This window comes from Anopheles nili, chromosome 2 (genome assembly GCF_943737925.1).
Source record: "Anopheles nili chromosome 2, idAnoNiliSN_F5_01, whole genome shotgun sequence".
In the NCBI taxonomy this organism is placed as follows: Eukaryota; Metazoa; Arthropoda; class Insecta; order Diptera; family Culicidae; genus Anopheles; species Anopheles nili.
The window spans coordinates 49,209,216-49,278,237 of NC_071291.1; the positions used below are offsets into that span (position 1 = coordinate 49,209,216).

Genomic DNA, 69,022 nt, shown 5'->3' on the forward strand with positions numbered 1-69,022 from the left:
TTCAGGTTCCAGCAGCAGTGATGTGAACGAAGTGTTTTGCAATTCGATTTGCGTAAATATTTCGATCACAGATTGTTTGCGTTACTGGCCACTTACAACAAATTAATCTCGCAATTGCGTGAGAAAAATTTTAGCTATTTTAAAAGATATAAACAATTGTATATTTCCGAAAATAATCAAAATCGTGCTAAAAGATCTGCAATCTCGGTGTTTATCTATGACTGAAATTAATGAAGGACAATATTGGTACGAAGCGCTGGCGTGCGTCACCTACACACGAAAGTACCGAGTTCGAATCTCGACTGACCGTTCCCGGAAGTAAAATTATTTTTTATTTATTAATTATTTATTAAGTATTTTTTTTATTTTACTAACAAAAGAGTCCGCCTCACTCTCCTTGTTCTTTTTTAGGATGTTTTCTCTCTGGTATGTCTTCTTCTTCACTATGCGGGAAATACTGTGTGTTTTTGTTCTTCACTATTACACTGGCTGTATGTCACGCCCACTTATTTTGGTCCACCGTTTTTTACACTTTTGAACTTAGGCACAAAGCCACTCCCACTTTCTTTTGTTTTCTGCAAAATTAGGCAAAGGAGGAGCTAAGCTAAGCGTCAACGATAAACATATGCTGTGTGATAACATCCAGGGCCATCGATGCAATTCTGTACTCCGTACGCGTTTTGGTTGCCTCACCCCATCTTCCCCCCTCTTCCTCTCTCCCTCTCCTTCGTGAACAGCTTTTTTTTGTTTCACTTTTCATTTTTCAGACAAAATACACCCGATGCGTGGATCCGATGCATTTTTAGCTGCAAAGAACTATGTTTCACTATATTCCCCACCCGCAACCTCCCTTTCCCTAGGTGTCGGGAAGCTAGACCTCAATTCTTTTCAATAGACAATTGATGGTCCTGAAAAGGACCGTTTTTTGTGGGACCTAACAGACTGACCGACTGACCGACCGACCGACCGACCGACCCAGTGAGACAAATTCAGCTTGCTAGGAGATTTAGCGGCGATTCGCCACCAAAATGCCACTTCAAGGTGGAAATTTAGCGACTTGGAACTCTTAAGCAGCCACGAGTTCTTCTTAGTAGCAACCAGCAGCTCTTAAGCAGCCGCGCGCTGCTTAGTAGCAACCGGCAGTTGTTAAGCAGCCACGAGTTCTACTTAGTGGCAACCGGCAGCTCTTAAGCAGCCGGGAGTTGCTTAGTAGCAACCGGCAGCTCTTAAGCAGCCGCGCGCTGCTTTGTAGCAACCGGCAGCTCTTAAGCAGCCACGAGTTCTACTTTTTGGCAACCGGCAGCTCTTAAGCAGCCACGAGCTGCTTAGGAGTATCCATTTGGCGACCTGAAGCGCTGAGTTATATTGAACAGCAACAGAATGTGCAATTGTCAGTCAATATTGCCAAAACGAATATACCGTATCTTGTGTAGAAAATTTTTAATTAAAGAGTGAAAAAAAGAGAAATTTTTTGGTTACAAAAAACATTAATTTTGAATCAGTATTTCGAGTGTAGGCCTCAGTGTATCTACAGTAGTCCCAGTGAGACAAGTTCAGCTTGCTAGGAGATTTAGCGGCGATTCGTCACTAAAATGCCACTTCAAGGTGGAAATTTAGCGACTTGGAACTCTTAAGCAGCCACGAGTTCTACTTAGTAGCAACCGGCAGCTCGTAAGCAGCCACGAGTTCTACTTAGTAGCAACCGGCAGCTCTTAAGCAGCCGCGCGCTGCTTAGTGGCAACCGGCAGCTCTTAAGCAGCCACGAGTTCTACTTAGTGGCAACCGGCAGTTGTTAAGCAGCCACGAGTTCTACTTAGTAGCAACCGGCAGCTCTTAAGCTGCCGCGCGCTGCTTAGTGGCAACCGGCAGCTCTTAAGCAGCCACGAGTTCTACTTAGTGGCAACCGGCAGCTCTTAAGCAGCCACTAGCTGCTTAGTAGCAACCGGCAGCTCTTAAGCAGCCGCGCGCTGCTTAGTAGCAACCAACAGCTCTTAAGCAGCCTCTAGCTGCTTAGGAGTATCCATTTGGCGACCTGAAGCGCTGAGTTATATTGAACAGCAACAGAATGTGCAATTCTCAGTCAATATTGCCAAAACGAATATACCGTATCTTGTGTAGAAAATTTTTAATTAAAGAGTGAAAAAAAGAGAAATTTTTTGGTTACAAAAAACATTAATTTTGAATCAGTATTTCGAGTGTAGGCCTCAGTGTATCTACAGTAGTCCCAGTGAGACAAATTCAGCTTGCTAGGAGATTTAGCGGCGATTCGCCACCAAAATGCCACTTCAAGGTTGAAATTTAGCGACTTGGAACTCTTAAGCAGCCACGAGTTCTACTTAGTAGCAACCGGCAGCTCGTAAGCAGCCACGAGTTCTACTTAGTAGCAACCGGCAGCTCTTAAGCAGCCGCGTGCTGCTTAGTGGCAACCGGCAGCTCTTAAGCAGCCACGAGTTCTACTTAGTGGCAACCGGCAGCTCTTAAGCAGCCGCGCGCTGCTTAGTGGCAACCGGCAGCTCTTAAGCAGCCACGAGTTCTACTTAGTAGCAACCGGTAGCTCTTAAGCTGCCGCGCGCTGCTTAGTGGCAACCGGCAGCTCTTAAGCAGCCACGAGTTCTACTTAGTGGCAACCGGCAGCTCTTAAGCAGCCACTAGCTGCTTAGTAGCAACCGGCAGCTCTTAAGCAGCCACGAGTTCTACTTTTTGGCAACCGGCAGCTCTTTAGCAGCCGGGAGCTGCTTAGGAGTATCCATTTGGCGACCTGATGCGCTGAGTTATATTGAACAGCAACAGAATGTGCAATTCTCAGTCAATATTGCCAAAACGAATATACCGTATCTTGTGTAGAAAATTTTTAATTAAAGAGTGAAAAAAAGAGAAATTTTTTTGTTACAAAAAACATTAATTTTGAATCAGTATTTCGAGTGTAGGCCTCAGTGTATATACAGTAGTGAAAGCAGACTGTATTATAAATTTGAAATCTATACGACAAAAAGGAAAAAGGACTTGTTTTCCATAACAGGGCTAAATTTGTCTTATTTGTTGAAGGTCTTACTAATGAAAAGGTATTTAGAACATCAATAGGTAAATGCTTGTTGTTAATGTGACATTTTTATCGTAAGAAATGATGTAAGATTAATCACAATGTAATTTTTAATCAGAACTTGGTTCTAATTTATTTGAACCAATTTGGGATGACGAAAAAACCACTAGTTCAGGTTCCAGCAGCAGTGATGTGAACGAAGTGTTTTGCAATTCGATTTGCGTAAATATTTCGATCACAGATTGTTTGCGTTACTGGACACTTACAACAAATTAATCTCGCAATTGCGTGAGAAAAATTTTAGCTATTTTAAAAGATATAAACAATTGTATATTTCCGAAAATAATCAAAATCGTGCTAAAAGATCTGCAATCTCGGTGTTTATCTATGACTGAAATTAATGAAGGACAATATTGGTACGAAGCGCTGGCGTGCGTCACCTACACACGAAAGTACCGAGTTCGAATCTCGACTGACCGTTCCCGGAAGTAAAATTATTTTTTATTTATTAATTATTTATTAAGTATTTTTTTATTTTACTAACAAAAATAAAAAAATCACATAACATATATTTATGGAGAATCTATACATACTCATAAAAAAATGAAGAAATAACAGCGCGCAAGGCAAATGAGGCAGATTAAACGAAAAACAGAAATGCCCGAGCACTGCTCGGGCAAATCAGTAGGTGCACGTTCAATATAACTGTACAATATATAACAATAAAACTGTGAAGGGGTTAAGTTAAAGAATGTCGTAGCATACTTTAATGCAAAGAATGGATGAATGAATTGAAACTGCGATAGGAAATAGCGCCATGATTCTCGGACTGTTGTTTTCAAAGGATTATTAGCATTTTAAAGAACCGATGAGGATTTCAGTAAAGATTCTTATGACAAACATCATAAAAGGCCATCGGCAATTTACATATTCAAAATGTTAATATTATCGATGATGTAGTTACACCTGATCCTCTACAACCAATCGATTTAGGAGTAAGAGTTTGTTTTGTTTTTCAGCATTACAAAGCTATCAGGCATGTTTATCTGTTTTATCTGGCATGTTATAAGGCATGGCAAATGTTTTAATTTTCTCTACGGAATTTGGCATCAAATGTTTGAACGATTGCAACAGATATTTTATAATTTTGCAATAGCTCACTCTTATTTTTTTAATTGATTTTATCTCGGTACGATGCAAGAGTACAGCTTGTTTGGCCGTCCAGGATTAATCCGTGTTTCAGAGGGATACTCCTCAATCTTAATTATTTGTGGAACCGCCAATAATTGGCGTATGTCATATTAGCTCACATTAATATTTGAGCGCCGACTATTCTTTGTAAAGGCAAAGTAAATAAAACCTCATAGGATAGTAGAAAAAGAAACAACAACAAGCTTGCTATCATTCTATCACAATGTTATCAGAAACAAATTATTTCCTTTACAACTTCTGTCCGAACAATAAGGAGTGTTTATTAGCATCATGACGGGCCAAATACAATTTAATTTTTGGGCGTATGTACTACACGTTGAAATTCTATACCAAGTATTCTGGGTTCGATTCCTATAACACGAGCGCAGGAAAAAAAGATGAATTTAGTAGCAAGGAGATAATTTCAAGTATGGGAAATATGTGTCAAGGGGTGGGGGTGGGGGGTGGGGAGTAGTCAAATAGTAGATAGAATCAGAGAGAATCAGGAAATTGAGAGAAAATAAAAGCAAGAATAAGAGAGAGCGAAAATTTTTTTTTGTCTGAATGCTACTTTCAGGACTTAAGCAGCGCTTAAGCAGCGCTCTATACTAAAAAACAGTTGTCGCTAAGCAGCTGCGATGCTACATTTAGCTCCAAGTTGCCACTAAGCAGCGCTGCATAACGACTGAAAATATACTCTTAAGGGGCATCGACTTAACCGCTGCTTAACGGCAAAATGAACCTTATTTGTCTCACTGGGATACTCTTAAGGGGCATCGACTTAAGCGCTGCTTAACGGCAAAATGAACCTTATTTGTATCACTGGGCCCTCCTGGGATCATGCGGGTCCGACATCCTGTCGGTCCGCCTCACTCTCCTTGTTCTTTTTTAGGATGTTTTCTCTCTGGTATGTCTTCTTCTTCACTATGCGGGAAATACTGCGTGTTTTTGTTCTTCACTATTACACTGGCTGTATGTCACGCCCACTTATTTTGGTCCACCGTTTTTACACTTTTGAACTTAGGCACAAAGCCACTCCCACTTTCTTTTGTTTTCTGCAAAATTAGGCAAAGGAGGAGCTAAGCTAAGCGTCAACGATAAACATATGCTGTGTGATAACATCCAGGGCCATCGATGCAATTCTGTACTCCGTACGCGTTTTGGTTGCCTCACCCCATCTTCCCCCCTCTTCCTCTCTCCCTCTCCTTCGTGAACAGCTTTTTTTTGTTTCACTTTTCATTTTTCAGACAAAATACACCCGATGCGTGGATCCGACGCATTTTTAGCTGCAAAGAACTATGTTTCACTATATTCCCCACCCGCAACCTCCCTTTCCCTAGGTGTCGGGAAGCTAGACCTCAATTCTTTTCAATAGACAATTGATGGTCCTGAAAAGGACCGTTTTTTGTGGGACCCAACAGACTGACCGACCGACCGACCGACCGACCGACCCAGTGAGACAAATTCAGCTTGCTAGGAGATTTAGCGGCGATTCGCCACCAAAATGCCACTTCAAGGTGGAAATTTAGCGACTTGGAACTCTTAAGCAGCCACGAGTTCTTCTTAGTAGCAACCGGCAGCTCTTAAGCAGCCGCGAGTTCTACTTAGTAGCAACCGGCAGCTCTTGGGCAGCCGCGCGCTGCTTAGTGGCAACCGGCAGCTCTTAAGCAGCCGGGAGTTGCTTAGTAGCAACCGGCAGCTCTTAAGCAGCCGCGCGCTGCTTTGTAGCAACCGGCAGCTCTTAAGCAGCCACGAGTTCTACTTTTTGGCAACCGGCAGCTCTTAAGCAGCCACGAGCTGCTTAGGAGTATCCATTTGGCGACCTGAAGCGCTGAGTAATAATGAACAGCAACAGAATGTGCAATTGTCAGTCAATATTGCCAAAACGAATATACCGTATCTTGTGTAGAAAATTTTTAATTAAAGAGTGAAAAAAAGAGAAACTTTTTTTACAAAAAACATTAATTTTGAATCAGTATTTCGAGTGTAGGCCTCAGTGTATCTACAGTAGTCCCAGTGAGACAAATTCAGCTTGCTAGGAGATTTAACGGCGATTCGCCACCAAAATGCCACTTCAAGGTGGAAATTTAGCGACTTGGAACTCTTAAGCAGCCACGAGTTCTACTTAGTAGCAACCGGCAGCTCGTAAGCAGCCACGAATTCTACTTAGTAGCAACCGGCAGCTCTTAAGCAGCCGCGCGCTGCTTAGTGGCAACCGGCAGCTCTTAAGCAGCCACGAGTTCTACTTAGTGGCAACCGGCAGCTCTCAAGCAGCCGCGCGCTGCTTAGTGGCAACCGGCAGCTCTTAAGCAGCCACGAGTTCTACTTAGTAGCAACCGGCAGCTCTTAAGCAGCCACGAGTTCTACTTAGTGGCAATCGGCAGCTCTTAAGCAGCCACTAGCTGCTTAGTAGCAACCGGCAGCTCTTAAGCAGCCGCGCGCTGCTTAGTAGCAACCGACAGCTCTTAAGCAGCCACTAGCTGCTTAGGAGTATCCATTTGGCGACCTGAAGCGCTGAGTTATATTGAACAGCAACAGAATGTGCAATTCTCAGTCAATATTGCCATAACGAATATACCGTATCTTGTGTAGAAAATTTTTAATTAAAGAGTGAAAAAAGAGAAATTTTTTTGTTACAAAAAACATTAATTTTGAATCAGTATTTCAAGTGTAGGCCTCAGTGTATATACAGTAGTGAAAGCAGACTGTATTATAAATTTGAAATCTATACGACAAAAAGGAAAAAGGACTTGTTTTCCATAACATGGCTAAATTTGTCTTATTTGTTGAAGGTCTTACTAATGAAAAGGTATTTAGAACATCAATAGGTAAATGCTTGTTGTTAATGTGACATTTTTAACGTAAGAAATGATGTAAGATTAATCACAATGTAATTTTTAATCAGAACTTGGTTCTAATTTATTTGAACCAATTTGGGATGACGAAAAAAACACTAGTTCAGGTTCCAGCAGCAGTGATGTGAACGAAGTGTTTTGCAATTCGATTTGCGTAAATATTTCGATCACAGATTGTTTGCGTTACTGGACACTTACAACAAATTAATCTCGCAATTGCGTGAGAAAAATTTTAGCTATTTTAAAAGATATAAACAATTGTATATTTCCGAAAATAATCAAAATCGTGATTATTAATGAAGGACAATATTGGTACGAAGCGCTGGTGTGCGTCACCTACACACGAAAGAACCGAGTTCGAATCTCGACTGACCGTTCCCGGAAGTAAAATTATTTTTTATTTATCAATTATTTATTAAGTATTTTTTTATTTTACTAACAAAAATAAAAAAATCACATAACATATATTTATGGAGAATCTATACATACTCATAAAAAAATGAAGAAATAACAGCGCGCAAGGCAAATGAGGCAGATTAAACGAAAAACAGAAATGCCCGAGCACTGCTCGGGCAAATCAGTAGGTGCACGTTCAATATAACTGTACAATATATAACAATAAAACTGTGAAGGGGTTAAGTTAAAGAATGTCGTAGCATACTTTAATGCAAAGAATGGATGAATGAATTGAAACTGCGATAGGAAATAGCGCCATGATTCTCGGACTGTTGTTTTCAAAGGATTATTAGCATTTTAAAGAACCGATGAGGATTTCAGTAAAGATTCTTATGACAAACATCATAAAAGGCCATCGGCAATTTACATATTCAAAATGTTAATATTATCGATGATGTAGTTACACCTGATCCTCTACAACCAATCGATTTAGGAGTAAGAGTTTGTTTTGTTTTTCAGCATTACAAAGCTATCAGGCATGTTTATCTGTTTTATCTGGCATGTTATAAGGCATGGCAAATGTTTTAATTTTCTCTACGGAATTTGGCATCAAATGTTTGAACGATTGCAACAGATATTTTATAATTTTGCAATAGCTCACTCTTATTTTTTTTATTGATTTTATCTCGGTACGATGCAAGAGTACAGCTTGCTTGGCCGTCCAGGATTAATCCGTGTTTCAGAGGGATACTCCTCAATCTTAATTATTTGTGGAACCGCCAATAATTGGCGTATGTCATATTAGCTCACATTAATATTTGAGCGCCGACTATTCTTTGTAAAGGCAAAGTAAATAAAACCTCATAGGATAGTAGAAAAAGAAACAACAACAAGCTTGCTATCATTCTATCACAATGTTATCAGAAACAAATTATTTCCTTTACAACTTCTGTCCGAACAATAAGGAGTGTTTATTAGCATCATGACGGGCCAAATATAATTTAATTTTTGGGCGTATGTACTACACGTTGAAATTCTATACCAAGTATTCTGGGTTCGATTCCTATAACACGAGCGCAGGAAAAAAAGATGAATTTAGTAGCAAGGAGATAATTTCAAGTATGGGAAATATGTGTCAAAGGGGTGGGGGTGGGGGGGTGGGGAGTAGTCAAATAGTAGATAGAATCAGAGAGAATCAGGAAATTGAGAGAAAATAAAAGCAAGAATAAGAGAGAGCGAAAATTTTTTTTGTCTGAATGCTACTTTTAGGGCTTAAGCAGCGCTTAAGCAGCGCTCTATACTAAAAAACGGTTGTCGCTAAGCAGCTGCGATGCTACATTTAGCTCCAAGTTGCCACTAAGCAGCGCTGCATAACGACTGAAAATATACTCTTAAGGGGCATCGACTTAAGCGCTGCTTAACGGCAAAATGAACCTTATTTGTCTCACTGGGCCCTCCTGGGATCATGCGGGTCCGACATCCTGTCGGTCCGCCTCACTCTCCTTGTTCTTTTTTAGGATGTTTTCTCTCTGGTATGTCTTCTTCTTCACTATGCGGGAAATACTGTGTGTTTTTGTTCTTCACTATTACACTGGCTGTATGTCACGCCCACTTATTTTGGTCCACCGTTTTTTACACTTTTGAACTTAGGCACAAAGCCACTCCCACTTTCTTTTGTTTTCTGCAAAATTAGGCAAAGGAGGAGCTAAGCTAAGCGTCAACGATAAACATATGCTGTGTGATAACATCCAGGGCCATCGATGCAATTCTGTACTCCGTACGCGTTTTGGTTGCCTCACCCCATCTTCCCCCCTCTTCCTCTCTCCCTCTCCTTCGTGAACAGCTTTTTTTTGTTTCACTTTTCATTTTTCAGACAAAATACACCCGATGCGTGGATCCGATGCATTTTTAGCTGCAAAGAACTATGTTTCACTATATTCCCCACCCGCAACCTCCCTTTCCCTAGGTGTCGGGAAGCTAGACCTCAATTCTTTTCAATAGACAATTGATGGTCCTGAAAAGGACCGTTTTTTGTGGGACCCAACAGACTGACCGACTGACCGACCGACCGACCGACCGACCCAGTGAGACAAATTCAGCTTGCTAGGAGATTTAGCGGCGATTCGCCACCAAAATGCCACTTCAAGGTGGAAATTTAGCGACTTGGAACTCTTAAGCAGCCACGAGTTCTACTTAGTAGCAACCAGCAGCTCTTAAGCAGCCGCGCGCTGCTTAGTAGCAACCGGCAGTTGTTAAGCAGCCACGAGTTCTACTTAGTGGCAACCGGCAGCTCTTAAGCAGCCGGGAGTTGCTTAGTAGCAACCGGCAGCTCTTAAGCAGCCGCGCGCTGCTTAGGAGTATCCATTTGGCGACCTGAAGCGCTGAGTAATAATGAACAGCAACAGAATGTGCAATTGTCAGTCAATATTGGCAAAACGAATATACCGTATCTTGTGTAGAAAATTTTTAATTAAAGAGTGAAAAAAAGAGAAATTTTTTGGTTACAAAAAACATTAATTTTGAATCCGTATTTCGAGTGTAGGCCTCAGTGTATCTACAGTAGTCCCAGTGAGACAAATTCAGCTTGCTAGGAGATTTAGCGGCGATTCGCCACCAAAATGCCACTTCAAGGTGGAAATTTAGCGACTTGGAACTCTTAAGCAGCCACGAGTTCTACTTAGTAGCAACCGGCAGCTCGTAAGCAGCCACGAGTTCTACTTAGTAGCAACCGGCAGCTCTTAAGCAGCCGCGCGCTGCTTAGTGGCAACCGGCAGCTCTTAAGCAGCCACGAGTTCTACTTAGTGGCAACCGGCAGTTGTTAAGCAGCCACGAGTTCTACTTAGTGGCAACCGGCAGCTCTTAAGCAGCCGCGCGCTGCTTAGTAGCAACCGACAGCTCTTAAGCAGCCACTAGCTGCTTAGGAGTATCCATTTGGCGACCTGAAGCGCTGAGTTATATTGAACAGCAACAGAATGTGCAATTCTCAGTCAATATTGCCATAACGAATATACCGTATCTTGTGTAGAAAATTTTTAATTAAAGAGTGAAAAAAAGAGAAATTTTTTTGTTACAAAAAACATTAATTTTAAATCAGTATTTCGAGTGTAGGCCTCAGTGTATATACAGTAGTGAAAGCAGACTGTATTATAAAATTGAAATCTATACGACAAAAAGGAAAAAGGACTTGTTTTCCATAACAGGGCTAAATTTGTCTTATTTGTTGAAGGTCCTACTAATGAAAAGGTATTTAGAACATCAATAGGTAAATGCTTGTTGTTAATGTGACATTTTTAACGTAAGAAATGATGTAAGATTAATCACAATGTAATTTTTAATCAGAACTTGGTTCTAATTTATTTGAACCAATTTGGGATGACGAAAAAAACACTAGTTCAGGTTCCAGCAGCAGTGATGTGAACGAAGTGTTTTGCAATTCGATTTGCGTAAATATTTCGATCACAGATTGTTTGCGTTACTGGCCACTTACAATTAATCTCGCAATTGCGTGAGAAAAATTTTAGCTATTTTAAAAGATATAAACAATTGTATATTTCCGAAAATAATCAAAATCGTGATTATTAATGAAGGACAATATTGGTACGAAGCGCTGGCGTGCGTCACCTACACACGAAAGTACCGAGTTCGAATCTCGACTGACCGTTCCCGGAAGTAAAATTATTTTTTATTTATTAATTATTTATTAAGTATTTTTTTATTTTACTAACAAAACTAAAAAAATCACATAACATATATTTATGGAGAATCTATACATACTCATAAAAAATGAAGAAATAACAGCGCGCAAGGCAAATGAGGCAGATTAAACGAAAAACAGAAATGCCCGAGCACTGCTCGGGCAAATCAGTAGGTGCACGTTCAATATAACTGTACAATATATAACAATAAAACTGTGAAGGGGTTAAGTTAAAGAATGTCGTAGCATACTTTAATGTAAAGAATGGATGAATGAATTGAAACTGCGATAGGAAATAGCGCCATGATTCTCGGACTGTTGTTTTCAAAGGATTATTAGCATTTTAAAGAACCGATGAGGATTTCAGTAAAGATTCTTATGACAAACATCATAAAAGGCCATCGGCAATTTACATATTCAAAATGCTAATATTATCGATGATGTAGTTACACCTGATCCTCTACAACCAATCGATTTAGGAGTAAGAGTTTGTTTTGTTTTTCAGCATTACAAAGCTATCAGGCATGTTTATCTGTTTTATCTGGCATGTTATAAGGCATGGCAAATGTTTTAATTTTCTCTACGGAATTTGGCATCAAATTTTTGAACGATTGCAACAGATATTTTATAATTTTGCAATAGCTCACTCTTATTTTTTTTATTGATTTTATCTCGGTACGATGCAAGAGTACAGCTTGCTTGGCCGTCCAGGATTAATCCGTGTTTCAGAGGGATACTCCTCAATCTTAATTATTTGTGGAACCGCCAATAATTGGCGTATGTCATATTAGCTCACATTAATATTTGAGCGCCGACTATTCTTTGTAAAGGCAAAGTAAATAAAACCTCATAGGATAGTAGAAAAAGAAACAACAACAAGCTTGCTATCATTCTATCACAATGTTATCAGAAACAAATTATTTCCTTTACAACTTCTGTCCGAACAATAAGGAGTGTTTATTAGCATCATGATGGGCCATATATGATTTAATTTTTGGGCGTATGTACTACTCGTTGAAATTCTATACCAAGTATTCTGGGTTCGATTCCTATAACACGAGCGCAGGAAAAAAAGATGAATTTAGTAGCAAGGAGATAATTTCAAGTATGGGAAATATGTGTCAAAGGTGTGGGGGTGGGGGGTGGGAGTAGTCAAATAGTAGATAGAATCAGAGAGAATCAGGAAATTGAGAGAAAATAAAAGCAAGAATAAGAGAGAGCGAAAAATTTTTTTTGTCTGAATGCTACTTTTAGGACTTAAGCAGCGCTTAAGCAGCGCTCTATACTAAAAAACGGTTGTCGCTAAGCAGCTGCGATGCTACATTTAGCTCCAAGTTGCCACTAAGCAGCGCTGCATAACGACTGAAAATATACTCTTAAGGGGCATCGACTTAAGCGCTGCTTAACGGCAAAATGAACCTTATTTGTCTCACTGGGATACTCTTAAGGGGCATCGACTTAAGCGCTGCTTAACGGCAAAATGAACCTTATTTGTCTCACTGGGCCCTCCTGGGATCATGCGGGTCCGACATCCTGTCGGTCCGCCTCACTCTCCTTGTTCTTTTTTAGGATGTTTTCTCTCTGGTAAGTCTTCTTCTTCACTATGCGGGAAATACTGTGTGTTTTTGTTCTTCACTATTACACTGGCTGTATGTCACGCCCACTTATTTTGGTCCACCGTTTTTTACACTTTTGAACTTAGGCACAAAGCCACTTCCACTTTCTTTTGTTTTCTGCAAAATTAGGCAAAGGAGGAGCTAAGCTAAGCGTCAACGATAAACATATGCTGTGTGATAACATCCAGGGCCATCGATGCAATTCTGTACTCCGTACGCGTTTTGGTTGCCTCACCCCATCTTCCCCCCTCTTCCTCTCTCCCTCTCCTTCGTGAACAGCTTTTTTTTGTTTCATTTTTCATTTTTCAGACAAAATACACCCGATGCGTGGATCCGATGCATTTTTAGCTGCAAAGAACTATGTTTCACTATATTCCCCACCCGCAACCTCCCTTTCCCTAGGTGTCGGGAAGCTAGACCTCAATTCTTTTCAATAGACAATTGATGGTCCTGAAAAGGACCGTTTTTTGTGGGACCCAACAGACTGACCGACTGACCAACCGACCGACCGACCGACCCAGTGAGACAAATTCAGCTTGCTAGGAGATTTAGCGGCGATTCGCCACCAAAATGCCACTTCAAGGTGGAAATTTAGCGACTTGGAACTCTTAAGCAGCCACGAGTTCTACTTAGTAGCAACCAGCAGCTCTTAAGCAGCCGCGCGCTGCTTAGTAGCAACCGGCAGTTGTTAAGCAGCCACGAGTTCTACTTAGTGGCAACCGGCAGCTCTTAAGCAGCCGGGAGTTGCTTAGTAGCAACCGGCAGCTCTTAAGCAGCCGCGCGCTGCTTTGTAGCAACCGGCAGCTCTTAAGCAGCCACGAGTTCTACTTTTTGGCAACCGGCAGCTCTTAAGCAGCCACGAGCTGCTTAGGAGTATCCATTTGGCGACCTGAAGCGCTGAGTAATAATGAACAGCAACAGAATGTGCAATTGTCAGTCAATATTGCCAAAACGAATATACCGTATCTTGTGTAGAAAATTTTTAATTAAAGAGTGAAAAAAAGAGAAATTTTTTTGTTACAAAAAACATTAATTTTGAATCAGTATTTCGAGTGTAGGCCTCAGTGTATATACAGTAGTGAAAGCAGACTGTATTATAAATTTGAAATCTATACGACAAAAAGGAAAAAGGACTTGTTTTCCATAACAGGGCTAAATTTGTCTTATTTGTTGAAGGTCTTACTAATGAAAAGGTATTTAGAACATCAATAGGTAAATGCTTGTTGTTAATGTGACATTTTTATCGTAAGAAATGATGTAAGATTAATCACAATGTAATTTTTAATCAGAACTTGATTCTAATTTATTTGAACCAATTTGGGACGCCGAAAACAACACTAGTTCAGGTTCCAGCAGCAGTGATGTGAACGAAGTGTTTTGCAATTCGATTTGCGTAAATATTTCGATCACAGATTGTTTGCGTTACTGGCCACTTACAACAAATTAATCCCGCAATTGCGTGAGAAAAATTTTAGCTATTTTAAAAGATATAAACAATTGTATATTTCCGAAAATTATCAAAATCGTACTAAAAGATCTGCAATCTCGGCGTTTATCTATGACTGAAATTAATGACGGACAATATTGGTACGAAGCGCTGGCGTGCGTCACCTACACACGAAAGTACCGAGTTCGAATCTCGACTGACCGTTCCCGGAAGTAAAATTATTTTTTATTTATCAATTATTTCTTAGCTTTTTTTTATTTTACTAACAAAAATAAAAAAATCACATAACATATATTTATGGAGAATCTATACATACTCATAAAAAAATGAAGAAATAACAGCGCGCAAGGCAAATGAGGCAGATTAAACGAAAAACAGAAATGCCCGAGCACTGCTCGGGCAAATCAGTAGGTGCACGTTCAATATAACTGTACAATATATAACAATAAAACTGTGAAGGGGTTAAGTTAAAGAATGTCGTAGCATACTTTAATGTAAAGAATGGATGAATGAGTTGAAACTGCGATAGGAAATAGCGCCATGATTCTCGGACTGTTGTTTTCAAAGGATTATTAGCATTTTAAAGAACCGATGAGGATTTCAGTAAAGATTCTTATGACAAACATCATAAAAGGCCATCGGCAATTTACATATTCAAAATGTTAATATTATCGATGATGTAGTTACACCTGATCCTCTACAACCAATCGATTTAGGAGTAAGAGTTTGTTTTGTTTTTCAGCATTACAAAGCTATCAGGCATGTTAATCTGTTTTATCTGGCATGTTATAAGGCATGGCAAATGTTTTAATTTTCTCTACGGAATTTGGCATCAAATGTTTGAACGATTGCAACAGATATTTTATAATTTTGCAATAGCTCACTCTTTTTTTTTTATTAATTTTATCTCGGTACGATGCAAGAGTACAGCTTGCTTGGCCGTCCAGGATTAATCCGTGTTTCAGAGGGATACTCCTCAATCTTAATTATTTGTGGAACCGCCAATAATTGGCGTATGTCATATTAGCTCACATTAATATTTGAGCGCCGACTATTCTTTGTAAAGGCAAAGTAAATAAAACCTCATAGGATAGTAGAAAAAGAAACAACAACAAGCTTGCTATCATTCTATCACAATGTTATCAGAAACAAATTATTTCCTTTACAACTTCTGTCCGAAGAATAAGGAGTATTTATTAGCATCATGACGGGCCAAATATAATTTAATTTTTGGGCGTATGTACTACACGTTGAAATTCTATACCAAGTATTCTGGGTACGAATCCTGTAACGCGAGCGCAGGAAAAAAAGATGAATTTAGTAGCAAAGAGAACAATTTCAAGTATGGGAAATATAATATGTGTCAAAGGGGAGGGGGGGGGGAGTAGTCAAATAGTAGATAGAATCAGAGAGAATCAGGAAATTGAGAGAAAATAAAAGCAAGAATAAGAGAGAGCGAAAAAATTTTTTTTGTCTGAATGCTACTTTTAGGACTTAAGCAGCGATTAAACAGCGCTCTATACTAAAAAACGGTTGCCGCTAAGCAGCTGCGATGCTACATTTAGCTCCAAGTTGCCACTAAGCAGCGCTGCATAACGACTGAAAATATCCCAGTGAGACAAATTCAGCTTGCTAGGAGATTTAGCGGCGATTCGCCACCAAAATGCCACTTCAAGGTGGAAATTTAGCGACTTGGAACTCTTAAGCAGCCACGAGTTCTACTTAGTAGCAACCAGCAGCTCTTAAGCAGCCGCGCGCTGCTTAGTAGCAACCGGCAGTTGTTAAGCAGCCACGAGTTCTACTTAGTGGCAACCGGCAGCTCTTAAGCAGCCGGGAGCTGCTTAGTAGCAACCGGCAGCTCTTAAGCAGCCACGAGTTCTACTTTTTGGCAACCGGCAGCTCTTAAGCAGCCGGGAGCTGCTTAGGAGTATCCATTTGGCGACCTCAAGCGCTGAGTAATAATGAACAGCAACAGAATGTGCAATTCTCAGTCAATATTGCCAAAACGAATATACCGTATCTTGTGTAGAAAATTTTTAATTAAAGAGTGAAAGAAAGAGAAATTTTTTTTGTTACAAAAAACCTTAATTTTGAATCAGTATTTCGAGTGTAGGCCTCAGTGTATCTACAGTAGTGAAAGCAGACTGTATTATAAATTTGAAATCTATACGACAAAAAGGAAAAAGGACTTGTTTTTCATAACAGGGCTAAATTTGTCTTATTTGTTAAAGGTCTTACTAATGAAAAGCTATTTAGAACATCAATATGTAAATGCTTGTTGTTAATGTGACATTTATTTTTATCGTAAGAAATGATGTAAGATTAATCACAATGTAATTTTTAATCAGAACTTGGTTCTAATTTATTTGAACCAATTTGGGATGACGAAAAAAACACTAGTTCAGGTTCCAGCAGCAGTGATGTGAACGAACCCAGTGAGACAAATAAGGTTCATTTTGCCGTTAAGCAGCGCTTAAGTCGATGCCCCTTAAGAGTATATTTTCAGTCGTAATGCAGCGCTGCTTAGTGGCAACTTGGAGCTAAATGTAGCATCGCAGCTGCTTAGCGGCAACCGTTTTTTAGTATAGAGCGCTGCTTAAGCCCTAAAAGTAGCATTCAGACAAAAAAAAATTTTTCGCTCTCTCTTATTCTTGCTTTTATTTTCTCTCAATTTCCTGATTCTCTCTGATTCTATCTACTATTTGACTACTCCCCCCCCCCCCACCCCTTTGACACATATTTCCCATACTTGAAATTATTCTCCTTGCTACTAAATTCATCTTTTTTTCCTGCGCTCGCGTTACAGGATTCGAACCCAGAATACTTGGTATAGAATTTCAACGTTTTGTACATACGCCCAAAAATTAAATTATATCTTGCTCGTCATGATGCTAATAAATACTCCTTATTCTTCGGACAGAAGTTGTAAAGGAAATAATTTGTTTCTGATAACATTGTGATAGAATGATAGCAAGCTTGTTGTTGTTTCTTTTTCTACTATCCTATGAGGTTTTATTTACTTTGTCTTTTCATAGAATAGTCGACGCTCAAATATTAATGTGAGCTCATATGACATACGCCAATTATTGGCGGTTCCACAAATAATTAAGACTAGCTGATAAACCCGATTTCATTCGGGTCGACGTAGTTTGAGGAAAAATAAAGGGGCATTTTTTCGTATGCTTGGGTAATTCAATTTTTTGATGTGCATTTTATTTTTTTCTTATTTAGTTGTATTCATTCTATAAACGTTATTCTCAACCGCGTACACCCGGGATAAGGTGCCCTTTCACGGTTCGGAGAAGGAAATGTCTTCCAATCAATGTGAATTGCAGTTTACTTTAAGTTTAGACTTAAGATAATAGTTATAAGCAATACGGCCTGGCCGTCATTAATGAATAAAACAAAAAATAAACGTTATTCCTAGCTTCGTCTTTGAAGGTTTTCTATTTCAATCAATTCATCTCTCGCTGGTCCTCTAGGCATATCCCTTCCAATTGGTTGTACCTGGCTTTTTCAAAATATCGTTCACTGTTTTATAACAAATCGAGCCTTTTAACCATCTTAGCTATGAAGAAAAGGATTTTTTTCAAGAAAAGGATTTTTTTTATAAAATCCTTTCTTCTCTTGTTTTTTCACAACTTCCATTTAGCTTCATAATCTTTCGCATTTTGCACGTCATCAAATTAGTAAAACATATTTTTTATGCCTTGTGTTTTCCTCTTTAATTCTTTCGGAAATACTTTTTTATACAGTATCATTTGTCTTGGATCCGTCACATAAATTTATTTACATAGCAATAAGGAAATGTAGCATGTTGTTCCATCCTGAGCATGTATGACGTTTAAAATCTTTATACTTTTCTAACACTTATTCTTATTTTGTCACTCAAGCTACCTGAAAACAGTTTTCCATTTTCCTTTATATTTGATCTGTATTGCTGTTCTCTTTCAAAACTTCATTTCATGTTTGTAATCATTACGCTCTGAAATCGATATTTAAATTTATTACACCAACCACATTTCCAACGCTACTCAACACAATTAAAAACTGAATCTTACTGAATCACGGCATAGCGCTATGTGTTGCAAAATATTGTACACTTTTAAATGTAAACATCCATGAGAAGAAAATGAGTTGACTTTCTAAGCCCAGTTTAGTGTCTAAATAAATTTTTGAAGAGAGAAAAGTTGCAGGAAACTGGACTGTTTGTTGACGACTTTACATTTTTGTTAATTTCTTTTATTCTGATAATGGAAATTCCTTTCCCGACCATAATGTAAAAGTCACTTGTAAAAAAGAATAAACAAAAAACCATTTTTATCATTGAGCGATATTTGAACATAACAATAAATTAGATTTCCATTCACCCATTTCCGCATTGCAGAATATGATATTTTATAACTTGTTGTATAGACTGTGTTAAGGCGTACATGAAAAGTTGTTGTTAAATTTGACGATATTTGTTACTTTGGGCCTTTTTTTTTCAATATTCCGAGCAGGGATTGTATGCCCTTCCACGAATTTGTCTCCAACCGGGAGAGCTGCAACGTCCCATTCTAATTTTCCAGTAAATATTGACATTTTTATGAATTTGCCTCAATTCATTTAAATCAGGCATGATTGCCATGCTTGACCATATTTTCCAATACTCTAATAGGAAGAGCTCGTATGGGAGCTCTTGTTTTTAAAATTTTGTGTAAACAGAATCATCCTCTCCTAAAATCATCCGGACCAAGCTTTATTGCTATGACCGAATTATTTTCTTGGTAATACAGGCAGGAGGTTCTTTGGAAACCTCCCTTTGTTTCCCACTGGCGTAAATAAATCTTCGTCGCGTTATGAATAGGAAGAAGCATTTGTAGCGTGTTTCAATCGAATTGGATGCCATGTGTATTTTTCAATATTTTTTATGTATTTGGTAGAGGGAGAGGGACAAGCATTTGGTTATCCGCTTGTAGAACTGAAATTTAGAAAGTCTTTGTATTAAATGATAAAATTATAGTTGATTTCGACTACATATGTACTTCAAAGTGATATTTTATGATTTGTTAAACGGGGTAGGGGTGGGGGTGGGGGGGGTTGTATGACAGCCCCCCTTTGTTCTTCATTGAAGAGGCTGAAATTTTGCCGGGGTTGATTTAAGCTAATATAACATCTATGTACCAAATTTCAGCCAAATCGGGCGCCATTTATAATTTTAAGCGGATAATATTCATTTTTTATAGGGGGAGATTGTATGGGAGCCACCCTTTGTTCCTCATTGAGATGGCTCAAATTTCGCGAGTATAACTGTTTAGTAATGAAACGTTTATGCATCAAGTTTCAGCAAAATCGGGCAACGCCTATAATTTTAACGGATAATATTCACTTTTTGGAAGGGGGGGTTGTATGGGAGCCCCCCTTTGTTCTTCATTGAGGAGGCTGAAATTTTGCCAGTATTTGTTTAAAGTAATAAAACATCTATGTACCAAATTTCAGCTAAATCGGGCATCATTTGTATTTTAAAATGAATATTCGCGAATTGGGGTTGTATGGGAGCCCCCCTTTTGGGGGGCTCTAAAAAAAACAAAAATCAAACGCCTAAATCCGAGGCCATTATGCACCTATGTACCAAGTTTGATGCAAATCGGTTCAGTGGAAACCCCATTGAAGCGCGCGCATAGGCACATATATATATATATATATATATATATATATATATATATATATATATATATATATATATATATATATATATATATATATATATATATATATATAGATATAGATATATATATATATATATATATATATATATATATATATATATATATATATATATATATATATATATATATATACAAACATTCTCTTTTATTTATAAGATTTGGTCCCAAGTTCGATGCTGTTACCTTGAGTTCCGTTATTACCCGTATACTTTTCAATAGTTTTGCCGATGATGAACGGGTCGGTTGGTAGTTGTTGATTTGTGCTTGGAGCAAGGACGAGGAATAGTAGGTCCCCGTTTGCGTTGTTAAGATCCATCCACTTTGGAACGGGTCTACTTCTTCCGCTTTGACCCAGAGGGGGGTAGTCCCTCCTGGGATCATGCGGGTCCGACATCCTGTCGGTCCGCCTCACTCTCCTTGTTCTTTTTTAGGATGTTTTCTCTCTGGTATGTCTTCTTCTTCACTATGCGGGAAATACTGTGTGTTTTTGTTCTTCACTATTACACTGGCTGTATGTCACGCCCACTTATTTTGGTCCACCGTTTTTTACACTTTTGAACTTAGGCACAAAGCCACTCCCACTTTCTTTTGTTTTCTGCAAAATTAGGCAAAGGAGGAGCTAAGCTAAGCGTCAACGATAAACATATGCTGTGTGATAACATCCAGGGCCATCGATGCAATTCTGTACTCCGTACGCGTTTTGGTTGCCTCACCCCATCTTCCCCCCTCTTCCTCTCTCCCTCTCCTTCGTGAACAGCTTTTTTTTGTTTCACTTTTCATTTTTCAGACAAAATACACCCGATGCGTGGATCCGATGCATGTTTAGCTGCAAAGAACTATGTTTCACTATATTCCCCACCCGCAACCTCCCTTTCCCTAGGTGTCGGGAAGCTAGACCTCAATTCTTTTCAATAGACAATTGATGGTCCTGAAAAGGACCGTTTTTTGTGGGACCCAACAGACTGACCGACCGACCGACCGACCGATCGACCAAACACTTAAGCACGCTCGCCACGGATACGACGCGCCAGCTGGATGTCCTTTGGCATGATGGTAACACGCTTGGCGTGAATCGCGCACAGATTCGTGTCCTCAAACAGACCGACCAAGTACGCCTCGCTGGCCTCCTGCAGCGCCATCACGGCCGAGCTCTGGAAGCGCAGATCGGTCTTGAAGTCCTGGGCGATCTCACGCACCAGCCGCTGGAAGGGCAGCTTGCGGATCAGCAGCTCGGTCGACTTCTGGTAGCGACTGGCATTTCAGAGACAGTTTCAACAAACAGCAACGAAAGATTGAAACCAACACTCTTTTCTCTGAAATGCGCCAAACATATTACAAACACCACCACCACATTTACACAGATGGCTCTAGCCACAACAACACAGCGGGCTGTGGAAATTATTCCAAATTTGACAAAATCGCCATCAAACTGCCAGAACATACATCATCCTTTTCTGTCGAAGCAATAGCCATTATCATTGCAATAGCAGACTGCCTACGTTCCGACAAACCATCTGTCATATTCACAGATAGTGCCAGCGTACTCTCTGCTTTAGAACACGGCAACTCTAGAGACGCTAACATCCAAAAGCTCGAACAACTTGCACAGGAATCCACAGTATCCTTATGTTGAATTCCCAGCCATGCAAACATTCGAGGGAACGAAAAAGCAGACCTCTTAGCCACTAAAGGCAGAAATAAAACCCATACAAACCACCCAGTGAGACAAATAAGGTTCATTTTGCCGTTAAGCAGCGCTGAAGTCGATGCCCCTTAAGAGTATATTTTCAGTCGTTATGCAGCGCTGCTTAGTGGCAACTTGGAGCTAAATGTAGCATCGCAGCTGCTTAGCGGCAACCGTTTTTTAGTATAGAGCGCTGCTTAAGTCCTAAAAGTAGCATTCAGACAAAAAAAAATTTTTCGCTCTCTCTTATTCTTGCTTTTATTTTCTCTCAATTTCCTGATTCTCTCTGATTCTATCTACTATTTGACTACTCCCTCCCCCTCCCCTTTGACACATATTATATTTCCCATACTTGAAATTGTTCTCCTTGCTACTAAATTCATCTTTTTTTCCTGCGCTCGTGTTACAGGATTCGAACCCAGAATACTTGGTATAGAATTTCAACGTGTAGTACATACGCCCAAAAATTAAAATTGGCCCGTCATGATGCTAATAAATACTCCTTATTCTTCGGACAGAAGTTGTAAAGGAAATAATTTGTTTCTGATAACATTGTGATAGAATGATAGCAAGCTTGTTGTTGTTTATTTTTCTACTATCCTATGAGGTTTTATTTACTTTGCCTTTACAAAGAATAGTCGGCGCTCAAATATTAATGTGAGCTAATATGACATACGCCAATTATTGGCGGTTCCACAAATAATTAAGATTGAGGAGTATCCCTCTGAAACACGGATTAATCCTGGACGGCCAAGCAAGCTGTACTCTTGCATCGTACCGAGATAAAATTAATAAAAAAAAAAAGAGTGAGCTATTGCAAAATTAAAAATATCTGTTGCAATCGTTCAAACATTTGATGCCAAATTCCGTACAGAAAATTAAAACATTTGCCATGCCTTATAACATGCCAGATAAAACAGATAAACATGCCTGATAGCTTTGTAATGCTGAAAAACAAAACAAACTCTTACTCCTAAATCGATTGGTTGTAGAGGATCAGGTGTAACTACATCATCGATAATATTAACATTTTGAATATGTAAATTGCCGATGGCCTTTTATGATGTTTGTCATAAGAATCTTTACTGAAATCCTCATCGGTTCTTTAAAATGCTAATAATCCTTTGAAAACAACAGTCCGAAAATCATGGCGCTATTTCCTATCGCAGTTTCAATTCATTCATCCATTCTTTGCATTAAAGTATGCTACGACATTCTTTAACTTAATCCCTTCACAGTTTTATTGTTATATATTGTACAGTTATATTGAACGTGCACCTACTGATTTGCCCGAGCAGTGCTCGGGCATTTCTGTTTTTCGTTTAATCTGCCTCATTTGCCTTGCGCGCTGTTATTTCTTCATTTTTTATGAGTATGTATAGATTCTCCATAAATATATGTTATGTGATTTTTTTATTTTTGTTAGTAAAATAAAAAAATACTTAATAAATAATTAATAAATAAAAAATAATTTTACTTCCGGGAACGGTCAGTCGAGATTCGAGCTCGGTACTTTCGTGTGTAGGTGACGCACGCCAGCGCTTCGTACCAATATTGTCCTTCATTAATTTCAGTCATAACTAAACACCGAGATTGCAGATCTTTTAGCACGATTTTGATTATTTTCGGAAATATACAATTGTTTATATCTTTTAAAATAGCTAAAATTTTTCTCACGCAATTGCGAGATTAATTTGTTGTAAGTGTCCAGTAACGCAAACAATCTGTTGTCAAAAAAAATGCAAAGAATGGATGAATGACGCAAATCGAATTGCAAAACACTTCGTTCACATCACTGCTGCTGGAACCTGAACTAGTGTTTTTTTCGGCGTCCCAAATTGGTTCAAATAAATTAGAACCAAGTTCTGATTAAAAATTACATTGTGATTAATCTTACATCATTTCTTACGATAAAAATGTCACATTAACAACAAGCATTTACCTATTGATGTTCTAAATACCTTTTCATTAGTAAGACCTTCAACAAATAAGACAGATTTAGCCCTGTTATGGAAAACAAGTCCTTTTTCCTTTTTGTCGTATAGATTTCAATTTTATAATACAGTCTGCTTTCACTACTGTAGATACACTGAGGCCTACACTCGAAATACTGATTCAAAATTAATGTTTTTTGTAACAAAAAAATTTCTCTTTTTTTCACTCTTTAATTAAAAATTTTCTACACAAGATACGGTATATTCGTTATGGCAATATTGACTGAGAATTGCACATTCTGTTGCTGTTCAATATAACTCAGCGCTTCAGGTCGCCAAATGGATACTCCTAAGCAGCTAGTGGCTGCTTAAGAGCTGTCGGTTGCTACTAAGCAGCGCGCGGCTGCTTAAGAGCTGCCGGTTGCTACTAAGCAGCTAGTGGCTGCTTAAGAGCTGCCGGTTGCCACTAAGTAGAACTCGTGGCTGCTTAAGAGCTGCCGGTTGCCACTAAGCAGCGCGCGACTGCTTAAGAGCTGCCGGTTGCTACTAAGTAGAACTCGTGGCTGCTTAAGAGCCGCCGGTTGCCACTAAGCAGCGCGCGGCTGCTTAAGAGCTGCTGGTTGCTACTAAGTAGAACTCGTGGCTGCTTAAGAGTTCCAAGTCGCTAAATTTCCACCTTGAAGTGGCATTTTGGTGGCGAATCGCCGCTAAATCCCCTAGCAAGCTGAATTTGTCTCACTGGGCACGACCCAATAACCAGGAAAGATATACAGAACTCAACCAATCAAGCAATAGCCAAAAGCTGGGAATACACCTGGTCCAACCTACAACAACCACTATTAAGAAAAATAAAAACAACTACAACACCCTGGCCTGATACTAATAACAGCAATGATCAAAAAACTCTGTCCCGCCTACGCATCGGCCATACACGGCTTACACACACACACATATTAGATCGAGCGCCTCCGCCACTATGCAGTTACTGTGGAGTTTCTATTACAGTCCAACATATTCTTGTGGACTGTCTAGGATTCTCAAGGCACCGTACCTCCTGCCTTCTTGACCCACAACTGCACAAAATATTATATCCGGATAAAAAAAGCGAAGCGAAATTACTTAAATTCCTACGGCTCACCAATCTAAAGCAGCAAATATAACCACATCACAGCTGCAAAGCCAAACAACATCGGAATATACGGAACTTTAGAGGCGAATGTAGCCACGCCGGCTCAAAGTCTCTATAAAAATACACAAAAAAAATTGATAATGTGTATGTTGGTAAATGAAATAAATTATTCTCATTATTATTGACATTATTTTTCTTATTATTGGTGTTATTAATTGATGCATGGAACAGTTGAATTTTATCGCAATGGTCGTAAAGCGGTATTTATCGGTAGTAGAGGTTGCAAAAATTCACTAAAATAGTAAGCTAGAGTAAAACCACTCATTTTTGGTTGTTTTTGTTGGTTTTCGTGAGTTTTGGTGTGAAAATGTGTGTAACCTAATTTGCATGAAAATCGTAAAAAAGCGGTATTTATCGGTGATTAAGCGTTCAGAAATTCAGTAAAATAGTAAATTTAAGTAAAAACACTCAATCATGGGTTTTTATGTTGGTCTTGGTGGGTTTTTGTGTGCAAATGAGTGTGAACAATTTTCATGAAAATCGTAAAAAAGCGTTGTTTTTCAGTGTTGGATGGTTGTAAAAAATGTACTTAATTAGTACGTCAGCACTGCGATACGGTGCTTTAGTTTTTTTGTGGTTTTTTGTAGTTTCTCGTCCGCACGCCAGTGTACGTAATGGGCAAAGAAATGATAAAAACGCAACATATATCGCTGCAGAATGGTTGTAGGCAATGCGGCGATAATTATCATGCAACAATTTGCGCACGGGAACGCATTTCTGTTGAATTTCTGGTCATCTGGTCGATGTGGACAGCACCCAAAAAAATCACCATGCAAACGTCAAACGGCACTAGCATAAACATAGGGTGGTTTTGTTTTTTACATTTCGCCACTGTGTGTGACAATTGTATTGATTGTATGGAGTGGCAGCTTGGATGTACGGCATCGATGCTTAGGACCACCGGTGCTTAGGACCAAACAAAGTTGTGATTGCCAATGCCAATTGAAGCTGAACGAAGCTGAAGAAGAAGCTCAAATTCTCTGTGCGCCTGGGTGCCGAGCGGCTAGTATGGTATGGTATGGTATGGTATGTATGTTGCAGATTAGGTTAGACGAATTCGTGCTTTTATTTGTAGGGGCCGGTAAACGATAGTGAAACGACGGCGAACCTTTCCTTACATGCAAGGAGCATCAGAGCAGATTACACAAACCACAAGACTGACTGAATATTGATTGTATGGCAGCTGACTGAATATTGATTGATTGTTTTGTACACAGGACTTCAATGATCGGGCCAGTAAAGAAGAAGAAGATTGATTGGGTTGTTTCACATACAACCGAAGACTGCTCTATAAAAGGATTCCCCGTAATCCATGGCCATCGAACATTGATATCCCGCGAAATTGTATGACAAAACAGCTAGACCTGCTGCCAACTCAACACCGTAAGCGTAACGGTCGACGCGTGGTTAAGAGGATATCGCACGTGTTCACCACACAGATCATACACGTTTGTTCTTGGGAAATGGTTGGCTCAACCACAAGCCAACGAACGGTCAAAAGCCCGCGGCTTTGCTAGAGCTTTCTATATGACTTGAACCGGAGGAAAGGCTCCCCGCAAGCAGCTTGCCACCAAGGCAGCGCGCAAGAGTGCCCCGGCCACTGGTGGTGTGAAGAAGCCCCATCGTTACCGCCCCGGTACGGTCGCGCTGCGCGAGATCCGTCGCTACCAGAAGTCGACCGAGCTGCTGATCCGCAAGCTGCCCTTCCAGCGGCTGGTGCGTGAGATCGCCCAGGACTTCAAGACCGATCTGCGCTTCCAGAGCTCGGCCGTGATGGCGCTGCAGGAGGCCAGCGAGGCGTACTTGGTCGATCTGTTCGAGGACACGAATCTGTGCGCGATTCACGCCAAGCGTGTTACCATCATGCCAAAGGACATCCAGCTGGCGCGTCGTATCCGTGGCGAGCGTGCTTAAGTGTTCGGTCTATCGGTCGGTCGGTCGGTCGGTCAGTCTGTTGGGTCCCACAAAAAACGGTCCTTTTCAGGACCATCAATTGTCTATTGAAAAGAATTGAGGTCTAGCTTCCCGACACCTAGGGAAAGGGAGGTTGCGGGTGGGGAATATAGTGAAACATAGTTCTTTGCAGCTAAACATGCATCGTATCCACGCATCGGGTGTATTTTGTCTGAAAAATGAAAAGTGAAACAAAAAAAAGCTGTTCACGAAGGAGAGGGAGAGAGGAAGAGGGGGGAAGATGGGGTGAGGCAACCAAAACGCGTACGGAGTACAGAATTGCATCGATGGCCCTGGATGTTATCACACAGCATATGTTTATCGTTGACGCTTAGCTTAGCTCCTCCTTTGCCTAATTTTGCAGAAAACAAAAGAAAGTGGGAGTGGCTTTGTGCCTAAGTTCAAAAGTGTAAAAAACGGTGGACCAAAATAAGTGGGCGTGACATACAGCCAGTGTAATAGTGAAGAACAAAAACACACAGTATTTCCCGCATAGTGAAGAAGAAGACTTACCAGAGAGAAAACATCCTAAAAAAGAACAAGGAGAGTGAGGCGGACCGACAGGATGTCGGACCCGCATGATCCCAGGAGGGCCCAGTGAGACAAATAAGGTTCATTTTGCCGTTAAGCAGCGCTTAAGTCGATGCCCCTTAAGAGTATATTTTCAGTCGTTATGCAGCGCTGCTTAGTGGCAACTTGGAGCTAAATGTAGCATCGCAGCTGCTTAGCGGCAACCGTTTTTTAGTATAGAGCGCTGCTTAAGCGCTGCTTAAGCCCTAAAAGTAGCATTCAGACAAAAAAAATTTTTTTCGCTCCCTCTTATTCTTTTCTTGCTTTTATTTTCTCTCAATTTCCTGATTCTCTCTGATTCTATCTACTATTTGACTACTCTCCACCCCCCACCCCCCACCCCTTTGACACATATTATATTTCCCATACTTGAAATTGTTCTCCTTGCTACTAAATTCATCTTTTTTTCCTGCGCTCGTGTTACAGGATTCGAACCCAGAATACTTGGTATAGAATATCAACGTGTAGTACATACGCCCAAAAATTAAAATTGGCCCGTCATGATGCTAATAAACACTCCTTACTGTTCGGACAGAAGTTGTAAAGGAAATAATTTGTTTCTGATAACATTGTGATAGAATGATTGAACATGAATGATTGAATGAACATTGTGATTTATTGTTATACTAGCAACAGAAGCTCCAATCAACGTTTTCAAAAATCAATTAATTTTTAGATTGAACAATGCTTCAAATTACGAGCACAATACACCATTCAATGGATTTCATAGACACACATTTGATGAACCAGAATTTACTAAGACGTTTCTGACGGCAAAAATGAAAGAATTTCTAAATCCCAATTTAAGAAATGGTATATTATGCAGTGAACAAACAATGGGAATAATTCAAGAAAATTTTAAGGATTTGTATAATCCTAAGACAATGAATATTCGATTTACTCAGAAAATTGTAGAAGATTTGAAAGAAGAGGAAACGCAATTAGAAAAAATAAAAGAGATTCATAATTTCGCTCATAGAAACGCGAAAGAAAATTCCCTACAATTTATTAAAAAATTTTACTTTCCCAGTATGCGAAAGGTCATACAGAATTTCACTAAAACATGCGAAATTTGTACTACCCAAAAATATGATCGAAATCCTCAAAAATTTATCCCAGTGAAAACACCAATTCCTACATATCCTGGTGAAATTGTGCACATAGATATTTTCGCATACAATGCACACTTTTTATTTATTTCATCACTAGCTGATAAACCCGATTTCATTCGGGTCGACGTAGTTTGAGGAAAAATAAAGGGGCATTTTTACGTATGCTTGGGTAATTCAATTTTTGATGTGCATTTTATTTTTTTCTTATTTAGTTGTAATCATTCTATAAACGTTATTCCTAGCTTCGTCTTTGAAGGTTTTCTATTTCAATCAATTCATCTCTCGCTGGTCCTCTTGGCATATCCCTTCCAATTGGTTGTACCTGGCTTTTTCAAAATATCGTTCACTGTTTTATAACAAATCGAGCCTTTTAACCATCTTAGCTATGAAGAAAAGGATTTTTTTCAAGAAAAGGATTTTTTTTATAAAATCCTTTCTTCTCTTGTTGTTTCACAACTTCCATTTAGCTTCATAATCTTTCGCATTTTGCACGTCATCAAATTAGTAAAACATATTTTTTATGCCTTGTGTTTTCCTCTTTAATTCTTTCGGAAATACTTTTTTATACAGTATCATTTGTCTTGGATCCGTCACATAAATTTATTTACATAGCAATAAGGAAATGTAGCATGTTGTTCCATCCTGAGCATGTATGACGTTCAAAATCTTTCTACTTTTCTAACACTTATTCTTATTTTGTCACTGAAGCTACCTGGAAACAGTGTTCCATTTTCCTTTATATTTGATCTGTATTGCTGTTCTCTTTCAAAACTTCATTTCATGTTTGTAATCATTACGCTCTGAAATCGATATTTAAATTTATTACACCAACCACATTTCCAACGCTACTCAACACAATTAAAAACTGAATCTTACTGAATAACGGCATAGCGCTATGTGTTGCAAAATATTGTACACTTTTAAATGTAAACATGCATGAGAAGAAAATGAGTTGACTTTCTAAGCCCAGTTTAGTGTCTAAATAAATTTTTGAAGAGAGAAAAGTTGCAGGAAACTGGACTGTTTGTTGACGACTTTACATTTTTGTTAATTTCTTTTATTCTGATAATGGAAATTCCTTTCCCGACCATAATGTAAAAGTCACTTGTAAAAAAGAATAAACAAAAAACCATTTTTATCATTGAGCGATATTTGAACATAACAATAAATTAGATTTCCATCCACCCATTTCCGCATTGCAGAATATAATATTTTATAACTTGTTGTATAGACTGTGTTAAGGCGTACATGAAAAGTTGTTGTTAAATTTGACGATATTTGTTACTTTGGGCATTTTTTTTTTTCAATATTCCGAGCAGGGATTGTATGCCCTTCCACGAATTTGTCTCCAACCGGGAGAGCTGCAACGTCCCATTCTAATTTTCCAGTAAATATTGACATTTTTATGAATTTGCCTCATTTCATTTCAATCGGACATGATTGCCATGCTTGACCATATCTTCCAATACTCTAATAGGAAGAGCTCGTATGGGAGCTCTTGTTTTTAAAATTTTGTGTAAACAGAATCATCCTCACCTAAAATCATCCGGACCAAGCTTTATTGCTATGACCGAATTATTTTCTTGGTAATACAGACAGGAGGTTCTTTGGAAACCTCCCTTTGTTTCCCACTGGCGTAAATAAATCTTCGTCGCGTTATGAATAGGAAGAAGCATTTGTAGCGTGTATCAATCGAATTGGATGCCTTGTGTATTTTTCAATATTTTTTATGTATTTGGTAGAGGGAGAGGGACAACCATTTGGTTATCCGCTTGTAGAACTGAAATTTAGAAAGTCTTTGTATTAAGTGATAAAATTATAGTTGATTTCGACGACATATGTACTTCAAAGTGATATTTTATGATTTGTTAAACGGGGTGGGGGTGGGGGGGGGGGTTGTATGACAGCCCCTCTTTGTTCTTCATTGAAGAGGCTGAAATTTTGCCGGGGTTGATTTAAGCTAATATAACATCTATGTACCAAATTTCAGCCAAATCGGGCGCCATTTATAATTTTAAGCGGATAATATTCATTTTTTATAGGGGGAGATTGTATGGGAGCCACCCTTTGTTCCTCATTGAGATGGCTCAAATTTCGCGAGTATAACTGTTTAGTAATGAAACGTTTATGCTTCAAGTTTCAGCAAAATCGGGCAACGCCTATAATTTTAACGGATAATATTCACTTTTTGGAGGGGGGGTTGTATGGGAGCCCCCCTTTGTTCTTCATTGAGGAGGCTCAAATTTTTCCAGTATTTGTTTGAAGCAATGAAACATCTATGTACCAAATTTCATCCAAATCAGGCGTCATATAAAATTTTAAGCGGATAATATTCATTTTTAGAAGGGGGGGTTTGTATGGGAGCCCCCTTTGTTCCCCATTGAGATGGCTCAAATTTTGCGAGTATTGATTTTTAGTAATGAAACGTTTATGCACCAAATTTTAGCTAAATCGGGCATCATTTGTATTTTTAAATGAATATTCGCGAATTGGGGTTGTATGGGAGCCCCCCTTCTGGGGGGCTCTAAAAAAAAAATCAAACGCCCAAATCCGAGACCAATATGCACCTATGTACCAAGTTTGGTGCAAATCGGTTCAGTGATTTAGATTTAGTGATTTAGTGATATAGATTTGTTAGATGGGGGGGGGGGGGTAGAGGTGGTTTATATGGGAGCCCCCCTTTTTTCTTCATTGAGGAGGCTGAAATCTTGCCAGTATTTGTTTAAAGTAATAAAACATCTATGTACCAAATTTCAGCCAAATCGGGCGTCATTTATAATTTTAAGCGGATAATATTCATTTTTTGAAGGGGGGGTTTGCATGGGACCCCCCCCCTTTGTTCCCCATTGAAATGGCTCAAATTTTGCGAGTATTAGTTTTTAGTAATGGAACGTTTATGCACCAAATTTCAACAAAATTGGGCTACGACTATAATTTTAAGCGAATAATAATCACTTTTTGGAAGGGGGGGTTGTATGGGAGCCCCCCTTTGTTCTTCATTGAGGAGGCTGAAATTTTGCCAGTATTCGTTTAAAGTAATGAAACATTTATGTACCAAATTTCAGCTTAATCGGGCATCATTTGTATTTTTAAATGAATATTCGCGAATTGGGGTTGTATGGGAGCCCCCCTTTTGGGGGGCTCTAAAAAAAAACAAAAATCAAACGCCCAAATCCGAGACCATTATGCACCTATGTACCAAGTTTGATGCAAATCGGTTCAGTGGAAACCCCATTGAAGCGCGCGCATAGGCACATATATATATATATACATACAAACATTCATTTTTATTTATAAGATATATTGTACAGTTATATTGAACGTGCACCTACTGATTTGCCCGAGCAGTGCTCGGGCATTTCTGTTTTTCGTTTAATCTGCCTCATTTGCCTTGCACGCTGTTATTTCTTCATTTTTTATGAGTATGTATAGATTCTCCATAAATATATGTTATGTGATTTTTTTATTTTTGTTAGTAAAATGAAAAAAAGCTTAATAAATAATTGATAAATAAAAAATAATTTTACTTCCGGGAACGGTCAGTCGAGATTCGAGCTCGGTACTTTCGTGTGTAGGTGACGCACGCCAGCGCTTCGTACCAATATTGTCCGTCATTAATTTCAGTCATAGATAAACGCCGAGATTGCAGATCTTTTAGTACGATTTTGATAATTTTCGGAAATATACAATTGTTTATATCTTTTAAAATAGCTAAAAAAAATAACAGGGCTAAATAGTTCTGATTAAAAATTACATTGTGATTAATCTTACATCATTTCTTACGATAAAAATGTCACATTAACAACAAGCATTTACCTATTGATGTTCTAAATACCTTTTCATTAGTAAGACCTTCAACAAATAAGACAAATTTAGCCCTGTTATGGAAAACAAGTCCTTTTTCCTTTTTGTCGTATAGATTTCAAATTTATAATACAGTCTGCTTTCACTACTGTATATACACTGAGGCCTACACTCGAAATACTGATTCAAAATTAATGTTTTTTGTAACAAAAAAATTTCTCTTTTTTTCACTCTTTAATTAAAAATTTTCTACACAAGATACGGTATATTCGTTATGGCAATATTGACTGAGAATTGCACATTCTGTTGCTGTTCAATATAACTCAGCGCTTCAGGTCGCCAAATGGATACTCCTAAGTAGCTAGTGGCTGCTTAAGAGCTGTCGGTTGCTACTAAGCAGCGCGCGGCTGCTTAAGAGCTGCCGGTTGCTACTAAGCAGCTAGTGGCTGCTTAAGAGCTGCCGGTTGCCACTAAGTAGAACTCGTGGCTGCTTAAGAGCTGCCGGTTGCCACTAAGCAGCGCGCGGCAGCTTAAGAGCTGCCGGTTGCTACTAAGTAGAACTCGTGGCTGCTTAAGAGCCGCCGGTTGCCACTAAGCAGCGCGCGGCTGCTTAAGAGCTGCTGGTTGCTACTAAGTAGAACTCGTGGCTGCTTAAGAGTTCCAAGTCGCTAAATTTCCACCTTGAAGTGGCATTTTGGTGGCGAATCGCCGCTAAATCCCCTAGCAAGCTGAATTTGTCTCACTGGGCACGACCCAATAACCAGGAAAGATATACAGAACTCAACCAATCAAGCAATAGCCAAAAGCTGGGAATACACCTGGTCCAACCTACAACAACCACTATTAAGAAAAATAAAAACTAATATAACATCTATGTACCAAATTTCAGCCAAATCGGGCGCCATTTATAATTTTAAGCGGATAATATTCATTTTTAGAAGGGGGGGTTTGTATGGGAGCTCCCTTTGTTCCCCATTGAGATGGCTCAAATTTTGCGAGTATTGATTTTTAGTAATGAAACGTTTATGCACCAAATTTTAGCTAAATCGGGAATCATTTGTATTTTTAAATGAATATTCGCGAATTGGGGTTGTATGGGAGCCCCCCTTCTGGGGGGCTCTAAAAAAAAAAATCAAACGCCCAAATCCGAGACCAATATGCACCTATGTACCAAGTTTGGTGCAAATCGGTTCAGTGATTTAGATTTAGTGATTTAGTGATATAGATTTGTTAGATGGGGGGGGGGGGGGGGTAGAGGTGGTTTATATGGGAGCCCCCCTTTTTTCTTCATTGAGGAGGCTGAAATCTTGCCAGTATTTGTTTAAAGTAATAAAACATCTATGTACCAAATTTCAGCCAAATCGGGCGTCATTTATAATTTTAAGCGGATAATATTCATTTTTTGAAGGGGGGGTTTGCATGGGACCCCCCCCTTTGTTCCCCATTGAAATGGCTCAAATTTTGCGAGTATTAGTTTTTAGTAATGAAACGTTTATGCACCAAATTTCAACAAAATCGGGCTACGACTATAATTTTAAGCGAATAATAATCACTTTTTGGAAGGGGGGGTTGTATGGGAGCCCCCCTTTGTTCTTCATTGAGGAGGCTGAAATTTTGCCAGTATTCGTTTAAAGTAATGAAACATTTATGTACCAAATTTCAGCTTAATCGGGCATCATTTGTATTTTTAAATGAATATTCGCGAATTGGGGTTGTATGGGAGCCCCCCTTTTGGGGGGCTCTAAAAAAAAACAAAAATCAAACGCCCAAATCCGAGACCATTATGCACCTATGTACCAAGTTTGATGCAAATCGGTTCAGTGGAAACCCCATTGAAGCGCGCGCATAGGCACATATATATATATATATATACATACAAACATTCATTTTTATTTATAAGATATATTGTACAGTTATATTGAACGTGCACCTACTGATTTGCCCGAGCAGTGCTCGGGCATTTCTGTTTTTCGTTTAATCTGCCTCATTTGCCTTGCGCGCTGTTATTTCTTCATTTTTTTATGAGTATGTATAGATTCTCCATAAATATATGTTATGTGATTTTTTTATTTTTGTTAGTAAAATGAAAAAAAGCTTAATAAATAATTGATAAATAAAAAATAATTTTACTTCCGGGAACGGTCAGTCGAGATTCGAGCTCGGTACTTTCGTGTGTAGGTGACGCACGCCAGCGCTTCGTACCAATATTGTCCGTCATTAATTTCAGTCATAGATAAACGCCGAGATTGCAGATCTTTTAGTACGATTTTGATAATTTTCGGAAATATACAATTGTTTATATCTTTTAAAATAGCTAAAATTTTTCTCACGCAATTGTGAGATTAATTTGTTGTAAGTGGCCAGTAACGCAAACAATCTGTGATCGAAATATTTACATCACATCACTGCTGCTGGAACCTGAACTAGTGTTTTTTTCGGCGTCCCAAATTGGTTCAAATAAATTAGAACCAAGTTCTGATTAAAAATTACATTGTGATTAATCTTACATCATTTCTTACGATAAAAATGTCACATTAACAACAAGCATTTACCTATTGATGTTCTAAATACCTTTTCATTAGTAAGACCTTCAACAAATAAGACAAATTTAGCCCTGTTATGGAAAACAAGTCCTTTTTCCTTTTTGTCGTATAGATTTCAAATTTATAATACAGTCTGCTTTCACTACTGTATATACACTGAGGCCTACACTCGAAATACTGATTCAAAATTAATGTTTTTTGTAACAAAAAAATTTCTCTTTTTTTCACTCTTTAATTAAAAATTTTCTACACAAGATACGGTATATTCGTTATGGCAATATTGACTGAGAATTGCACATTCTGTTGCTGTTCAATATAACTCAGCGCTTCAGGTCGCCAAATGGATACTCCTAAGCAGCTAGTGGCTGCTTAAGAGCTGTCGGTTGCTCCTAAGCAGCGCGCGGCTGCTTAAGAGCTGCCGGTTGCTACTAAGCAGCTAGTGGCTGCTTAAGAGCTGCCGGTTGCCACTAAGTAGAACTCGTGGCTGCTTAAGAGCTGCCGGTTGCCACTAAGCAGCGCGCGGCAGCTTAAGAGCTGCCGGTTGCTACTAAGTAGAACTCGTGGCTGCTTAAGAGCCGCCGGTTGCCACTAAGCAGCGCGCGGCTGCTTAAGAGCTGCTGGTTGCTACTAAGTAGAACTCGTGGCTGCTTAAGAGTTCCAAGTCGCTAAATTTCCACCTTGAAGTGGCATTTTGGTGGCGAATCGCCGCTAAATCCCCTAGCAAGCTGAATTTGTCTCACTGGGCACGACCCAATAACCAGGAAAGATATACAGAACTCAACCAATCAAGCAATAGCCAAAAGCTGGGAATACACCTGGTCCAACCTACAACAACCACTATTAAGAAAAATAAAAACAACTACAACACCCTGGCCTGATACTAATAACAGCAATGATCAAAAAACTCTGTCCCGCCTACGCATCGGCCATACACGGCTTACACACACACACATATTAGATCGAGCGCCTCCGCCACTATGCAGTTACTGTGGAGTTTCTATTACAGTCCAACATATTCTTGTGGACTGTCTAGGATTCTCAAGGCACCGTACCTCCTGCCTTCTTGACCCACAACTGCACAAAATATTATATCCGGATAAAAAAAGCGAAGCGAAATTACTTAAATTCCTACGGCTCACCAATCTAAAGCAGCAAATATAACCACATCACAGCTGCAAAGCCAAACAACATCGGAATATACGGAACTTTAGAGGCGAATGTAGCCACGCCGGCTCAAAGTCTCTATAAAAATACACAAAAAAAATTGATAATGTGTATGTTGGTAAATGAAATAAATTATTCTCATTATTATTGACATTATTTTTCTTATTATTGGTGTTATTAATTGATGCATGGAACAGTTGAATTTTATCGCAATGGTCGTAAAGCGGTATTTATCGGTAGTAGAGGTTGCAAAAATTCACTAAAATAGTAAGCTAGAGTAAAACCACTCATTTTTGGTTGTTTTTGTTGGTTTTCGTGAGTTTTGGTGTGAAAATGTGTGTAACCTAATTTGCATGAAAATCGTAAAACAGCGGTATTTATCGGTGATTAAGCGTTCAGAAATTCAGTAAAATAGTAAATTTAAGTAAAAACACTCAATCATGGGTTTTTATGTTGGTCTTGGTGGGTTTTTGTGTGCAAATGAGTGTGAACAATTTTCATGAAAATCGTAAAAAAGCGTTGTTTTTCAGTGTTGGATGGTTGTAAAAAATGTACTTAATTAGTACGTCAGCACTGCGATACGGTGCTTTAGTTTTTTTGTGGTTTTTTGTAGTTTCTCGTCCGCACGCCAGTGTACGTAATGGGCAAAGAAATGATAAAAACGCAACATATATCGCTGCAGAATGGTTGTAGGCAATGCGGCGATAATTATCATGCAACAATTTGCGCACGGGAACGCATTTCTGTTGAATTTCTGGTCATCTGGTCGATGTGGACAGCACCCAAAAAAATCACCATGCAAACGTCAAACGGCACTAGCATAAACATAGGGTGGTTTTGTTTTTTACATTTCGCCACTGTGTGTGACAATTGTATTGATTGTATGGAGTGGCAGGTTGGATGTACGGCATCGATGCTTAGGACCACCGGTGCTTAGGACCAAACAAAGTTGTGATTGCCAATGCCAATTGAAGCTGAACGAAGCTGAAGAAGAAGCTCAAATTCTCTGTGCGCCTGGGTGCCGAGCGGCTAGTATGGTATGGTATGGTATGGTATGTATGTTGCAGATTAGGTTAGACGAATTCGTGCTTTTATTTGTAGGGGCCGGTAAACGATAGTGAAACGACGGCGAACCTTTCCTTACATGCAAGGAGCATCAGAGCAGATTACACAAACCACAAGACTGACTGAATATTGATTGTATGGCAGCTGACTGAATATTGATTGATTGTTTTGTACACAGGACTTCAATGATCGGGCCAGTAAAGAAGAAGAAGATTGATTGGGTTGTTTCACATACAACCGAAGACTGCTCTATAAAAGGATTCCCCGTAATCCATGGCCATCGAACATTGATATCCCGCGAAATTGTATGACAAAACAGCTAGACCTGCTGCCAACTCAACACCGTAAGCGTAACGGTCGACGCGTGGTTAAGAGGATATCGCACGTGTTCACCACACAGATCATACACGTTTGTTCTTGGGAAATGGTTGGCTCAACCACAAGCCAACGAACGGTCAAAAGCCCGCGGCTTTGCTAGAGCTTTCTATATGACTCGAACCGGAGGAAAGGCTCCCCGCAAGCAGCTTGCCACCAAGGCAGCGCGCAAGAGTGCCCCGGCCACTGGTGGTGTGAAGAAGCCCCATCGTTACCGCCCCGGTACGGTCACGCTGCGCGAGATCCGTCGCTACCAGAAGTCGACCGAGCTGCTGATCCGCAAGCTGCCCTTCCAGCGGCTGGTGCGTGAGATCGCCCAGGACTTCAAGACCGATCTGCGCTTCCAGAGCTCGGCCGTGATGGCGCTGCAGGAGGCCAGCGAGGCGTACTTGGTCGGTCTGTTCGAGGACACGAATCTGTGCGCGATTCACGCCAAGCGTGTTACCATCATGCCAAAGGACATCCAGCTGGCGCGTCGTATCCGTGGCGAGCGTGCTTAAGTGTTCGGTCGATCGGTCGGTCGGTCGGTCGGTCTGTCTGTTGGGTCCCACAAAAAACGGTCCTTTTCAGGACCATCAATTGTCTATTGAAAAGAATTGAGGTCTAGCTTCCCGACACCTAGGGAAAGGGAGGTTGCGGGTGGGGAATATAGTGAAACATAGTTCTTTGCAGCTAAACATGCATCGGATCCACGCATCGGGTGTATTTTGTCTGAAAAATGAAAAGTGAAACAAAAAAAAGCTGTTCACGAAGGAGAGGGAGAGAGGAAGAGGGGGGAAGATGGGGTGAGGCAACCAAAACGCGTACGGAGTACAGAATTGCATCGATGGCCCTGGATGTTATCACACAGCATATGTTTATCGTTGACGCTTAGCTTAGCTCCTCCTTTGCCTAATTTTGCAGAAAACAAAAGAAAGTGGGAGTGGCTTTGTGCCTAAGTTCAAAAGTGTAAAAAACGGTGGACCAAAATAAGTGGGCGTGACATACAGCCAGTGTAATAGTGAAGAACAAAAACACACAGTATTTCCCGCATAGTGAAGAAGAAGACATACCAGAGAGAAAACATCCTAAAAAAGAACAAGGAGAGTGAGGCGGACCGACAGGATGTCGGACCGGCATGATCCCTGGAGGGCCCAGTGAGACAAATAAGGTTCATTTTGCCGTTAAGCAGCGCTTAAGTCGATGCCCCTTAAGAGTATATTTTCAGTCGTTATGCAGCGCTGCTTAGTGGCAACTTGGAGCTAAATGTAGCATCGCAGCTGCTTAGCGGCAACCGTTTTTTAGTATAGAGCGCTGCTTAAGCCCTAAAAGTAGCATTCAGACAAAAAAAAATTTTTTCGCTCTCTCTTATTCTTGCTTTTATTTTCTCTCAATTTCCTGATTCTCTCTGATTCTATCTACTATTTGACTACTCCCCCCCTCCTCCCCTTTGACACATATTTCCCATACTTGAAATTATTCTCCTTGCTACTAAATTCATCTTTATTTCCTGCGCTCGTGTTACAGGAGTCGAACCCAGAATACTTGGTATAGAATTTCAACGTGTAGTACATACGCCCAAAAATTAAATTATATTTGGCCCGTCATGATGCTAATAAACACTCCTTATTGTTCGGACAGAAGTTGTAAAGGAAATAATTTGTTTCTGATAACATTGTGATAGAATGATAGCAAGCTTGTTGTTGTTTCTTTTTCTACTATCCTATGAGGTTTTATTTACTTTGCCTTTACAAAGAATAGCCGGCGCTCAAATATTAATGTGAGCTAATATGTGAGCTAACATACGCCAATTATTGGCGGTTCCACAAATAATTAAGACTAGCTGATAAACCCGATTTCATTCGGGTCGACGTAGTTTGAGGAAAAATAAAGGGGCATTTTTACGTATGCTTGGGTAATTCAATTTTTGATGTGCATTTTATTTTTTTCTTATTTAGTTGTATTCATTCTATAAACGTTATTCTCAACCGCGTACACCCGGGATAAGGTGCCTTTTCACGGTTCGGAGAAGGAAATGTCTTCCAATCAATGTGAATTGCAGTTTACTTTAAGTTTAGACTTAAGATAATAGTTATAAGCAATACGGCCTGGCCGTCATTAATGAATAAAACAAAAAATAAACGTTATTCCTAGCTTCGTCTTTGAAGGTTTTCTATTTCAATCAATTCATCTCTCGCTGGTCCTCTAGGCATATCCCTTCCAATTGGTTGTACCTGGCTTTTTCAAAATATCGTTCACTGTTTTATAACAAATCGAGCCTTTTAACCATCTTAGCTATGAAGAAAAGGATTTTTTTCAAGAAAAGGATTTTTTTTATAAAATCCTTTCTTCTCTTGTTTTTTCACAACTTCCATTTAGCTTCATAATCTTTCGCATTTTGCACGTCATCAAATTAGTAAAACATATTTTTTATGCCTTGTGTTTTCCTCTTTAATTCTTTCGGAAATACTTTTTTATACAGTATCATTTGTCTTGGATCCGTCACATAAATTTATTTACATAGCAATAAGGAAATGTAGCATGTTGTTCCATCCTGAGCATGTATGACGTTTAAAATCTTTATACTTTTCTAACACTTATTCTTATTTTGTCACTCAAGCTACCTGGAAACAGTTTTCCATTTTCCTTTATATTTGATCTGTATTGCTGTTCTCTTTCAAAACTTCATTTCATGTTTGTAATCATTACGCTCTGAAATCGATATTTAAATTTATTACACCAACCACATTTCCAACGCTACTCAACACAATTAAAAACTGAATCTTACTGAATCACGGCATAGCGCTATGCGTTGCAAAATATTGTACACTTTTAAATGTAAACATCCATGAGAAGAAAATGAGTTGACTTTCTAAGACCAGTTTAGTGTCTAAATAAATTTTTGAAGAGAGAAAAGTAGCAGGAAACTGGACTGTTTGTTGACGACTTTACATTTTTGTTAATTTCTTTTATTCTGATAATGGAAATTCCTTTCCCGACCATAATGTAAAAGTCACTTGTAAAAAAGAATAAACAAAAAACCATTTTTATCATTGAGCGATATTTGAACATAACAATAAATTAGATTTCCATCCACCCATTTCCGCATTGCAGAATATAATATTTTATAACTTGTTGTATAGACTGTGTTAAGGCGTACATGAAAAGTTGTTGTTAAATTTGACGATATTTGTTACTTTGGGCCTTTTTTTTTCAATATTCCGAGCAGGGATTGTATGCCCTTCCACGAATTTGTCTCCAACCGGGAGAGCTGCAACGTCCCATTCTAATTTTCCAGTAAATATTGACATTTTTAAGAATTTGCCTCAATTCATTTAAATCAGACATGATTGCCATGCTTGACCATATTTTCCAAAACTTTAATAGGAAGAGCTCGTATGGGAGCTCTTGTTTTTAAAATTTTGTGTAAACAGAATCATCCTCACCTAAAATCATCCGGACCAAGCTTTATTGCTATGATCGAATTATTTTCTTGGTAATACAGACAGGAGGTTCTTTGGAAACCTCCCTTTGTTTCCCACTGGCGTAAATAAATCTTCGTCGCGTTATGAATATGAAGAAGCATTTGTAGCGTGTTTCAATCGAATTGGATGCCATGTGTATTTTTCAATATTTTTTATGTATTTGTTAGAGGGAGAGGGACAACCATTTGGTTATCCGCTTGTAGAACTGAAATTTAGAAAGTCTTTGTATTAAGTGATAAAATTATAGTTGATTTCGACGACATATGTACTTCAAAATGATATTTTATGATTTGTTAAACGGGGTGGAGGTGGGGGGGGGGGTTGTATGACAGCCCCCCTTTGTTCTTCATTGAAGAGGCTGAAATTTTGCCGGGGTTGATTTAAACTAATATAACATCTATGTACCAAATTTCAGCCAAATCGGGCGCCATTTATAATTTTAAGCGGATAATATTCATTTTTTATAGGGGGAGATTGTATGAGAGCCACCCTTTGTTCCTCATTGAGATGGCTCAAATTTCGCGAGTATAACTGTTTAGTAATGAAACGTTTATGCTTCAAGTTTCAGCAAAATCGGGCAACGCCTATAATTTTAACGGATAATATTCACTTTTTGGAGGGGGGGTTGTATGGGAGCCCCCCTTTGTTCTTCATTGAGGAGGCTCAAATTTTTCCAGTATTTGTTTGAAGCAATGAAACATCTATGTACCAAATTTCAGCCAAATCAGGCGTCATATAAAATTTTAAGCGGATAATATTCATTTTTAGAAGGGGGGGTTTGTATGGGAGCCCCCTTTGTTCCCCATTGAGATGGCTCAAATTTTGCGAGTATTGATTTTTAGTAATGAAACGTTTATGCACCAAATTTTAGCTAAATCGGGCATCATTTGTATTTTTAAATGAATATTCGCGAATTGGGGTTGTATGGGAGCCCCCCTTTTAGTGATTTAGTGATATAGATTGGTTAGATGGGGGGGGGGGGTAGAGGTGGTTTATATGGGAGCCCCCTTTTTTCTTCATTGAGGAGGCTGAAATCTTGCCAGTATTTGTTTAAAGTAATAAAACATCTATGTACCAAATTTCAGCCAAATCGGGCGTCATTTATAATTTTACGCGGATAATATTCATTTTTAGAAGGGGGGGGTTTGTATGGGAGCCCACCTTTGTTCCCCATTGAAATGGCTCAAATTTTGCGAGTATTAGTTTTTAGTAATGAAACGTTTATGCACCAAATTTCAACAAAATCGGGCTACGACTATATTTTTAAGCGAATAATATTCACTTTTTGGTAGGGGGGGTTGTATGGAAGCCCCCCTTTGTTCTTCATTGAGGAGGCTGAAATTTTGCCAGCATTCGTTTAAAGTAATGAAACATTATGTAATATGTACCAAATATCAGCTTAATCGGGCATCATTTGTAATATTGGGCATTTAATTATGTAATATGTTTAAAGTAATATGTACCAAATTTCAGCTTAATCGGGCATCATTTGTATATTTAAATGAATATTCGCGAATTGGGGTTGTATGGGAGCCCCCCTTTTGGGGGGCTCTAAAAAAAAAAATCAAACGCCTAAATCCGAGACCATTATGCACCTATGTACCAAGTTTGGTGCAAATCGGTTCAGTGGAAACCCCATTGAAGCGCGCACATAGGCACATATATATATATATATATATATATATATATATATATATATATATATATATATATATATATATATATATATATATATATATATATATATATATATATATATATATATATATATATATATATATATATATATATATATATATATATATATATATATATACATACAAACATTCATTTTTATTTATAAGATGTTTCAAAACTTATGCTGCAATTTCCTAGAAATGATTAAAAATCGTTACAACTTACTATTGTATTCGATCCATTTGAAAATATAACTTGTTTAACATGATATTTATCTCCGATTCAGCTTATTGTCCGGGGCTATAACTATTGCTAATGTTATATTACATACAAAAATGACACTGATATTACAAAGATGTATAGTTTGTTTCTTTGCTTTCAAATGCTTATCACGTGAAAACGAACTCAAATAAGGGCCTATATAATAAAAACATTTCTCATAATCGTTGGGCGTTGCAACAAAAAATCAAAAATTTATCATAGAAAGAGTATTTGTTATACAAACCCACAACTCATAATATAAGTCAAAATGTAAAAATAACTATTTTACATTTACATATTTTACATATGCTGGTTTCATTCAATTAAACTTTCATTTAAAGAAAAGTAGGTAAATATGCCTCAATTTACTGATCTGTTTGCAAAATTCTTTCCTTTACCTCTATTTCAAACACGATTACAGTTAAATTAAAGAAGTTGGTGCTTTGACAAAAGATTTGATGGAAAAATTGGTGAAAATCGGCGATGGAAAATCTTCATGGTGCATAAAATCCCTACTTGATCTATCAAAACACACTATTATGTTATCGTACTAGTGTTGTTTTTCAATAAACTTTGTAAAAAAGGTCCATATTCAAAGTAATTTTGCTTAAATTACCGTCAGAAGTTTCATTCCTTATGTCACACCATAACCTCAAAAACGGGTGATTTTGGTCGTTGAACCACGATACAGGGCTCAGAAAAAATTGATTATTTTGTGGTGTGGCGCATAGTGGCAGCAGATTTTGTATTGAAATGAAAGATAAGCTGTTCTACAACAACCTGTATAACGTTTTAGCTTGAAGATTTTTGAAGCTTTATAAAAAAATCGTCTTTTATAAAAAAAATCATAATTTTACATGGATTTTTTCATACTTTCACAGTTTTTTTATTATTTAAATCTCAAAAACATTGAAAACATTTAATTTTATAACAATAACAATAAAATAAGCTTTCCGAAATGGTAGAATGTTTTAACTTAGGTAGCTTAGTTTAAGAGAAAAAAATTATTAAAGACAGCATAAAAAATTTGAAAATTTTTAATTTTTTTTCTCACATTTTTGACTTTGACAGGCTGTGACTCCTAGAATAAAGGACTTAGACCCATAATATTTTGGTGTTAACTAAGTTTAACCCTCTATTTTAAGAAAATAATTACAATTTTTCAAAAATCTAAAATTTTTTTTGGACTTTTATCCCGGCAGTTGCCCAACGTGCTGTCTTTTGTTTCTAAGTAGAATCAGCAATCTGTCAACTTTCAGTAAAGTCGCTTTTTTCGGTTGGTCGCCTATGGCTAGTACGATTGCCTTTTGGATCGCCAATGGGTTTGACATTTTGATTGGTTTTTCGGCATTCAAGCTTTCCATAACCATAAAGGTTTCTTCTTCTGCACAAAATTCACTTATTGGGATTCTCTATCCCTTCAAGCGTTTTTTTTGTTTCTGGTTGGGCTGTGACCCAGTGGCTCGTAATACGAGCCATAGGCCATCCTTACAACGGGGTCCCCGGCCCCCATCGTCCCCGTTTGATTAGTACTTTTGTCTTTTTTTTGTGTCTTGTCCTGTAAAGTTCCGTCTATAGAAATTTGCTTGTCTTGTTGGTTGTTTTATTTTTCTCCTATCACAGCACGCGGTGTAGTGTCAATAGTCCTATCCACTTGAGAGGTCACTTGTCACTGTGGGGTTTGAGTTAACCCATTTGTTTAAACATGTCACCAACCATGGGTGACGTATACATGACAGCGCTCAAACTATCAGGGTCATGTCAGAATATGGGGGTCGTATATATTGAGTTTTCACCGTTTTTTGTATTGGTTACTTATTTTACTAAGCTCCCAAGTTGCCAGGTTGCTTTATCACCCGAGAACGTCTGACCTTCGTGTATCATTTTCGACTAGAAAGCTAATCGAGTATTGTTCTATTCATCGCCCGTAAATCGCGTTTCTGTCAACTTGAATCGGGGTTTAGTTAATTAATTGTGTATTTACATGGATGCTCTTGTGTAAACGTGTAAATGTGTAGCTAAATACCTTGGTCTTATCAGTTGGAAAATAAACAACAAACGTCATTTATTTTGCTCGGCAATGTCAGTATGTCAAACGCACGTGCATGTAGCCTCATGTGCGATATAAACATTGAAGTTCAGATTTGCTCGAGCACTGTAGCGCACGCGTTTTGTTAGGCCAAAGTGCACAGTTGTGTTGCAAGATGGGTTTAACTAAGCAATACCTGGCTTATAAGCCATTATCGAGTTTCAACATAATTGCAAGCGCTCGTGCCAATATTTCCTTTATTACAATGAACAATATTCAAGGTCGCTTTGTTGTTGTGGCCGCTGCAGAAAAAGTGTTCGTGTGGGACATGAGGTAAAACTGTCTCCGTGTTTTTTTAGTCAGTTTCCGTCAAATTAAACTCTAGCGAACTTCTTTTATTTTCAGAGTTTGCGATATAGTGGCTGAATATATAAGGCAGGATGTTACGAGAGAGGTAACTTTTCTACGAACCAGCCCTGATCAGAGGCATGTTGCAGTAGGTTATTCTGATGGTTTAGTGGCACTTTTTGCCATACAAAGTCAACAAACAGTGTGTAATTTTTCTTCACATCGTTCTGCCGTCACTGCTTTGAATTTCGATAAGCTTGGATTAAAACTGGTCTCCGGTGGGTTGGACAACGATGTAGTGATATCAGATGTAGTAGCGCAACAAGGAAAGCATCGCCTTTCTGGACATACAGCGCCCATCACGCAAGCTTGCTTTATGCAGCGATATAATGATGTCGTTGTTTCCAGTTCACGAGACACGTTGGTCAAGTTTTGGAACATGGAAACACAAAGTTGCTTTCTAACCATCGTCGATCATCGGACAGAAGTATGGGGCATAGCACTGCTTCGAAACGACGACTTTCTTGTTTGTTCCACAGCAGCGACGCAAATATCAGTGTACAAAATTGCTCCAATTACAGAGGTCAACTTGGGCAGTGCAGAATATACCCAGGATGGCACCAGTAACACCACTGTTAGCCCATTAAGATGTATGGCTGTCGGGAGTATACAGCGGATTGGACGCGGTCGTACCATAAACCTTGTAGCTGACCCTACAGGTTATGTTCTGGGGTGCCATGGTACAGATAAGCAAGTCGAGTTGTTCACAGTTTGCACAGTTGAAGATGCCATGAAAAAGCTAACAAAACGACTGAAAAAACTCGACCCCAAAAGCACCAGTAGCGACTCTGCTGTTCGTCACTCCCGCCAACCCGCGTTGACGGATGAAATTAAGCGCTTAGTAACAATTAAAACATCGGATAGACTTAAATCGTTCGATCTTCAGATCAATAATAACAGTGCCCGAAATGAGCTAAGAATTAGCTGCATTTTTGTTAAAAATTTCATTGAATTGTTTTCACATAATTTGAACGATAAAAAAGCAATACCGATATCTTTGTACATCACCCAAAAGCAAGGCCATCTCTCGGAAGCACGCAGTGTTGCAATCAGCTCAGACAACCTTGCAATCGCCTCTGCAAGCGCAGAATCACTAAAGCTCTGGAGTCGCGCTTCTCAGTCGGTTCTGCGAACAGTTGAAACAAACGGATATGTCGTGAGCACTTGCTTTGTGCCTGGTGATCGGCATATTTTGCTGGGTTTGAAAACCGGACAAATGCTCATCGTGGACGTGGTCGTCGGTGAAGTTATTGAGCGCATCGAAGCACATGAAAAAGAGCTTTGGAGCATTATACTTACGCCAGACTTACATGGTTGTGTAAGCGGGGGCAGTGATACAACGGTTAAGTTTTGGTCTTTTGAATTGATATCCTGCAAAGCTCACGATGACCAGAAACAGCAAAGCGCAAGTAAGATTCTTTCTGTATTACACAAAAATACCCTCAAACTTGAGGAAACAGTTTTGTGCGTAAAAATTTCTCCGAACGCCAAGTACATTGCTGTTGCCCTTCTCGACACAACAGTCAAGATGTTTTTTTTTGATAGTCTAAAATTCTACCTTTCAATGTACGGGCACAAGCTGCCTGTGACAACAATGGATATTTCATACGACTCTGCTATTATTATAACTGGGTCCGCTGATAGAACTATCAAAATTTGGGGCATTGACTTTGGAGACTGCCATCGGTCCCTTTTGGCGCACGATAACACTGTAACGGCAGTACAATTCATTCCCAACACCCATTTATTTTTCTCTTGCGCCAAAGATGGAAAGCTCAAACAGTGGGATGCTGATAGTTTCCATAAGATCGTCACACTTCCTGGTGGTCACTTAGGAGAAGCACATGCTCTAGCCGTTAGTCCAAATGGCAAGTATGTTGTCAGTTGCGGGTCAGATCGAACATTACGATTATTCCACCGTACTGATGAACCACTCGTCTTGCAAGACGTGCAGGAGGAGGAACGGGAGGAACTAGAGAATGCCACTCTTGCTACAGGAGAAGATTCGGCACTGCCAGGGCTACCGGGCATGCGTCTTGCTTCGAAGAAAACAATAGGCTCAGAGAAGGGAGCGGAAAATATTCTCGAGTGCATGGAAGTCAGCAAACACTACGAGGAGGAGCAGTACTCCAAAGGTCCACTACCCCCTTTAATGATGGCATATTCTTCACACAATACAAGCGATTTTATTCTAACGGTGCTTTCTCGAATTCGCTCTAGCGATCTTGAAGAATCACTGCTAATTCTACCATTCAGCGCCGTGTGTGAGTTGCTCGAGCGAATATCAAAGATAATTTCATCATCAAAATACATTGATCATACGGAACTAATTTGCAAGGTGGTGCTGTTTTTATTCCGCGTACACCACAAACCAATTGTTAGTAATCAAGTGCTTTTGCCTGCGATAGCAGGTATGGTTGGTACGCTCCAGCAAACAATTAAGGATGTACGCGATATGATTGGAGCCAACTTGCACGCCTCGCAGATGTTGCAGAACGAATGGGAAGAAAATGACGGTTGTGTTTTGTTTCGCGATGCAATGAGACAACGTACGCTTCGCAACAGTCGTAAAAGAAAGCGACAAGCTTCAAAGAGGACAGTGTTGCAAATGATTAAATGAGTTCAGTAAGTTCAGGTAGCACGAAACTCCGCGTTTAATTGATGTGCTTAGTTGAATAAATGTATCTCTTGGCGTATAACTTTGTACAAAAAAATGTTTTCTAACGTCTTTGTCGATCTCGGTCGTGGTTTCGCTCTCGTTCATAACTTAGCGTATCCTCGTCTCTACGCCGGCGGTCACGTTCGTTCTTTTCTCTACGCCTTTCTCGTTCCCGCTCTTCTTGTCTTTCGTGACGTCGATGCCGTTCTCGTTCTCTATCTCGGAGCTCGCGTTCTTTTAAACGATCTCGATGATCCGGGTAAGAGCTAGGTTACACAAATACCATTCAAAAACTGCTAATCGAAAAACAATATAGTACACATAGCGCGACACATACTCACGAAAATCGCGCCTTGCAGTTGTGTCTCTGTACCGAATACGATCACGTTCCCGATCGTTTTCTCGATCACGATGTTGCCGATTGCTTTCTGGATTCCGGTATCGTTCAACAGGCTGCCGTTCCCGCGATAAGGAGCGTTCGATTCGCTTATGTACTCCTGCGACAGGTTTTTCTTTCAGCTTCAAAACGTCCGTTTTAATTTCCTTTGGCGGAAGCATTTCGTCCGCTAATGCTTCATCTTCACTAGCCATTTCTTCATCTAAATCGTCTTCCAAGGCAGATACTTTTGCTTCTATTTCATTGTTTTCCTCCAAAACGAATCGCTTTTGAATACGCGGAAGAATAATGTCGCAAACACGTTCCTCTCGCAAAAGTTCATCGATAAACTCGTCAATGTGCATCAACTCGTACGAACCCATACGATTTTGCTTCCGTAATTTCCTATTATCGTTGTACAGCGGTTCCAGGTATTTATAACAATCCAAAGACGATCCGGTAAGTCGCAAATAAAATGCCCCCAGCGCCCGGACATATTTAAATTCCTCGTTCTTAATGAACTCTACTACGATATCCTTTTCTGGTTGAATTTGCAGCATTTTCAGGGTGAGGCATAGAAACGGCGTTGGTTTGATATTACCTCCAAAGACACCACCAACAAAACGCAACTCCATCGCCTTATCTACCAGTAGCTCTGCGGTTAGCGCAAAGCATTGTTCTTTCCAGTATTTAGAGTCATAAATGCGAGAACGAATAATTTTTTCAATCAAATATTGTGGATTCGTGCCATGAACGTTTTTAGCGTCTTTTACCGTACGATTAGCCATTTTCTATTGAAATGAAATGAACTTTTAGTGGTGCTAAGCACAATCACACAGCATCATTTGGAAAAAAATGCTCACCAGTTCAAATGGTTTGTAACCTTCATCAATCGATTTAGTGACACCCAGAAATCCTATGGTTCTACGATCTAGTGTGCTATATATATTATGAAAAACATTTGAAACTGGATTGGGCCAATCTAGCTTTTTCCCTAAATTACAAAACACAAGCGAGCACTCGCGATACCGGCCCTAACAAATTATTCAAGAGAACAAGCAGTTTCAATGACCACGGCTATTAAAATAAACAGATGCAGTTTCAAGCTTTTTGACAATATGGCATTTGACGTTATTGACTCGCCATTAGCAGGATGCCTCACCGTAGATTTCTTGTAAAATTATCATTGATCGTTTTTATATATTTAGAAGCTCATAGCAAAGATCTCATATTCCCAAAATAATATATGTTTCAAGAAAACATATATTTGTCAATTTAAAGAATCTCATGCATTTCAAATTGCTAAAAAGCACAAAGAAATATAGTGCGAAAATGTGTCAAATTTGGTGAAACGGCTCAGAAATATCTGGTAAGGTGTGCGAAATGTTTCAAAGGTACCATTTCACTGTCTGAATGAACATGCTCATTCTGAAAATAGTGCGCTAACATTCAAAGAGCTGCAGTTGCAATTGATGCAATTATTTTTTTAACATGCCCAATTACCACCTTGCCTGATATGTCAGTCAAAAAGTGGCTGACGGAAAATTTGCTAGAATACCATGTCACCCATTTTTGGGTTTCGGCAAAAGCGCTTCCTTTTTGAAATGCAGTTTTTGAATATTTAGAATAGCTATTATTCCCACTTATCACATTTATGATCAAACAGAAATACGAATTAACGCAAAGAAAGCCAAAAATTCATCACAAACGTAGCACGTGAAAAATTCGAGCCGATGCAACCGTGGCTCTGACGTATGAGCAAAAATCGCTTGAATCGTGGCATTTTGTGCACTTTCCTAAAAAAAACGCTTGGCACGCAAGGTGTTAAGTAACATAAGTAAGTAAGTATTTCATATTACTTACACCTTAGAAGATTAACAAATAATAATACAAAAATACAAAATAATACAAAAAACGTATATGTCGCAAATGAAATTTAAATTACTTAAAAGTCTTCCATGCGATCGTGGAGGACGTGCGTTAGTAGAACGGACAACGGCCACTAATGACTCACCCAACGGCCACTAACGGCCGGGATAAAGGTAGGAATTTTAAAGTTAAAATTACTTTGCGAAAGCTACTTTCAGAATAACTCATACAAACCAACTCATACAATCCATTTCAACATTCGCAACATTATATATCAGTGAAGCTGTCGCAACAGTATATATCAGTGAACAGTGAACAAGTAACAGTGAGTGAATCAAGCTGGTGTCTATTACGTAGCTATTTTCAAAGTTAATTTTTTTATCGTAGTTAATGTTAAATATTGAATTTAGTTGCCATTCCGAAGACAAGATGCATCAGTTTTTATATGCGTTCTATGGTAGCGCTATCATTTACATTATGATATTTTTCTGATTTTAGTTTTACTATGCTGTACGTTCAATGCATTAAATGATCTACATAGCTATTTTATCTTATGTATTTCTGAAATTATAAATTCACCTACAGATTGTTTAGGCATAGTTTTTAATTGAATCTTGTCAATTTCATAGCGAAGCCTGTTGTCAATCGAATCTCAAACGTGAAAATGTTGATAGATTGTCAAAATGTTCTTGTTTTCATCTCCGATACTTCTAATAAACAAAAAAAAACAAAACAAAAGAAGCGTACCTATGTTTTTTAGAGTATACAATCGTTGCTGCTCGAAGTGGACGGTTATATCCAGTGTATTTCACTGTAAGCCATATCACTCTAGATAATCGAGCCTATAAATAAGTGGGCAACCTTTAAATATATTACAAGTGACTCTTTGGAGTATGCTAATATAGAAGGCTACATCCCATTTCGCAAAGAAGAAGATGAAAGAAGAAGTTTTTTAGATGTTTCTCAGCTTCACTCTCTTTTATCTTTGTATCGTAAGCGAGAGCCCGTGCGTTTGAAAACTTATTTACTATTTAACCCTGCTTTGCATGGTGATGGTCAAATTTCCATCATAATATTAAGTTAACAAAAAAGGTACTCAACCCTTGTACTGTAAATTTGTTGTTGCTGGCAACTCGACTATTGCGTACAGCAAAACACAGTTATCGAAAAAAAAACAAACGTCTGTGAATTACCAGGTCTAGAACTAGTCATTCCGCTTTTTGTTGGGACTGGAAGAAAGGAACAAGATTCAAAATCATGCAAAGAAATGATAACTTCTGTAATACTATTTTACAATTAACTTAAATACACGGTTATTTGTAAGGTGGAAACAATCATTTCTACATATAATTTTCAGCTTTCTTCATGTAAATTGTATTTAGCGGATGCATTGACCGTTTGATATCTGAAGTAAAGAAACAGCAGTAGGTGCAATGTACAATCCAAAGATCTCAAGCGATGAAGAAATACGCACAAACTGCATTTGGCTTGAAACAGGTAAGGATAAAATGAAGTATCTGATTCCACTCCAGTGCCATATTATTTTATTAAAAATAATCAGTTGCATTCGGTCAATTCAAGTTGGAACAAATTTCCAGTGTACACTATGCCTTCTAATAACTGCTTCGTTTTCAATACTATCTTTTGATCTACTGCTTCCAATGATCGTTATTAGTTGTAAATGGAATGCATAGAAACTAATAAAATGTTGTAATAAGCAGGTATTCTATGTTTGATGATGCTTTCAGCTGATTCTTCCTTCACAGGACGCAAGCTACCAACCGAATTTGTGGAAGAAACCGATGTTTTAGGTATAGAAACAAAACCCCGTAGGTTTGAACTGAATTTATATCAATTTGATACATACTTTAAAAACATGCTTTCAATTTTTGCAGAAATCAATCAAAGTCATGACACCGAAAGCGATCAAGAGCAGCAAGATATGCAGCACCTAAGTGAAAGAATCGATACGCTTGAGGCGAAATTAGATATGATATTGCGCAATCAGACTCGCCAGTTGAGAGCAATTGAGCAATTGGTACGGCTCACCCATCCTCGGGAAGGTCTTATACCCAGAACGGCTTTCAGCCTATCTCCGGTGGACTCGGAAGACGAATTACGAGCTCTCGACGCGCGCCTCGACAGCGATCCAGAATATAAATCACATGTGGTTGGTTGGCTGCAATCCAAGATTATTCGTGCAGACGTCAACAATCGGCTGCACGAATTGATTGATCTGGTTTTTACCAAACATTTCTTTGCTAAACTTAATTGGACTGGGATTTCCAAAAGCCCAGGGAAAACGAAAATAGCTTTAAGTAAATTTCAATCTATTCTTCAGTTATTTGCTGATGTTGGTAGTAATAATAACTTAGTTGTTGATGGTAGATACGTACATATGTTTATTCAGAAAAAACTCAATCACGCTCACGAAAGAGTAGGTATAAGTGACTCAAAAAAAACATCATGTCACAAGTTAAGGCGCACGTAATATACACAGCATGTGGAGAATGCATTTCAAAAAATTCAAACATACTATTATGTTAGTGTCGTGTGTTTTTTAGATTTTTGTAAAGGTTAAACGTAGAAAAAAATTATTGTGAAAGTGAAATTTATTTGTATTTTACAATAAATATTTTGAATTATTTTCTACATTACCCAGTTACTAACAACGCAACTACTATATAAACAGTAAAATAAAAGCGAGTCAATATTTTCATGTAAAAGTTAGTTGAAATAATAATGAATATCATGTTAAAAGTTAGTTGAAATAATAAAAATGGAAGATTTGTAATTTTTAAACATTTTGTCATACTTTCTGGCCTGTGTTTCATATTTTGTTCATCAGTTCTAGTAGTATCAGTAGTATTTAGTGTATGATACACGACCTTCATAAATCATTCAACAGCGTACATGGTCCTTGTTACCGATTTTTGAAGTTCTAATCACCTCCCGTTTTGCCCGTGTTGTCTGAAGTGATACCGTTTAAGTCTTGGTAGTTAATCTAATTAAATTCGAACCAGCTTAGTTAAATACTAATCAGTGATTTTGAACATTGCAGAAGTTGAATAAAAATACTACTTTTTCTTTCCACAAAAGCTAGAGCTACTCCTTGGACAAAATTTAACGGCTACAAAATACAAAGATCTCCTAATTTGAACCTAACAATTTTCATAGGTTTTGAAATCAAATCATAATAGCAATAGAATAATCATTATCATATATTAGCAACAGAATATAGTAATCAAAATTTTGCAATGGAATTGAAAACATCAGTCATAAATTCTAGTCGAATAGGCTCAAAAATAGAACACCTTGTTACACTGATCAAGTGATGAACTTATACAATGACGAGATTTTGTGTTTTGTGACCAATTATTGTAGTATCATATCATAATATAATTCAAACAAAAAAGAAGAACATATTTTTAATTTAGATTATTTAGTTCTAAACTGTAAGAAACTGAAGAAACAGTCGTTCCACAAAGATCAAAAAGGTAGTACCGTCTTACCCCAACAACTAGTTGAGGTCAAGAAGTACGAATACACTACATATGAACGGTAAGAACAGAGCACCAGTGCGTTGGGTAAATACCATTTTTGTCCTAGGACCCAATGGGGCTCTAATCGGCTAAGGTATGTTAGTCCACAGACTATAAAGCATGTTAGGGAAAAGGTCTTGCAAAACACAATGCAAATTGTATCTAGAAAATATACCGAATCTGTTCAACGACAGAAGATACATGGTCGGAAACTCGGAATGTGAAACTACAGCTCCCTCACTGCTCCTGCAAACACCCGAATTCTGACGGAAGTAGTGAAACCACGCCACATTGCAGTTGCTGCACTTCATGGAATATACTTGAAAGGAATACATTGATTGAAAAGGATTGGGAAGTACTATTTCCTGGGGTACCTGAACGGTGCTGAGACATGAAAGGCTGGTGCAAGTTACATAACAAGGCAACCACAGCAGCACAGCAGGCTAACCCCAGACGACGAGGTTCTCGCGCCATCTCTGGATGAGATTGAAAGCCTAAGAGCAAGAATGCCGCCTAGACGGCGTGCAGTGCAAGGTGAAAGCATTGATCTTGTTGTCAGAACTGTTCGAATCTCACAGTGGTCAGTGACATGGTGACGGACATAGTGATGATCTGCCTACTATTCAATATCGCTTTGGAGGGTTTAACTAACACCTTGCATGCCATGTCAGTCAAAAAGTCACTGACGGAAAATTTGCTAGAATGCAATGTCACCCATTTTTGGGTTACGACAAAAACGATTCATTTTTAAATGCTATTTTTGAATATTTAGAACAGCTATTATTCACACTTTTCACATTTATGACCAAACAGGAATACAAATGAACGTAAAGTAAGCCAAAAATTCATCACAAACGTAGAACGTGAAGAATTAGTGCTGGTGCAACCGTGGCTCTGACGTATGAGCAAGAATCGCTTGAATCGTGGCATTTTGTGCACTTTCCTGAATAAACGCTTGGCACGCAAGGTGTTAATAAGAAGCGTGGAACAAGACAACGACATTTGTGGCATGATTTTCTACCAGTCTCTCAAATTTCTTAGCTTCACGAACACGAAGCATCAAGAGTTGGATTGAGAATCAATGTGACAAAGACGAAATAACGGTATGGCAGAGGTTAAGCCTGTGATAGGAGGCAGTGTATTAGTTGACGGCGACAACCCTGAGGTCGTAGAGGAGTTCTGCTATTTTGGGACGATTGTAACTTCGAACAACGACATCAGCAGCGAAGATTGTAAGCAGCGGAGACGCATTGTGCAGAAGATTGGTGAATGCCACGTGATTCAACAACTGCTGAGATTCAGAAGCCTTCGAGATCGCACGAACTGTGAGATATATCGCATATAGATTCACCAGGTGGTCCTCAATGAACACAAGTCTTGCACCATACGATCGGATGATGCAAACGCTCTGCGGGTGTTTGAGCGAAGCATGCTCTTGATCATTTTTGGTGATGTGTTCGATCTTGCTCTGTTAATAGGTTAGGATCCGACGCCTCTAGAAGGCTACACAGGCTCTCCTTTCCAACTCCTATTCCGTCACGTCCCCGACGTGCAGAGCGGTAACATGTATCATCGTATATCTAAGCTTGGGTAAACGGGCTGGTTCCAACCCCTTGGGCGGATGGTGGCGCATGGCTAAACAGGAGGGGGGTGGGCAGTGCGAGTAACCGGGCTGTCTGAACGTCGGGGGGACAGCCAGACGCTAAACTAAACTACCCCGAGGCCCTCCAGAGGTACTGGGGGCTCGAGCGCGGGGCCAGTCACCCTGCCTCGAGTAAGAATACGACTACAGAAAGCAAAAAGGAGAATTTTCGAACTGGACTCAACGGTAACCGACTCCTGCAACGCCCCCGGACAATGATAATGGGCTAATGGAACGTACGCACTCTGCACAGAGCCGGAGCCTTGAAGCAACTAGATGACGCCCTAGCCACACGGAACATGGACCTTGTACCTTGTACCTTGTACCACCTATTACCAGCAACTCCATACAACACTACGAGCGAACGGTGGAGCGCTCTAAAAACAAAGATATTGAACTGTGCAAAATCCACACTACCACCACGTCGGGGCAACACCAAATCTGGCTGGTTCGACGACGAATGTAGACTTGTGACGGAACGTAAGAACTGCGCATACCGAGCAATGCAGCAGCGGCATAGAACGCGGGCATGCGCAGAGAATTACATACGGCTCAGACAAGAAGAAAAAAGAGTACACCACACCAAGAACCTAACCACACCAAGTACACCACACCTAACCTTTGAAGTCGTCCAAAACTTCGCCTATCTTGGGTCAAAAGTCAGCACCAACAGTAGCATAGAAGTTGAATTACGCGCAAGGGTGCTGGCAGCCAACCGGTCATACTACAGCCTGAGAAAACTTCTCCACTCAAAATACCTGTCGCGACGGCTGTAGCTGGAACTATATAAAACACTCATAGTTCCAGTACTCACATACGCCTCTGAGACAAGGACCTTGTCCAAAGCTGACGAAACCCTCTTAGCCGCGTTCGAGAGGAAGATGCTCAGAAGGATTTTTGGCCCCGTATGTGTGGAAGGACAATGGAGGAGCCGATACAACGACGAGCTCTACGAACTGTACGATAGCCTCACTGTCGTGCAGCGAATTAGACTCGCCAGGCTCCGGTGGGCTGGTCATGTCATTAGAATGGTACAGGACGACCCAGCCCGTAAAGTCCTTTTAGGCTGCCCACATGGACAGAGGAGGCGTGGTAGGCCCAAACTGAGATGGAGTGATGGCGTGGATGCGTCCGCCAAAAAGGCCGGGATCAACGATTGGCAGACGACGGCGCTCGACCGCGAGCGGTTCCGGTTTCTCCTGGAGCAGGCCAAGACCGCCAAGCGGTTGTAGCGCCTGATAAGTAAGTAAGTAGATCGATCTAGAAGCGCGGAGAAGGATAAGCCACGAGCTGGCGAGAGAAAAAGACACAGAGAGAGACAGAAAGAGCGAGAGAGAGAAAGAGAAAAAGAGAGAGATGTAACAGCCACCAGTAAGGCAATGTGCAACGGTTTGTATGATTTTGCCACAAATCCATTTTTTCTTTATTTTCTATACCACTTCTTTTCTGTTTTGTGCTGGTACAATATAACCAACCAAAATTTAATTTAATTAATAAACTTCATCAATTGGAGGATGTCATCAGCAATGCTTTCTTTTCTAGTTAGCTTATCATTTTATTTCAAAAATTTCCGTAATTTCACTCGACAATGTTTTATAGCCGATTAAATGTTATAATGATGTTTCACATATTTGTAATAAACATGCGTGCAACATCATTCCTAAAGTAAGATAAATAAAAGTCAGAACAATTTCCGCAACTATTCAAAATCCGTATTTTTTTATTGCAGCAAAACTACTCAAAATCCGTTTTTTTGCAATCTCTCGTGTATTGGCATTTCTGGTGTGTTTTTATCACATATTTTGCCCAGTTTCAATGTTAACAGTGAAAAAGTATATAGTTTTTTATTTCTTTGAATTTTATCCTTTAGTTGATTTCCGACTAAAGTTCACATCTATGCGTATTTTATATTTCAATTGAGATTATGAAACGCAAATTCACAAATAACAATTTGTTTTGTAATGTATTGTAACGTTTGTAGAAACGCAAATGTTTTCTCAATGCTAAGCTGGCCTACAATAATGCCCGCATATCCTGTCGTTCTCCATAACTCATTCAATCAAAATGCATAAGCAAAACACGAATCATAAAGCAAGAACAAATCGCTCAAACTTGCTCACACGCCACACTTTTCACATATTGGCTGTTTTTCTTTATCAGCTCGAAATTTAGCATCCGCACCAATCGGTTCCTTGCAAAGCTAAAAAAAAGCAAAAATAGCATAATTTAAACTTTTTCGGCACATAAATTGTTCATTACTCACCTTGCATTTGAAGCACTCTTTGTGCCACTTGCTCTCCAGGGCCGATAGAGCCTTCTCGGCAATCGGTTTCTTGCAGCCACCACACTTGGGAGCGTATAAACGTTCGTAATCCGTAGTGCAATAGGGTTTGCCATTGCGCTCGAAAAAAGTTTTACCAGACAATTGCTGCTTGCAAGGTCCACCACAGATGAAATGTTCCAGGTGCCAAGTCTTACCCATTGCTTTAACCACTTTCTGTTATAATTATAAAGATTAGTTTGAAAATATTAATTTCAAGAAAAACTGTAATGCCGGTCATGCAATGGCTTTTACAATCAATAATAATATTTACACGTAGGCTATAAATAGTACTCATACATTTTGCTTGAAAACCAAACCTTGTTCTGAAAGATCGTTTAAAGCATTTTGACGAATGAGCGCTCCATAACGATGGAAATGTAATCCCAGTTTACACAAACTGTGATGCTATAATTTAACATACATTCACGATTAAAGCATTTTGCCGCTACACATCGGCTAAAAATATCATCTGTGCGCGATGTCGAAAAAAAATATCGTTTCGAAACTATTTGGATGAACGTGATCGCGTAGCCGTGCGCAGTCCGGTAGTACGCCCTTTTCCAAACACTCTTTGCAGACGATCCATAACGACTTGCAGCAGTAGAGTTGCGTGCGCAGTACACATAATACTATCTGGATAAAAATATATGAAAAAATGCTAATTTCTTCAAACAGACACACCTCAGTTACCAGCTTGCGGCAGGCAGCACAGATAGCCTGAACTTTTGATTCGAAACACTTAGAGCACACCGGCAAACCGTCACTTTCGTGGAACTTATTTTCCGCAATACGTTTCTTGCACTCTTTACACACAAAGTGCTCTGGGTGCCAGCTCTTGCCGAGAGCCTCCAACATCTTATCCTTGATTTCCTCTTTACAACCAAAGCAACTAACGGCCTGGAAGAAAATTAAAATAATATTCAAACACATATTTTTAGTACAAAAGTACTGGAACATTTTTTTTATTATTTCACTACATCAAATCGAAGCATTAATATATGTCCGCATTGTTGCTATTGATTAACATATAAGATACATCCGTAGTGATAATACGGTTCTCGTCAGCTAATACAGCATTTGGTCAACAATAACACACACTACACACTTATCAAATACTAAATTTCTTATTCAAAACGAACCATCTTCGCTCCGTGAGTCCCAAAAATCTCTGGTTAAGTTCTGACTTATTCTCTACTTGTTGGTACAGCAAGTAGATCGCAACTGCCCTATGGTCAAGTCCGACGGGAATCATCACCCAACGGACCAGTAGTAAAAAAAGGAGAAAAGAAATATAAAACGCACGTGCACACGACACCACACTGCGAACCGTGTTCCCGCAGCAACACGCGCGAGAATTTTTTACACTGCCACACAAGTTTGGCATCGAATACGAGTGGGTGTTAGGATTGCTTTTCCAAACGTGCACACACTTAGATCCGTGCATAATTTATTACGCAGTGGCTGCCTCGCAACTGGGAAATGGGTGCAACAGCATCCATTTCATATAAAAAAAGAGAACATGACGAACCGCAAAATGGACAAGAAGTGCATTACATTGTAACAGCACCCGCCGAATTTCTTGCGGTATACTAGTTACAAACCATGGGGTGTAATTTCGATACAAGACACTATGATATGTAATTTGTGTGTCAATAGTAACCATCGGTGATATTTCTTTATTTAGAATCAATGAAAACTCTCTCGCATGCATAAAGTAAATGTTCTTTTGCAACGCCGCACACTACCGCAATTGCATTCAGTGTTGAGTAGGATATTGGAACAGTGTGTTTTTACGACCATGTCGTTGTTGGACAAAAAAAGTTAGTGTGTGTCGCCTTGAACACTAACTTAATCATGATGACCATGGAGTCTATTATTTATTCTTATTTTATTATGAGTCTAACACTATATTCAATATTGACTTGAGTGCAAATAGCTGCAATAATGTCACATTCCTACCTTCTTCCACATATCTTTTAATTCCATACTCGCAGCGAGCTGTACCGTCAAATGGCAATCCAACGCAGTGCTCGTGTAATTTTCTACATCTATATCGCTTAATTCCATACTCGCCACGAACCATGCCTTCGAATGGGAGTAAGAATAAAAATCGCAGCTTTCGTTCAATTTTCTACATCCTGAAAATGAAAAAATATCATCTTTTATGTTTTTATGCTTCTGTGTACCAGTTTATTTAAACCACTCACCGTTGGGTCGCAGTCGGCGCAGTGCCATGAATAACCACGTCGTTTGGGCGTCTTTTTAAGTGGAGGTTCCAAACACCCAAAATGATAATTTAGGTGGCATTCATCGCATCTAGCGTGAGCAGGGGATGAAATGAACAAGAAATATTGAATCATTACAATTCCAGTTGCTTTAAAAAAAAAGCTTCACACAACGCTAACAACACGTACTGCACTATGTTTAACGAAGTGCCAGAGCCATGGCATACATCGCACACGCTTTCCTCATTGGCCGAAGAGGTGACGGGAACAGCTGTGCCACCAAAGGCATTCAAGCGGCTTCCGTTCATTTCCCGTTTACGTTTCCCGCTGTAACGTACCCCCGGAGAAAATTCATCCACGACGACAGATTGGACGGATGGCGCCATATTCAACTCTATTTTCTGGTCCTTGTTGTCCATCTGAAAATATTGTCTCCAGTTTAATACAGTTCGTTTAACAAAGCCATTCTATTATCACTCCTACCGATTTTTGTAATTTACATGAACTATCAACAGCGGACAACACCTGTGGAAGAGCAGTAATCGCTTCTTCTGACGGGGGGTCATCCCGTACATAAAATATTTGCGTGGTATGAGTGTTGGAGCCATCGTGTACAGATTTTATCTAGATTGGAGAACACCATCAATATTAAATCATAACAATTTATTTGTTACTTAATCACTACTGCTGACAAAGAAGACAGCCTACATACATACACCAAAGCACCTCTTACCTTAATTTTTATTCGCGGTCTACTATCACCGTATTTTGCTTGCGCCGTGCGATCATCGGCGTTGTCTAACAGTTCGTAATCATGATTCTTCCGTTTCCTTTTCCGTTTATGATCCTTCGATATTGTTCGTTCGTTATTGGGTGAGCGATTGCGATGCTTTTCCTTTCTTCGTTTGCTATGCTTGTGATTGTGAGTTGTGATTGCTGTCTCGTCTTTGGGTGCAGTTGTGTTGGCTTCCTGAACATTTTCCAAACACAACATTTGCACCGAAACACACTTCCTTTCGGTGCTAGTACTTTCAGTAGGTATTGATTCGCATCGCTGATGTGACTTGTCCTGTCCCCCCACTTTGTCCTTAACCAACAGCAAGTCCTGTGAATTTTCTTGATTAATACTCTTAACGTTGTCCCGCTGATCATTCAAGTCAATACTAAACTCTTTTTGATTCTTCAACGAAACATCCAGCCTTTCCGCTTTTATCCCATCATATGCCAGTTGTTTACTTTGATCGATAATCGGCGTTGATGATGACGTGAATTGCGACTTTTTCTTTCGTCCACGCTTTCTCGGTTGCTTATTCGACATTGCCTGACAAGCGAATTCCTTTGATGAGCCTTCTACACTTCTTGTTGGCTCCTCCTTTATGAGGGCTCGGACCGGTAATCCTTCACTGCATGACGGTAGTTCAAGATCAGTAATCGAAAGTGGCGCATTTTCAAGCGATTTCCGGTCGACTAAACAAGTATTAGATATATTTTTCTTGCACATGCTGTCAGACGGTAGTTGGTGAGCCTGATCGACGAGAGTAAAGCTTAGATCGTACGGTACAATCGTACCGTCTTTGGAGTAGCGGGTACGCGATTTTCTCGGTGCCTTCGGTATGATGATACTTTCCGGGTTGGAATCATCTGATTTGTCGCATTCCGAGCACTGCCAGCCATAGAGCTTCGATTTCTTTGGGTGACGGGTAAGCGGAGGATTGAGACAGCCAAGGTGATAATGCAAATGGCACGTGTCACACTTAGCCAACAAGTGTTGATCGTGGCAACGCTTGCAAATGCCACATTCATTAAGCAATTCTTCACCACCACCAGCCTGTTTGCATTGGGTGCTTAAAATGCGTCCAGTGTCGTCTTGCTGGTTGCCTGGAACCATGAGATTTTGTAACGGAAACCCTACACCCATTTTAAGAGCAGCAGCTGTTGGTACTGCCATGGTACGTCGAGCAGGAGGCGTCGCCGCACCTTGAGATACCGTATTTGCAAGAACTCCACAGCTCTGGTGAGTGGAATCTCTATGGGGTTTAGTATACGATGTTGCAGCTACCACCATTGTCGTGGGTATTGGCTTGCCAATTTGATCGACCGGTGTGAGCGCTTTATTGGGACACAGCGCATAAATGTAATTGTAAATTTGCGTTATACTTGCCTTGCACGATTCGTTCGTTTTGACCGCATCCTGATTTTTAGCCACACTGTCATCATAACATTCTCTAAGTTGCCGCTGCTTTGCGAGTAGCAAATTGTTCGTTGGCACAAGCTGCTCCTCTAGATTTCTTTTCATATCCACCAATCTAATCGCTCGATCCAAATAGTAGCCGATAAATTCGACACTGAACGCAGCCGGAATGTGCCATTTTTTTCGTACGTCGCCTAACGAAGCCATCTGTGCCTCTTGCAATTCGATCGCCGTCATGTCCAACCCCAGCAGTTGCGCTTTAAACAACATCTTCTTGCAAGCAGTTGCGCTTGTTATCAATAGTCGGGGCATTTTTTGCGTCGGCACCCAGGGAGGGTTCCGTATTTCCTTGTTTATAAGATACCGCTTACGATGCTTTGTTAGTTTTCGTTCAATTCGAATCTGTTCAGAAGACGGTTTTGTTTTATTCGCTTCTCTTTGCGCTTCTTCTAGCTGACGATGCGCCGCCCTCATCTTGATTGTGTTATAATTTCGTTTACGATGCTTTATCAATGATTTATCAGAGTGTATTTTGCAGTGCGCATAAAAAGGATCTGCTTGGTCAGCTTCCTCCGAATGCGCTTCAGAGAGCAGCCCAACATATTGCGCACATGTTACATGAAAGTATGTCTTGCACATTCCTGCATCACACCCGATGCAAACGCCTGTACGAGCAAGCTTGGCGTCCTCGCAAAGGCTGCATGTTTTAGCTCCCCACTTATTGTAGGGCATCTCGAACAAGGTAACGGATGATAGCTGGTCCACTTCTCCGAAAGCAACTCCGGGCACGTACAAGGCGCACACCAAATGGACCCATTTACCAACATCTGTTTCCTTAAAGATACCGCCCTTGTTGGGACATAGCTCACAGTCCGGATTCAACACACCTGCTTTACAAGCGTCACAAAACCACGGTTCTGTTGAGCAGGATGAGATTGTGCTGCCCGTGCTGGTACATTCACTCACACCATAGCATCCCTCGTGAACTGTTACTCCACAACCGTCGCATTCGACGATTTCATTTTGATCATCGCTGCGATCACCTAAACAAGCACAGCAAATCAATGTCATGAAAAGCTTTTCAATTGCGGCATTTTTTGCTTTATCAGTTGCGCTTTTTCCTCTTTCCTGTTCCTCCTCTTCAAGGTCATTGCCGCATCCACTATGACTATGCCATGCTACGCTGTGCGGTTCTATTCTGCCGATTATCCGAAGGCTATCGCCATTCAGCGAATTGACTATTCCTTGTGTTACAACGATATCACTGACGGATGCGTGCTTGTGTTTAACATCAGTCGGAGCGTCATCAATGATTTCATCTTCATCATCGTCATCATCATCTTCATCATTATCCTCGTCGCTATCATCATCCGCATCATCGTCATCTTTCGAGCCCAGTGAAAAATCGTCACTTTCATCATCGTGATCTTCGATTCGGAAATCTGAATCCGACGAAGATTCACCCAAATCGAAATCAAGCAGAGTTTGGGTGGTAACATCGCTGCTTGGCTTGCGTTTCATTGTTCTGAGTCGCACAATTTCCACGGTTATGAGATATTGGTTTGCATGAACGCCACCTTTTACTATAGTACCGTAAGATACTGAATCGGAACAGCATCAGCAGCAACACCTACGCATACAGCAAAGTGATTATTGTTACTATGTTTTTGTTATGACAGACAAAATTAACTCTTTTAAGAAAATAGTTGGCAGATGAATAACGCAAAATATATGTATACTGCTAAAGCACTTTCGAAGGCAGGCGGCGTCAAGCCCAAGCGCAAGGACTCACTGAATTCTAACTGGACACCCGAAATAGGCAAGCATATGAAAAAGCATTGTAGCGCACACGCAGGCAAATTGTCACTCGAAAGGTATGAGTGTGTGAGTACCGGTGAATGAATGAGTTTAATCAAACCACTTCCAATTTGATCTAATTTGCATTGTTTTATTTGGCTAGTAGTGCAGTCCAAGATTGATTAAGAGCACAAATAACTCTTTTTAATCTGAACTTATATGTTTAACACCTTGAGTGCCGCGTTACCCAGAATTGAATGACGGCCAATTATCCAGGAGGCCATGTCACCCATTTTTGGGTGACGGCAGAAACGCTTGGTTTTAAAACGCATTTCTTTTATATTTAGAACAGCTATTATTCACAAATATAAAACTTATGAGTAAACAGGAATACAAATGAGTAAAAAAACCCTAGAGTTTATCACAAACCTACAATGTGAAGAATTACAGCCGGGCCATAATGAAGAATTCTTGCTTACCACCTTTAGTGTCAAGCGTTGTTTTAGGAAAGTGCACAAAATGCCACGATTCAAGCGATTCTTGCTCATACGTCAGAGCCACAGTTGCACCAGCACTAATTCTTCACGTTCTACGTTTGTGATGAATTTTTGGCTTACTTTACGTTCATTCGTATTTCTGTTTGGTTATAAATGTGATAAGTGGGAATAGAGCTGTTCTAAATATTCAAAAATAGCATTTAAAAATGAATCGTTTTTGTCGTAATCCAAAAATGGGTGACATGGCATTCTAGCAAATTTTCCGTCAGTGACTTTTTGACTGACATGGCACGCAAGTTGTTACATATATGAGTAAGTAACGCTTGAATCGTGGCATTCTGAGGAATTTCCAAAAAACGCTTCGCACTCAAGGTGTTTAGTGTATTACATAGTGTCTAATCATACTTCATAATTGATTTGCAGCCAACAAACATACAGATAGGCCGAAACAGAGCTTTCAGCCTTTCATCATAAACAACTTCTAAACTGCGTTTTGCTGTCATCATTTGGCCACAAAATGGCTTCATTAGATGTGAACAATATCATTCGTGTTCAATAAGCCGGTACGTGTTTCGATAATATTTCTGTTTTGTTCGATTAGAGGGTATGTTTATACATTATTTACAACCCAGCTTGATGTATGCTTTATTGTCAAATGAAATACTCATAATTTAATGTTTTTTATCGTTGTTTATTAGGTGTCACGGTTCGTTCAACGGCATGTCTGCTAATAGTGCCAGAACGTTGAAAATTTTTGTCGGCAATATTGCATGGACCGTCGGTCACAGGGAGTTGCGTAACTATTTCAACCAGTTTGGAAAGGTTTCATGGGCCCAGGTGGTGTTTGATCGGAAAACGGGCCTTTCCAAGGGATATGGATTTGTGTCATTTCAGAAAAAAACATCAATAGAAAACTTGGAACGACGAAACCAAAAGCACATCCTAGATAATACGCCAATATTTTTCCAACAGACGGATTAAAAAGCGATAAAAAATAAGTATGCTAGCATTTTGACCAGTTTGTTTAGTCACGTTAGTTATGTCGGATGCGTATGACGATTTAATGGCTTCCGAGCCAAACGAAGAGCAATTCTACAAAGCTACAATATTTCTGCAACAAAATATAGGACTCTTTCAACAGAAAGAACTACTACAGTTTTATGGATTGTACAAGCAAGCAACTGTTGGTGCGTGCAATATTCCCAAACCTGGGATATTTAGTGCACAGTCACGAGCTAAATGGTACGCATGGAGCGAAGTCAGTCATCTCGATCAACAAACGGCAAAAGCGCACTACGTTAGGCTTATGGATTCATTGCAACCTGAATGGAGCTGTCGGTCTCGTGTAGCAAGTGGTGATCATAATGTATCGTCTACTTGTTCGTGGGTTTCTGTTTCACTTCCTAAACGAGAAGAAGAGAAGAAAAGCTCTTCTTTGGTGGATCACGTCAAAGAAGGCAACGTGGATATTGTTCGAAGCATAATCGAAACGGGTGACGTCAGAACGGAAGATCTGAACAATTTAGATGAGGCAGGTTTAGGATTGCTACACTGGGCTGCGGATCGAGGAAATGCAGCTGTTTTGCAATGCTTGCTAGTTGCCGAAGGCATCAATGTGAATCTTTGCGATAGTGACGGTCAAACAGCCCTACATTATGCATCCAGTTGCGGAAATCACGAGTGCATTTTGCTGCTTAGGAAACACAATGCTGATTGTACTATTAAAGATGCGAATGGCGATACCTGTGTAGATGTAGCTTTTAACGAAAAAATAAAAACTCTTTTGAATTGAAACATGAGCAGATACCTTACTTTTATTCTAAACATTTTTCAGTCTACTTTGTAAATTACCTCTGTATTAACCTTATCGAAACCTGTACTGAAACTTTTCAAACTAACGGTTTGAGCATTCTTTATCTCAATTTTATCCTTGGATTCCCATTGAAAATCATTTGAGCTATTGTTTTCTATTACGAAATTTTGTTTGGCGTGTACTAGTATGTCAAATGTACAAACTTTTTCAAGGAACGGCAAGAAACTGATTGTAGAAGTAATTTGTCGCATAACCGCACGAATTTCTGCCTGTACTTTTTCTATCGGCTTGGCTGATGGTGGTAAATTAGGATCATCGTATTCTGCCTCAATTGAGAAATCCCATCGTTCCATCGGTTCCTGCGTTTCTAGCGCGTAGATAACCATACTTAGTTTATCGATTTTCTTTTCCATGATCCAATCTGAAAATTTGCCGCCGAAAAGCCAGTAGGGTTTTTTTATTACGATGAGAACAGGACGTTGTTAATCAAAACACTTACCTTGTACACGGCTCGTTGCATTAGTTATAAACTCTCTCACTTTATCATTATTCGTAATCATTACAGGAATGCCATTGTATTCTTCGGGCCTGAATTGTCCAGCAGGATAGATTCCACGTTGGAAAAGGATCGAATTGAAGCTATAGTCTACAAAATGATAAACATCATAAAAATAAAACATAACGAAGATTGCTATATCCACATGAATGAAGTCACCTAGATATTTGTGTATAATTTTCGCAGATCCCTTTAAAGTAATACTTTTGGCTTGAGATGTCATGCTTGGACACTTGATGTGCAACTAGTTAGAGTGATAACCAAAGTACAAAAACAATGTTAACCAGTCCGTTTTGAACCAGACAAATTTGAACCAAGCCGCTACCTGGGTAACGTACATTTCAAAAGGTAGCGTAAAGATGCAAATGTCATTTTATCACGATGACACAAATGATCAAGTGCCCTATGAACAGATTAAATTGTCAAAATTGTCAATTTAAGATATTCTCCACGACGTCGACTCAAGATGTTAAGCCTTGGGAAAGGTTATAAACGCAAAAAGCTCTGGATGTTCGGGGTACTTCATACCAAACGATATAAAATCAAAGATTTTATCAATTTGAATCAATTTCTAGCTAATAAAATTTATCTAATATATTGACTGTCACGTCACCCAAAAGTGTAAGAAGGAAAATAGCCAGAAGGCTATGTCACCCACTTTTGGGTAACGGCAAATACGCTTGATTTTTTAGTAGAAAGAAGACAGATATGTTTGAGTAACAGCAGAACCACTTGATAATACGTGTATAGATCACATGTATGTGCTTATATTGTTCTTGGAAATAAAGCCAAACGATCGAATCCCGAGCATGTTTTTCAATTATGAAATATTTAAAACAGCTTATTATACACTAGAATTGAGTTTAGCATCAAGCAGGCATACGAGAGAGCGCAAAGAAAACCAAGAGTTTATCACAAATCCCGAACATGAAGTGCGACAAACGGGTCAACCATTACTAAAAATATGTGGCGTTCCGTGGAATGTTGCAAAAACGCTTGAGTATTGTGAACCAACAGCTTTTTTACCACTTGTTTGCCGCCCCATATGATCGATTTCGCCCGAATTGGTCTGAATCAAGACAGCTGATGTTGTAGCTATGGCTTCCTAGGGATTTGCTGCGATGCTGAAGATTGTTTTTATTGTATTGCGACGGACAAACCGTATGGACAAAACGATGCTGAAGAATACTGTGAAACCTATCCTGATTTTGCAACAAGCAAGGGTGTTTTGAACCTCAGATACTACTAGAAAAATGACTCGCAACAGGTCTGAGCTTTCGCAGGAATTGCAAGAAATCCTTTTCAAACATTTTTGAAAAATAAATTACTATTTTCAACTGTACATCGGTAGACTTTATTACTTCATATAAATTTGTAATATTTGAGTACAAGCAAGAAAAAAATTTTTTTACGATATATCATAAATTGTACGGTATTGTACACGATAGAGAAAAATGAGTTTAACTAATTCTGAGCAATATTTCATAAAATAAAGCCCATCCAATCCATATTTTTATGCAATGCCTCGATGTCGATTATTTTCCGAATGGAAAATTTAATACTAAAAATAAACATTTCGTAGATTTCGCCCGATCAACCGGTTAATTTTTATACGATTGTTTAAATTTGACACATTTCTGCTTATTAAAGTATCATTTTTATTCCAATATCCGAATCGATAATTGTCTTAGATATATTTTATTGGATAGAAATTGATTCACATTGAAAAAATGATTGATTTTATATTATATGTTCATCCGATCTGTAACCAGGCCTATAGGTCGAACGCATCGAATATGAGAATAACATCGTTCGGATCTTTAAACTTGCGCTAATGTAAACTGAACCAGTTGGCCGTCAATAGCTTTTATCCGATATTTGCAAGCAAAAATATCTGACTAAGCGAACACATATGCAGTTTGTTTGTTTTCTGTTCATATTTTGACATTATTGACTAGTATCGGTTATCGCATGCCGCTTTTGTACTGTGATATCTTTTTATAGAAGGAGATATGGATTCTAAAATTCTGACAAAATGAATAGTATATGCAACACAGTTTTCCTGAGACTCGTTAAAAAAAACAATAAATAAATGTGTTATAGTATATTGTTTGTGAAAAATGCTACCCCAGTATGAACGACTCCCCAACTTCTCAGCAAATGAGCTCGATTCGCTTAGTTATGCGGACAATTCGCGAAAAAGCACGTTTCGCGTTCGTTTTAGTAAGCTGGCCGTAGCCACAGTTGTACTCCCGGTGGTTGGGTTCTTATTTTGTGTCATATGGTCTCTGCTATACAACTTTAATCAAGCAAATGCGACGCACTGCATGGTTTACAACTTTCTCCCCTC

The 69,022-nt window shown here is 39.3% G+C and overlaps 10 protein-coding genes and 1 long non-coding RNA gene across 13 annotated transcripts in view; 6 read left to right on the top strand and 5 right to left on the bottom strand.

Annotated features, from left to right (window-relative positions):
- Window positions 1-20,948: 20,948 nt before the first annotated feature.
- LOC128724908 (uncharacterized) lies at window positions 20,949-24,581 on the bottom strand. Its single transcript, XM_053818632.1, has 3 exons — window positions 24,555-24,581; window positions 24,294-24,343; window positions 20,949-21,201 (listed from the first exon to the last, which is right to left on the bottom strand). Exons 1-3 carry the CDS (start codon window positions 24,579-24,581, stop codon window positions 20,949-20,951), a joined length of 330 nt encoding a protein of 109 aa, XP_053674607.1.
- A 1,703-nt stretch (window positions 24,582-26,284) lies between these two features.
- LOC128724919 (uncharacterized) lies at window positions 26,285-37,843 on the top strand. Its single transcript, XM_053818644.1, is given in 3 exon segments — window positions 26,285-26,659; window positions 28,186-28,217; window positions 37,447-37,843. Coding segments are annotated over 3 exon segments (804 nt in total).
- Window positions 37,844-44,949: 7,106 nt separating this feature from the next.
- On the top strand, window positions 44,950-47,997 carry LOC128730718 (WD repeat-containing protein 3). Its single transcript, XM_053823796.1, has 2 exons — window positions 44,950-45,107; window positions 45,180-47,997. Exons 1-2 carry the CDS (start codon window positions 44,950-44,952, stop codon window positions 47,800-47,802), a joined length of 2,781 nt encoding a protein of 926 aa, XP_053679771.1. The 3' UTR covers window positions 47,803-47,997.
- LOC128730719 (pre-mRNA-splicing factor 38) lies at window positions 47,823-49,005 on the bottom strand. Its single transcript, XM_053823798.1, has 2 exons — window positions 48,179-49,005; window positions 47,823-48,107 (listed from the first exon to the last, which is right to left on the bottom strand). Exons 1-2 carry the CDS (start codon window positions 49,003-49,005, stop codon window positions 47,903-47,905), a joined length of 1,032 nt encoding a protein of 343 aa, XP_053679773.1. The 3' UTR covers window positions 47,823-47,902.
- A 2,524-nt stretch (window positions 49,006-51,529) lies between these two features.
- Window positions 51,530-52,004, top strand: LOC128721586 (uncharacterized). The gene is made up of 3 exons (XR_008410779.1): window positions 51,530-51,583; window positions 51,835-51,897; window positions 51,982-52,004. It is a non-coding gene; the product is annotated as an uncharacterized LOC128721586 (long non-coding RNA).
- Window positions 52,005-56,968: 4,964 nt separating this feature from the next.
- Window positions 56,969-60,144, bottom strand: LOC128721706 (transforming growth factor beta-1-induced transcript 1 protein-like). The gene is made up of 6 exons (XM_053815486.1): window positions 60,008-60,144; window positions 59,801-59,909; window positions 59,553-59,731; window positions 58,275-58,490; window positions 57,534-57,767; window positions 56,969-57,470 (listed from the first exon to the last, which is right to left on the bottom strand). Exons 2-6 carry the CDS (start codon window positions 59,826-59,828, stop codon window positions 57,387-57,389), a joined length of 741 nt encoding a protein of 246 aa, XP_053671461.1. The 5' UTR covers window positions 59,829-59,909; window positions 60,008-60,144; the 3' UTR covers window positions 56,969-57,386.
- Window positions 59,890-63,530, bottom strand: LOC128724929 (PHD finger protein 14). The gene is made up of 3 exons (XM_053818654.1): window positions 61,881-63,530; window positions 60,848-61,829; window positions 59,890-59,909 (listed from the first exon to the last, which is right to left on the bottom strand). The coding sequence occupies exons 1-3, from the start codon at window positions 63,528-63,530 to the stop codon at window positions 59,890-59,892; spliced, it is 2,652 nt and encodes an 883-aa protein (XP_053674629.1).
- A 1,318-nt stretch (window positions 63,531-64,848) lies between these two features.
- On the top strand, window positions 64,849-65,284 carry LOC128730375 (uncharacterized). 2 transcript variants are annotated; one of them, XM_053823458.1, is made up of 2 exons: window positions 64,849-64,907; window positions 65,002-65,284. In XM_053823458.1, exon 2 carries the CDS (start codon window positions 65,024-65,026, stop codon window positions 65,282-65,284), a length of 261 nt encoding a protein of 86 aa, XP_053679433.1. In that variant the 5' UTR covers window positions 64,849-64,907; window positions 65,002-65,023. The 2 variants fall into 2 exon arrangements, with proteins under 2 accessions (XP_053679433.1, XP_053679506.1); XM_053823531.1 differs by having other exon boundaries at window positions 64,850-64,866.
- A 58-nt stretch (window positions 65,285-65,342) lies between these two features.
- On the top strand, window positions 65,343-66,096 carry LOC128730270 (acyl-CoA-binding domain-containing protein 6). The gene has a single exon (XM_053823345.1). The coding sequence runs from the start codon at window positions 65,343-65,345 to the stop codon at window positions 66,093-66,095; it is 753 nt and encodes a 250-aa protein (XP_053679320.1). The 3' UTR covers window position 66,096.
- Window positions 66,097-66,133: 37 nt separating this feature from the next.
- On the bottom strand, window positions 66,134-66,895 carry LOC128720689 (mitotic spindle assembly checkpoint protein MAD2A). The gene is made up of 3 exons (XM_053814378.1): window positions 66,832-66,895; window positions 66,616-66,762; window positions 66,134-66,537 (listed from the first exon to the last, which is right to left on the bottom strand). The coding sequence occupies exons 1-3, from the start codon at window positions 66,893-66,895 to the stop codon at window positions 66,134-66,136; spliced, it is 615 nt and encodes a 204-aa protein (XP_053670353.1).
- A 1,869-nt stretch (window positions 66,896-68,764) lies between these two features.
- The window catches only part of LOC128721652 (post-GPI attachment to proteins factor 2), a 1,626-nt gene continuing 1,368 nt past the window's right edge, over window positions 68,765-69,022 (top strand). For both annotated transcript variants that reach the window (XR_008410781.1, XM_053815425.1), the window contains exon 1: window positions 68,765-69,022. This exon is cut by the window's right edge and continues 230 nt beyond it. Coding sequence is in view for 1 of the 2 variants with exons in the window: in XM_053815425.1 (XP_053671400.1) it covers window positions 68,793-69,022 (230 nt within the window). In the remaining variant the exon portion in view is untranslated.

Coding starts and splice junctions, on each gene's coding strand:
- LOC128724908 (XM_053818632.1), bottom strand. CDS start 24,581: ATGTTGGACTGTAATAGAAACTCCACA. Junction 24,344..24,554: donor ACTGTAATAGAAACTCCACA/GTAACTGCATAG, acceptor TGATTGGTTGAG/TTCTGTATATCTTTCCTGGT. Junction 21,202..24,293: donor TGCCCAGTGAGACAAATTCA/GCTTGCTAGGGG, acceptor CTGAAATGCCAG/TCGCTACCAGAAGTCGACCG.
- LOC128730718 (XM_053823796.1), top strand. CDS start 44,950: ATGGGTTTAACTAAGCAATACCTGGCTTATAAGCCATTATCGAGTTTC. Junction 45,108..45,179: donor GTGTTCGTGTGGGACATGAG/GTAAAACTGTCT, acceptor TTTTATTTTCAG/AGTTTGCGATATAGTGGCTG.
- LOC128730719 (XM_053823798.1), bottom strand. CDS start 49,005: ATGGCTAATCGTACGGTAAAAGACGCTAAAAACGTTCATGGCACGAAT. Junction 48,108..48,178: donor GCAAGGCGCGATTTTCGTGA/GTATGTGTCGCG, acceptor TGTGTAACCTAG/CTCTTACCCGGATCATCGAG.
- LOC128721706 (XM_053815486.1), bottom strand. CDS start 59,828: ATGGCACTGCGCCGACTGCGACCCAACG. Junction 59,732..59,800: donor GCGCCGACTGCGACCCAACG/GTGAGTGGTTTA, acceptor TTTCATTTTCAG/GATGTAGAAAATTGAACGAA. Junction 57,768..58,274: donor GCCGCAAGCTGGTAACTGAG/GTGTGTCTGTTT, acceptor TAATTATAACAG/AAAGTGGTTAAAGCAATGGG.
- LOC128724929 (XM_053818654.1), bottom strand. CDS start 63,530: ATGAAACGCAAGCCAAGCAGCGATGTTACCACCCAAACTCTGCTTGAT. Junction 61,830..61,880: donor AGCCAATACCCACGACAATG/GTGGTAGCTGCA, acceptor TCCACTCACCAG/AGCTGTGGAGTTCTTGCAAA. Junction 59,910..60,847: donor CGAATCAATACCTACTGAAA/GTACTAGCACCG, acceptor TGCTCACGCTAG/ATGCGATGAATGCCACCTAA.
- LOC128730375 (XM_053823458.1), top strand. CDS start 65,024: ATGTCTGCTAATAGTGCCAGAACGTTGAAAATTTTTGTCGGCAATATT.
- LOC128730270 (XM_053823345.1), top strand. CDS start 65,343: ATGTCGGATGCGTATGACGATTTAATGGCTTCCGAGCCAAACGAAGAG.
- LOC128720689 (XM_053814378.1), bottom strand. CDS start 66,895: ATGACATCTCAAGCCAAAAGTATTACTTTAAAGGGATCTGCGAAAATT. Junction 66,763..66,831: donor AATTATACACAAATATCTAG/GTGACTTCATTC, acceptor ATCATTTTGTAG/ACTATAGCTTCAATTCGATC. Junction 66,538..66,615: donor TGCAACGAGCCGTGTACAAG/GTAAGTGTTTTG, acceptor GCAAATTTTCAG/ATTGGATCATGGAAAAGAAA.